At 35.0% G+C, this 72,089-nt stretch overlaps 2 protein-coding genes, 1 long non-coding RNA gene and 1 pseudogene across 6 annotated transcripts; all 4 read right to left on the reverse strand.

Moving 5' to 3' along the window:
• Positions 1-23,711: 23,711 nt before the first annotated feature.
• LOC120086375 lies at positions 23,712-25,346 on the reverse strand (annotated as a pseudogene).
• Positions 25,347-26,217: 871 nt separating this feature from the next.
• Positions 26,218-41,507, reverse strand: LOC120086641. 2 transcript variants are annotated; one of them, XR_005484277.1, is made up of 7 exons: positions 41,132-41,507; positions 39,381-39,503; positions 39,163-39,309; positions 38,253-39,080; positions 37,824-38,171; positions 27,576-27,678; positions 26,218-26,548 (listed from the first exon to the last, which is right to left on the reverse strand). It is a non-coding gene; the product is annotated as an uncharacterized LOC120086641 (long non-coding RNA). The 2 variants fall into 2 exon arrangements; XR_005484278.1 differs by lacking the exons at positions 26,218-26,548; positions 27,576-27,678 and adding an exon at positions 34,027-34,204.
• A 3,943-nt stretch (positions 41,508-45,450) lies between these two features.
• Positions 45,451-48,911, reverse strand: LOC120086963. 3 transcript variants are annotated; one of them, XM_039043791.1, is made up of 4 exons: positions 48,502-48,911; positions 48,100-48,414; positions 46,759-47,544; positions 45,451-45,957 (listed from the first exon to the last, which is right to left on the reverse strand). In XM_039043791.1, exons 1-3 carry the CDS (start codon positions 48,694-48,696, stop codon positions 46,798-46,800), a joined length of 1,257 nt encoding a protein of 418 aa, XP_038899719.1. In that variant the 5' UTR covers positions 48,697-48,911; the 3' UTR covers positions 45,451-45,957; positions 46,759-46,797. The 3 variants fall into 3 exon arrangements, with proteins under 3 accessions (XP_038899719.1, XP_038899720.1, XP_038899718.1); XM_039043792.1 differs by having other exon boundaries at positions 45,451-45,968; XM_039043790.1 differs by having other exon boundaries at positions 45,451-47,544; positions 48,502-48,910.
• Positions 48,912-60,941: 12,030 nt separating this feature from the next.
• Positions 60,942-63,736, reverse strand: LOC120087325 (thylakoidal processing peptidase 1, chloroplastic-like). The gene is made up of 6 exons (XM_039044304.1): positions 62,695-63,736; positions 62,166-62,234; positions 62,002-62,070; positions 61,783-61,869; positions 61,621-61,688; positions 60,942-61,416 (listed from the first exon to the last, which is right to left on the reverse strand). The coding sequence occupies exons 1-6, from the start codon at positions 63,397-63,399 to the stop codon at positions 61,299-61,301; spliced, it is 1,116 nt and encodes a 371-aa protein (XP_038900232.1). The 5' UTR covers positions 63,400-63,736; the 3' UTR covers positions 60,942-61,298.
• Between the last annotated feature and the right edge of the window lie 8,353 nt (positions 63,737-72,089).

Here is a 72,089-nt window from a genome sequence, read left to right on the forward strand (position 1 = left end):
ATCTAGCATCGAACTATAGCTGGAACTTGGCCACAGCCAATCGTGTAGAGCCTAATTGCTTATCCCACACCGCATCCCTTGTGTTGTGTTGGTTGCAATTTGATCGCCTCAATCGAAGATCACTCGGTTCCATAGTCGTTTCTTCCTGGACAATCCTTTTCATGCGCCGGTTATTGGATAACTCGATGCATTCCTTTAGTCAGGCCAACCTCACCACCTTAACTTTGAATAAAGGACTACTCCCAATCGATCCATTGGAGCCCCTCCATTATGCCGTATAGGTGCTATTAGCCTAAACCTCCACAGATCTCGGCAATGCAAGTCATCTATCGCATAACCTCGAGTCTACCTCTCCCCTTTTTTCCCAAGTAATCTCATGGATGTTTATTACTCCCAATAACTCTTGGCCTAGATACTGGCATGTAGCAATGCCTGTACCACTAGTATAAGTCAACACGATCGTGTAGCAAACTCTACACGATTGCGTGGCATTAGCTATGCGATTGTTTAGCACGATCGTATAGCAAACTCTACACGATCACATAACAAAAACTAAACGACCGTTTAGCTCTAACTACACGATACGACAACCTCTGTTTCGTCTTCTCCATTGAAACGCACTGCAACCCTTCTTCTTTGAAGCTTCACGAGCGACTCAAAACTTAAACAAATACAGACTTGATTGCAATTTATTGCCCAAAAAACGCAGGGGCCCTTACAAACCAACTTTGTAAAATTTAAAGAAAGCCATATGCCCTTTGCACTGCTGACCCTCATGCCATCCAACCTTCCAACGTATCACTTCAACTTTCTTCCTTCAGCCGTATACCAACCTCCAACACATCCATTGAGCCTAATGCGTTGGTCTAACCTCCAAGGCATGCATCACTCCCACTTTAACCTCTCCCTTTTCCCAAGTAATCTCTCCAAGATATTATGGCTAATGCATAGCAATGCCTGGACACTTAGTAAATTTTACAGTAGGGTTTTACTTAACCACATCTTCAACACTTTAAGGTTTATTTCCAAAGTACTCAATTCCTTTTTTATCACTTAGGATCCTTCCTACTCTTATCCTAGGATTTAATGCTTAGTTAATTCCTTTTATTTTATGCTTGTAAGGGGAAATGAGCTCTAGGTTTCACATTTATTCCCCCCTTAAGAAAATTTCGTCCTTGAAATTTAAAGCAAAAAAATAAACATCCTTTATTTATTTACTGCATTTGTTACATCCTTATTATATTACCCCAGTTTATTCAAAATTTCATTATTTCCTTTTCCGAGTACCCCTCCCCTCAAAACCAGTAGTCCTTCCATGGTTGGTTTTTTTCCTGAGCTACTGGCAGGGTCATTTGTTGGGCAATCCTTGCACTGGTGATCTGGTTGCTCACATTTCAAGCACAACCCTTCTCTCCCCTCTTGATCCCTCCGATGATTTTTATAGCACCTACGACAGGGAAAATCTCTAGTCACATTAAAGGTTCGGTCTCGGTGACTGAGGAAACGTTGGAACTCTGGCATTGCTTCCCTTTGTGCCCTACCTACCTACAGATGTAGCACTTATCTGTTCCTTTCAAGCATTCCCCAGGGTGATACTTTCCACACCTCTCGTACAACCGGTTTCGTTCCTGACTCGATCCCATCTAGCTATTAAGCATTTCATCAAACAACACGTTTTGTTAACAAATATTTATTAATCATAATAACACATTTACAAAGAGTAAGTTTCTATACGACATTTATAACAGAAAAATAATACATATCTATTTACTCTGCGAGGGCTTTTCCCTTGCCTGAGTCCCCCTTTCCTAACTAGGGGCAATTTCGTCTATAGTGACCAACTTCTCCACAGCTATAGCATACATTTGCCCCTCCCTAGCAGTGCCCAAAGTGATATCTCTTACAATTCGGACACCACGGCCTTCGGGTGCTGGCTATAGATTTGTTGGGTTTGTATGCTTCTTCCAGAGTAAGCTCTTTTGTTACCTTTTGTTTTTCGGAGTTGGTCTTATTTATCTTTCTATCCAGGACCCCCAAGGAGTATTCCTGGCTCTTTTCTCGCTCCCCTACAGGTTCTGTTATTGCTAGTGATTCTAGGCTAGCTTTCACACGTAACGCTGTTTCCACCAATTTTGGAAAGTCCTGCCTATCAGTGCTGGTAGTTACGTGCATTCTTATTTCACCCCGTAGCCTCTCCTCGAATCTTCTACTTCTTTCTGTTTCATCTAGTATTATAAAGGTGGCGTATTTGCTGAGTTTAGTGTATTTTTGCTCATACTCGGCTGTCGATAGTGAGCCTTGTATGAGCTTCAGAAATTCATTTCGCTTTGCATCGCGAAATGTTTGAGGATAGAATTGTTCATGGAAGGCTTTTCTAAATTCCTCCCAGGTGACTTCTTCCTTTCCTCTTCTTCTATCTTCAAATACATGCCATCAATCTTTCGCTCTTTTCTGGAGTAGGAAAGTGGCTGGGGCTACTTTTCTATCTTCAGGGCATCGCATTACCCTGAAACATTTTTCTATCATCATGAACCAGGCTTTTGCATCAGCTGGGTTCGTGGTTCCTTTAAAAGTCAAGGCTCCTAAGGCCTTCAACCGTTCAATACTAAATCATTTTTCTAGGTCTACTGTAACCCCTTCTAAGTTTCGGCCAGACACCAAGCAAATCTTCCCATCATTTGCTCGTCACCTCCAGCCTCCGCCCGCGGATGACTCGATCCACCCTGGTTTCCTTCTGTTGTCTTTAAAGTAGCCTCTGAAGTCCCCACCGGTTGTTTACGTGGTCTGCCACGTGGCATGATTCCTATAACAAATCACATACTTAGACTTACTACAGTAGTATTATACTCTTCTCTATTTACCCCTTTTTCCAAAAATCTCATGCTCTACTACCAAGTTGTCACACCCTGCCTCGACCCCCAGTCCTGAGCCCGAGGTGAGGCGTGATATTAACTGTTAATACTTTGGCTAATCTACTAGTTTTTTTTATTATGTCTGCAATGGAAAATATTACATGCTTTTATTAGAAACTAGTTCACAAATTCAATTTAAAAAAAAAACATGGAAACCCTATCCCATTAACTAATTTCATTCACAACTATTTCCAAACTTGTGGTAGATGAGCTTTTATAAAGCTCAGTGAGTGGTAACACAAATACAAATCTTCCACAAGTACAATCATGAGGTTCCCAAGCGAACCTCCAACGAAACATGAAGCTTTCATGAAATCCACCTACACACACCGTAGATGTTTAACATACAATATCATAATCACAATATCAGCCTATGTGCACATAGCTCTTCCTATCATGGGCTCAGAAACTAGGCCCGTTGACCCTCTGACCATCCCATTTTAAGGATTCTCTATCCCACAGGCTCAGACACTAGACTCCTTGGTCCCCTGACCATCTTGTAAGGATTCACTCTGGGCTCAGGTTCTAGGTCCTTAGACCCCCTAACTATCCCAACATCATAAATATCCCACAAAACATTAATTTACAATATGCTCAAAATAACAAGGGAAGAAACCACTCATAGTGAGTTTGTGGAGAACTATCCTCGCAGTTCACCTGGTTTCCCTGGTTCTACCATTGGATCCTATTCCAGTTTTAAGCTTATATTACTAATGCTTCTGGGGCTTATCTCAAGACATTTCCTTCTTCAAAAATGTGTGAAAATGTCTTAACTACAATACCTTAAAGTTTCGCCTTCAAATTCTTTGGCAAAAGTTCCGAGTATCAGATTTATTCCTCTTGGCTTGACTGTCTCCTTTTTGGTGAGCATCTCTCGGTTTTTCTTATTTTTGACAGCCTTAGAGTTAGCATTTCATTGAGGCTCACACGGAAACTACACTTAGTTTAGAATCTTTTGGTTCAAGAATAACCTGATTTGCACGAGTAGTTTAGAAGAACTACTTGTTTGAAGTTGGCTTTCGCGTTTGTCCGGATAGTTGTGCCTCCTCCGCGTCCTTGCTTGTATCTCCGACCCACAGTTTGTTTTCCCTCTTCTTATTTTCCCTCTCTTTGTGATCTCTAAGTAATAACTTGATGTGTAGATCGAAGTGGGATGTCCTACCCTTTTATAGGTGTTCAAAAGCCGTATTTGTTCGACACCTCCCCATCCAAGTGTTTCCTTTAGCGATTGCTAACCTCTTGCCCTTTCCACCTCCTGCTTGAGTTGTCTTCACCTCACCCCATCAACATAATGTTTGATCAATGCAATGTTGGGTGTCCTTCTCCTATATAGCCAATGCATGGGACTTACTTTTGCATGTCCCCTCATGCATCCACCTCAAATCCTTAAGGCTTAAGACTTCTTTCTAGCAAGCCACATGTCTGATGACGTCCTCTATATGAGCCCATCCTTCTTATGCGTCCATTCCACTCAATATGTATTCATTAGGGTGATGAACAACACTCCCTCTCAATGCATAGTATGAATTCAACGCACAGTAACCCTTGATTCCCCTTGGTTTTCAACACAGCACTATCGCAACCCAACTCACTTAGTCATTGCAAGCCTTAACCATCGCAAGAGCCAACCACCATGCGTCCAACCTAGCCCATCGCATGGCCTATGTCCGACGCATCCATCATCAACCTCCAACGCATAGCAAGGTCACACTGCACCAACGCATGGGGTGGTTGCTTAGCATCAACGCATGGCTCGCTCGACATCAACGTATCACTCGTATGGGTCGCTTGGCACGGGCACTTTGCATCGTTCGCATGGGCGCTTGGCATTGCTCACATGGCATCAACGCAGGGCTCACTTGGCCAAATTGACGCATATGCACTTGGTCGGGTGCTGGGCACCGACGCATGGGCGCTTGGCAGGGGTGCTTGGCATGGGCGCTCGACGTATGGAAGTTATGCATCGACGCATGCCACCTTCCAGCGCATGCCTTGCCGGCGTCCTCGCCTACTCTTGCATCCACATGCCCTTTGCATTGCCGACCCTCGTGCCATCCACCTTCCAACACATCACTTCAACTTTCTTCCTTCAGTCGCAAACCACCCTCCAACGCATCCATTGAGCCTAATGCGTTGGTCTAACCTCTAAGGCATGTGTCATTCCCACTTCAAATTCTCCCTTTGCCCAAGTAATCTCTCCAAGATCTTATGGCCAATGCATTGCAATGCCTAAACACTTAGTATATTTTACAGTAGGGTTTTACTTAACCACATCTTCAACACTTAGGGTTTATTTCCAAAGTACTCAATTCCTTTTTTATCACTCAGGGTCCTTCCTACTCTTATCCTAGGATTTAATGCTTAGTTAATTCCTTTTATTTTATACTTATAAGGCGAAATGAGCTCTGGGTTTCACAAGGTATGAGCAAAGATATGAAGAAGTTTGTTTCCTTCATGCATTTCCAAGAGGGAAAATTATAAGAGATTATCACCATAGGTCACATACTATAAGAAATACTCATATTTCCAAATGGGTTGAACCCATCTGAAGCTAATCCCAAATGAACATTTCGGGGATCTAAAACGAAATGAAGAAATTCACGATCAAAATGTTTCCACCCCTCTATATCAGCTGGATGTTGTAATACATCATATGTTTCAACTCGATTATCGTTATGTCATCTCATGTTAGAAGCACATTCTTTTGATACAAACAATCATTTTAATCTCGGTATCAATGGAAAATGATGCAATACCTAATGTGGTATTTTATACCCTTGTCATCAATAACTTTGTATCGAGACTCACCACAAATGGGACATTGTTGCAAATCTGCAAATTCTTTCCGATACAATATACAATCATATTTGCATGCATGAATAGGCTTATAACCTAGGCCTAAATCACGCAATTTTTGCTTAGCATCATAAAAGGAAGTAGATATAGTGGTGTCAGCTGGAAACGCTGCTTTTAACAATTCCAGCAATATGTCAAACGATTTGTTACTCCAGTCCTTGAGAACTTTGATATGCATCAAGTTCACTAAAAAGTTCAAGGACAGAAATTGCGAACAACCAGGGTATAGTTCATTACGTGCTTTGGTCATTAAATCATCAAATAAGTTTGTGGTATCTTTTTCTTGACCATTAGAGGATATTTCATTCTCAATCTCTTCTTCATTTGTATCTTCGTTTTCAATTGGAACTTGTAGATCATTTATAAGATTCAACATCTCATTTTCTTCAACAACATTATCCTCTATACTATCTACTTCAACATTGTGTATTGAATGAGTTGTATGACTTTCAAAACATCTAGATAAGTTTATTGGCTCTCCATGATATACCCATTCACAATATGAGAGAGATATTTCATATGTTAATAGATGTTGCTCCACGATATCTAATTTTTTTCAAATTGAATCCATACAATCTTGCATGGATATCTTATTTGTCCATAATCATTAACATGAAACTTCACCACATCTAAAAACTAGGATACTTCTTCTCTATACTCCACTGATAACTTATTCCTTAGTTTGATTCATTCTTTATTCATCCTTAAAAATAAACTTTTTCTGACTAACATGTAATCCAAAATAATAATCTGTATTAGAGGACAAAAGACAAAGACTACTCATAAATCTTGGAGGACCCTTAAATTAATTAAAAACAAAATAATGAAATGTCTTCTTAACTCTCTCTCTTCATCCACACCATTCCATTGTGTCTTCAATTCCTTTCTACTACTAATAAGTAGAAATGTATCATAAAACAGCCAGAAAATTATTGACATTCATCATAAATAGTAAATAAACATTCACTTCAATCCATTCAAGAATGAATGATTACTTTTTTTTATCAAAATTAAAAGATCTTATTTACGCAGTAATTGACATGCTTTCTCTCATTTGAAGTAAAAGATTTAATACTCATTTCTATAATTATTATACTAAAAAAGATAAGAAAATTACCCTCTCTATTTATTACAAAGTTACATCTTATAATATATATTTACATACACATTCATATATGCAAATATATAATAACACGACAAACAAAATAAAAATTAAAATCTATTAAACATTTTTTAAGGAAAAAAACCTTAATCATTAATATGTTAAACTACCTTCTATTATGCAATATATTAAGTTCTAATTTAAAATCCTTCCTTTATTAAGCATGAATTTTGGTTAATTTAATAAACAATTCCAAGTTGGTTCGGAGAATTAAAATTTTAAATCACCTCTAAAAAAAGCCTTAATTATTAATATGTTAAAACTACCTTCAATTATGCAATATGTTAAGTTCTAATCTAAAATCATTCCTTTATTAAGCATAAATTTTGATTAATTTAATAAACAATCTATGCCTAAGAGATAATATGCTCTACACATGTACAACTATGAATGGTCATACAAATAATCAACCATGACATTCAATTAATCAAAACATTATTAAGTCTAATAGTTACATTAATCCCTAAAATAAAGAGTTTAGCCTTTCTAAAAAAAATAATAAAAAGTTTAGCCACTCATGTTCACCATACTAAACTCAAAACTCAAGTAAAACTCCATAATAAAACTACAATAATATAAAATGTAAAGAAGAAATAAATTAATGTCTCCCGTCGATCCTTATTTTGGTTGTGATTTCCTTGTTCTTGAACTAATGAATCTCGCTTCAAGCTCTAAAAGAGTCCTTTAACTCTCAAAATAGTGCATGGATTGAAAATAAGAATTTTCTGTCCAAACTTCCTCTCTAAAATAAACTAAAGCCAGATACTGATTTGTTAAAAATAATTTTCATACAATTATTGTAATATTTGGTTTTGTACTTTTAATCTAAAATCCTTCCTTTATGAAGTTTTTCAATTCTCTGAACCAACTTGGAATTTTATGTGTCCCAAATTTGATCATGTTTTCTAGATCAAGCTTTTCTAGACCATACTCTTTACAACTTGTAGATAGATTTTCATAGCTTCCAAAAACATCTCTATCTGTAGGTTTTGTTTCAATTCTTATGAGTTGGTTGGGTTTTAAGTTCTATATTAGGTTTGAGATTGAAATATGTAGATATGAGTTCGTTGGCTATAAGTTGGGTTTTAAGTTTTATATTAGGTTTGAAGTTAAACAAACCAACACATATCTACCTTTACTTAAACAAACCAACTTAAACTTAAACATACTTGTACTTAAAACCCGACTTAAACCCAACCAACTCATCACAATTGAAACAAACCAACTTATATCTATATTTACTTAAACAAACCAACTTATCATCCTCTCTCCCCTCCCCCTCGCCCCCAAATTATTCTCAATCCCAATATACAAACCAACATAATTAAGAATTGAAACAAACCAACATATCTACATTCACTTAAACAAACCAACTTAAACTTAAACATACTTGTACTTAAAACCCAACCAACTCATAACAATTGAAACAAACCAACACATATATATATTTACTTAAACTTATATATACATTTACCCTCCAAATTATTCTCAATCCCAATATACAAACCAACATAATTTAGCACAAACTGAAATTCAAACTCAACTTCATAACACTAACTATACTTTACATAACTATACGTTTATGTTGTTACCATAACTGCAGGATAACAACATACACAATCTTCTAATTAGTTTACTAAAAACGTTGAAGAGCTTATACCTAGTTCGATTTATCTCTCATGAGTTGTAAGAGCATAACTTTCATATCATCCATCTCAGATTGTCTTTTTGCATCAAGTTTGTCCAATCTAGCCAGTTTAGCCTTTAACTCTTCTATCTCTTGTTTTTGCTCCACTATAATTTTTGGTGAGGATGCACTGGATGATAATTTTTTTTTTTCATTTTTTTTACCCTTTGGTGTCCTACCAAGGTCCACTCCTGTGCCCAACACATGCTCGCATATTTCTTCTTCTGATATTGGTTCAAACCTTTCTTGGGTGGAGGCTTCTCTCAGGTCGATCATTTGACTTTACATAAATAATTAGGACTAATTATTGTATGACGATTGTGTTGGGGTTAATGCCCTAAAATCTCCTGTCCTGTAGTTTGTACGAACGCTTGTGTTGTATAATATATGATATTTACTTCACATCTTGTATTTTGCTCAGTTGCTTGTTTTATTTGCTTTACCACAAACCAATAAACATAAAATCCCTGGTTATCTGTATGTGACTCAAACATGTATGTGGTGACCTCAATCCTAAGTGAGTTGGGAACTCCTGCCATTGAGGGCGGTCCTTTGATTTGTATGGATGCGAGTGGCTAGGTCGCCGATTCAAACCTACCATTTTGGGGATTCGTCTAATTTGGGAGCTGGAAACTCAGCTACATAAGATGAAATTCACTCATTCCCTGAGGCAGGGGTAAGTAGATAGATAGCTCCTTAAGGTCTGATTCCAGGTATTGAAAACGATTGTGCACACACCTTCTTCATTGCCCGAGAGGTGTTCACACATAGTTGGATCTATGTTGATATTGTTCATTAGAGGAATCTAACTACAGGGGCAAACGGTAATTGGCCTACTGTACTTACGAGCATCTTGTGAAAGGGTCATCGTACTCATGTGGCTTATATCCGATGGATTACAAAAATATATTTGGTGGTAAGAAGAATTCAGATGGTGGTTCTTATAGTGGAATGTCTGACAGTTAATGGATGAGTGGATATCTGGCTAAAGAGTTTAGTCAGCTTTCAGGACCGTTGGAGCTTCGAGCCCACAGGAAATCCATTAGGTCCCCTGGAATGCTTAGATTAAAGTTCAGAACCATGTTTGGGTTTAATTTGAAATGTTCAAATTGACAAAAGGAAGTTCCGATTTATATATGATATAATTGACATGGTTTAATTATATATGATTTAATTGGCTAAAATGTATGAAGCTACATTATTTTTGGAGGGAAATTAGATTATAATGAATGATTTTATATCATAGTTAGAGGAGAAAAATACTATAGTAGATATGTGATATCAAACTATAGGATAAAAATATAATATGGTTATATTTATTAATATTTTAGTTGGTTAATTATATGATAATTAACCCAAAAATTACGTTTGGACATGGGTTAGTGGGAATGAGTCGGTTATTGTAACCGATGAAATAAAAATGAAATTGTTTCATTTGTTTTGGTTCGTTCAATTGCCCGTCAAAAGAGAAAAAGAGCGCACGTTGGTAAAATGGAAAACGATCGCTTAAAAGAATCGAGAGCATATGCGATAGACACTCTTTGCCTAAACGATCGTCCACCTTGTGCCTAAACGATCATCCATCTCGCGCCTAAACGATCGCACACTTGTTCCTACACGATCACATAGCTTCTTTAAATGATTGTAGTGTGTGCCGAGTTTGCTAAACGATCGTATACCATTTCCTAAATGATCGTTCAATAAAACCTACACGATCGTGTAGCGTTTCCTAAACGATAAGCATTGTGTTATGCGATAGCGCCTTTTTCCCTCCCACTTGCTTATCGCCTACACGATCCATGCTTCCTCCGTCCTCTACCAAATTCACCAAAGACCATGCTTTGGGATCTCACTCCGAGAATACCTGGGGCTCTTTTCTGGTGGTGTCGTCCCTGTAGCGTTCGTGTTCGTGCGATTTTTCGTGCTGCTGTTGTCGACGCTGCTGCTAGACGTTGGTTGATCGGGTGGAGGGTTCCGCTGCGTTAAGTTTTGAAGATTGAAGATTGTCTTCAACTGGTATGACACTCTCTCCCTTGGTATATCTTGTTTTAGCATGCCGTTAATTAAGATTTTTTTTGCATAACTGTATGCTTTGAATGTATAATGTGTATTTTGGTCACGGTGAGATTGGAGCAACCCAAACACGCTCATGGAACTCTTCGGTAAGATATCTTTCAGATTGTATATAAATAAAGTTACATTGCATAATAAAAACTTACATATGCATCATTAGCAATCTAATTAACAAACGACTGGTTATTCTTATAGTGTGTTTGCTTAGATAAGTCCAACTAGGTCCATTGTTTAACCATCGGGTCCTTTCTCTAAAACAATTCATATAGAAGATATTAATAATACTTTCTTAGAAATCAAATATAGAAATACTTTAATTTTTACCGTGGATTCTTATATGCGTATGAAAGTCTTAGAACCAGCTATATGAGGGTACTTTAGGGCTAATTGATTCCTTTGATTAGTCTTTGCCACTTTCTAAGAAAATGAGAAATTAAGAGGAAATGAGTAATTGAAATATAAATAAACAAAAAAAAAAAAAACACACAAAAGTTCTTACTTTCCATTCGGTGGATTCAAACTTGTTGCATAAAATGTGCCAATCTTCTATGTCGTCTTTAAGTTATCAAATGGGTGTGCTCATGCTTCTTCAGGACTTGCATATTTTTTGTAGTGTTTTTGTAGTTCCCCCTATACTCTTTGAACGAATTTTTCATCTGTTCATCAATGAAATTATTGACCAGTTGGCTGGACAAGTCTAACACAAAATGGTTCTAAATTAAGAAAGAAAAGAAAAAACTAATTAGCATCTTTGCAGATACAGAAAAAAATATATAATTTGTAAAATATCAAATAACCATCTTACCAATAATCGACTTTAACTAGCTCTTTAGTTTCTATTGATACCTCTCTCCATGCTCCATAACGAAAGAAAAAAGATTCCCGAAGTTGGTACTAATGGCATTGCTAAACCTTGTTGCATTGTTGTAAATTGGTATGGGGCCGACCTCGATAGGAATTCTCCTAAATTGTTGCACATATTTATCCAGACCAACATTTCGAGAGTATCCGCGTCCAACCCTATTAGTCGTACAACCAGACTCTGAAGAAATTATACGTTGTTAGTTTAATTAAATATTAGTTTATATACAAATTATCGATTATGGATATAAAATAAAATGTGGATCTAAAATAACCTGAATTCTCTCCCATGGAGGATGATACGCCAATATGCTCGGACTTTAAATACTCCAAGACTGTCTCCTCATTAGTGTAACCTACCATTGTTCCTGTCCAAACAACAATATATATATGTTATACAAAAAAATGTAAGTTATGAAATGAAAAAGAAGATACATATTTACATGATTATTTCATATCATTAAGATGTTCATCGAAACTCAAACTTCTATTGGAAGATGATTATACATCCTCTTCCTTGTCATTTATGAAGTCATCATCAACTCGCTAAATTATCTGTTCTTCTATGATTATAGGATCAACATCAACTCTACATAAACTGATATTGTTCATTGATTTATCGATTGTACAAGTAATACTATTCACAACTTCTAATAACGCAAGTTTGTCATTCTCACGTTCTTCTGCTTCTAGCATGTCCCACACACGCTTATTTTATACTACTTGCACCACTTTCCAATTATTACCATATTTGGGGTCGTTGATGTAAAACACTTGTTTTGCTTGACTGAAAAATACGAAGGGATCGTTAACAAACCAATGACAAGCTGTATTAATTGATATATACCCCAAATCCATGTGTATTCTATTGGTCTTTTTAGGGTTTGTATCGAACCAAGTATACTTAAACATAATTACACGTCTTCTCTTGGAATATTGGAAGTCCAAAATACTTCATTGACAACATCATAGAAATTATGGAGATTTCTTCCACCTTCACTTTCTGAAGGCACCGTGATCTCACTATTTTATGTACACCGACAATTATCAAGCTCAATACTGTGATAACGTACTCCATTAACAATGCATCCACTGTATGAGCACACTTCTGAACTTGGCCCCATCACTAGTGAATATATATCATCAGATATATCTCCATTTTCATGCAATGAAAGAACCTGTTAATTCAGTAAACACAATAGATCTAAAAAACTAATGTCACCTGAATTAATTTAATTGAATATTTACTTATCTTTTAAACCCATACTTACAAAAGATTTGAACGAATCAGGAAAGCCTCATTGGTGCCTTTTGTATAAATCATCCTGACTTTGAGCTTCATATCGAACTAGTCTCAAATATTGCCTATAAATAAGAGACGTGTCTCAATTTTATCTTTCACACTTTGTATCAAAATCATCAATTACGATAGAATGTTCAAAACATACTTTCGATAAGATTTTGTTTCCATGCAATTGTTCAAAATATACCAATGTGCACTGCATTTCTCCTCTCGATAATGTCCTTACTCTTGGTGCTCCTAATGGTCGTGCATTTTGTCTAAACATTGAAAATTCACCTCATATCTCATCCTCTGGAAGTCTATCATCATTTTTTTCATCGCTATTGAACCTAGTCTCAATTCCAGTTATGTACAAAGAACAAAATACCAACGATTCATTCATTATATATGCGTCTGCTATAGAACGCTTAGGACGTGCTTTGTTTCTTACATATTGTTTCAATGTCCGTAAGCTTCTTTCGATAGGGTACATCCAACTATAACTAACTAGACCTACAACTTTTGTTTCATAGGGCAAATGGACTACTAGGTGCACCATTACATCAAAAAATGCCTGTGGAAATATTTTTTCTAACTTACAAAGTATGATTATAATGTCTTTTTGTAATCGATCCAAATCCATTATAGATATTTTTTTTGTACATAGATCATAGAAAATTTTCATAACTCAATGACAATAGTGGACACGTCTTTTTTTAAGTATGCTCGAACACCAATTGGAAGAAGCCTCCAAAGGAGAATATGCGAGTCATTAGTTTTTAGCCCCCATAGCTTTCTATCTTTCTCACTCACACATCTTGATATATTTGATACAAACCCATCAAGAAATTTAACTGATTTTATCCATTTACATAATGCAACATTGTCATCAGTAGTCAATGAGTATGCAACATGTGGCTTTACAACTTTATCTTCTACTTTTTGTAGGTGTAGTTCTTTTCGTATATTTAGATCTTCTAAATCCAAACGAGCATTAGTTGTATCCTTATTATTCCCTCAATATTTAACAATGTGCCTATCAAATTATCATAAATATGGAAGTTGGAAAATTATACCTCTTTTATTCAAATTTAAACTTCGTTTCCATTTTTTATCATGTTTTTCTGGATATTTGCTAAGCACAGGAAAGTTTAACAAGTTCACCTCTCGTAAGATATCTTCTCCATCCATGAAAGCTGGAGGAGGTCTCCATCCATGATATCTTCTCCATCATATTATTTGCTTTTGCGCCAACTATAATTATCTGGAAGATAACTTCTATGCTCTATAAAACATATTCCTCTTAGCCTCAATGATGATGTATCCTCTTTACAAATAGGGCATGCTTGGTAACCTTTGGTACTCCATCCAGATAGGTCACCATACGTAGGGAAGTCATTAATAGTCCACAATAAGCTTGCACGTAGTTGAAAGTATCCGCTGCTAACACAACCATAAGTGTGTACACCATCATTCCATAACTCTTTTAACTCTTCAATCAATGGCTGTAAGTAAATATCAATTTCTTTTCCAGAAGATTTTAGATTGGGTATAAGAAGGGAGTCAATGAAAATTTTCTCTTTCATGCATTTCCAAGGTGGAAAATTGTAAGGAATCAACACCACTAACTACATACTATATGAAGTACTCATATTCCCGAATGAAGTGATGCCATCTAAAGCTAGTCCTAAACGAATATTTCGTGGGTCTGAAGCAAACTGAGAAAACTCACGATCAAATGCTTCCACCCTTTAGCATCAGCTGGATGTCGCAACACTCCATTAGTTTCAACACGTTTATCTTTATGCCACCTCATTTCAAGTGTAATATGTTTAGATGCAAATAATAGTTTCAATCTTGGTATCAAAGGAAAATGTCGTAAAATTTTATGTGGCATCTTTTTACTTTTTCCATATTCAATTTTGTACCGAGATTCACCACATACTGGACATTGTTGTAAATTTACAAATTCTTTCCAATATAGGATGCAATTATATTTGCAAGCATGAATAGACTCATAACCTAGTCCTAGGTCACGTAATTTTCTTTTAGCTTCATAAAATAAACTTGGTATAAATGCTCCAACTATAAATGCTTCTTTTAACAATTCAAGTAACAAATCAAACGACTTGTTAGTCCAACCGCTAAGAACCTTAATATGCATCAACTTCACCAAGAACAACAATGAAGAGAAATTTGTACAACTGGGGTATAACTGGTTACATGCTTCATTTATTAAGTCTTCAAATAAGCTTGAATTGCTATCTCTTTCTTGGGTAATGGTGTACATCTCATTCTCATTTTCTTCTTCATTTACATCGACAATTGGACACTATAGATCATTTATAATATTCAAAATTTTATTTTCTTCATCTATAACATTCATCTCTGTTGTACTTAATCCATCATCATCTGTCGATTGAGATGTATGACTCTCGTATCCCATAAACAATTCGACGGGTCTCCATGATATACCCATTTATGATACATTGGAGAAATTCTATTAATGAATATATGTCGTTCAACTCCATCTATTGGCTCCCACTTTGCATTCATACATTTTTTGCATGGACATGTTGTTTTTCCCGAGTTATTAACATGAAGTTTTGCAACTTCAAGGAATCGATATACTCCTTCTACATACTCAGTTGATAACTTGTTCCTAATCTTAATCCACTCTCTATCCATTCTTAATAATATATGCGATAAGTTAAACCTATATGATTTAGACAATAAGCTGTAATTTTAATAATATAATAAAAAAAGGTCTATAAAACCTAAAAGCTTCTTATATTATGTCTTTCAATCCTACCAAAGTAAATTTTAGTTTTGGTATAGTAAACCCTTTAATGGAGGGTTGTGCGTCAACAACTAGATTATAGTTTCTAAACTTAAACATGTCATTAATAGAACAATCACCACCTAGTAAATTTTAGTTTAGGACCACCTAAACACAAAGCCAATTATGTTGCTTGTTCTCCACTAGAACAATTATGTTGCTTTTCACCAATTTATATGGTGGTCATTTTGCAATTTCCCTTTTGAGAATTTGTTAGATTTTGGTTAAAAATAAGATACTACTCTTGTGTTCTCTATAACCCCGCAACACCTGGGTATAGTTATTGAAACACCATATATGTTTGTGTAATCAAAAAATATATATGGCAGTTGATATAAGAAACACACTTATACAAGAAAATGTCATATTTAACACCAATTATATATCAAAAAGAAATATCTAAATAGTGTAAATTTTAAAATAAACATCAAAGAAATTATGAAGATCACTTCTATTAGACTAGGCTATGAACTAATAAAAAACATAGTTGATAAGAAAAGAAACTTAGTTGATAAAGAAAAAGAAAAATTCAGCCAAATAAAACATGCATTCAAGAAAAATGAAACTAATTAAAATGGTTGATGATCATTGTTAGTGATAGACCGATGAGCTTATTTAAACCAATCATGGGCATTTTTGTGTCATTCTTGTAAGGAGTGACTTTCGAAAATTTTCGTCTATTTTAAAGGAGATCGACCCTTTCAAAAGAGCACCATTCCAAATTAGTTTCCGAAAGCTTTGGAACTATGGAGACATATTCGGGGATAAACAAATAACACATGTTGAAGTAACTTTTGTTATAATATTAAATTCATCTTCAACTCCATCAATTTATGTTTTTTGGTTATCTGTGATTTAAGATGGAATTAGAGCACGAGATCCTATGTTCGAACCCCTATAATAAAATAAAGGGGAGTGATTTTAATTTACCTTCCACTACAATACTTTGGGTCTTTCCGACGATGAAAACCATCGATAAAAGTTCAAAAGTTCGACAATAGTAATAATATCAAACAAACAAAACTTGAAAACAAAGGAAACGTAATTCAACATATACTTGAGCTATATTTAGGTAATTGAGTAATATATCTGAAAAAAAATAAGGAATATATACATGAATATGAAATTATATGAATTGTTTAGTTCATGAAAGTGTCTAAGACTTCTTGTCATTGTCATGGTGAAAGTGTCTAAGAGAAGGATTTGGAAAATATGAAATTATGAATACGAAAAATATACAAGCAAATACTAAGAGAAGGATTTGGAAGAGGCTAAGACTTCTTGTCATTGTCATTGTCATGGTGGAAGTGTCTTAAATAGTTTGGATGCACAAGTTAGGGTTTTTCGAAGGCAATCAAATGGTAAATTAGAGTGTTTTTCTTGAATATTCTTTTGCAATGATCAGAAAGCCTTTTTGGCCATGCTTTCTCCATCGATACCCATCTTCAACTTCACTCTTTGTCATGAATGTAAATCTTGCTTCCTTCTCTTTCTTTTTCTTCCTCTTTTTCACTTTCAATCTTTTTATATTTTCATTCCAACACAACCAATTCATTAATTTTAATCATTCCCACTTTAACTCAATCCAATTTTACCACTAATGCAGCCAAAAATTATAACTCAAAAACAAAAGTATAGGTTCAACACAATTATTTAACACTAACACAATTATTAAATGGTTAAGATATTATATTCTCAATTCCAAATCTCAAAGGTTTGTAGTTGAACTCAAACATTACATAACATAAAATCCAACAAATAATTATTGAAAAAGAAAGTGAATAATGTTGAAATACCTTGAATTTGTTTGTTGGCGCTTCAAACAACCTAGTATGGGGGTCTTGCTGGGGTCTAGGGGTGGCGCGTCCTAAGTGGTTCGGGGGCAACGCCCCCGAACCTATTCAGATTTTTGTATTCAACATATTTATTTATTGCAGTTATTACATTTTTGACCCTAGGGTTTAGAATAGTGTGAAAATAAACTCTCTAACCTACAGGGCCATATTTTTATGTAATTCTGAAAACATTCTCTCAAAATAATATTGTTCTTCCCTCTGCCTGTGGCTAACACACTGTTAGTGAACCACGATATCTGTGTATCGATCTTCCCTACTCTACGTTCCCTTTTTTGTGTTCTTTAATTGTCGATTTCGCAACAAACTGGTATTAGAGCCTTGTTAGGATTTTTCGAAATTCGCATTTGTTCGACAATTGAAGATGTCTGGCGTGAACGTAAAGATCGACAAATTTACCGGGAGGAACAATTTTGGTTTATGGAAGATCAAGATGCGATCCCTGCTAAAGCAGTAGGGGCTGTGGGCGCTGCTGATGGGTAAGTCAAAAAAGGCTGCCGTGGATGATAAAGAGTGGCAGACTGTTGAGGAGAAGGCTCATTCGACAATCATGTTATGTTTGGCTGATGACGTCATCATCGAGGTCGCAGATGAAGAAACTGTCGCTGTCTTTGGTTGAAGTTGGAGAGTCTTTACATGATGAAATCTTTAACCAAGAAGTTGTTTCTAAAGAAACGTTTGTATCATCTACGTATGCAGAAAGGTACGTCTCTACGAGACTATCTTGATCAATTAAATAAAATTTTGTGACGTCTACTGATGTGGGAGAAAATAGTAATGTTGATAAACAGGTGGAGATGCAATTCACTTCAGCTGTGAATGAATTACAACATCAAGGTGGAGAAGATCAACACGTTACTACAGAAACTGATGTGCAACCAGAAATTAATGTGCCTAGAACATCAGCAGTTGATTTGCCTGAGAATTCTAGATCACGAGTAAATCAACCGAGTATAGCTCGTGATAGAACTAGAAGAGTTAGTGTTGGACCTCCTATGAGGTATGGTTTTAAAGATTTGGTTACTTTTGCATTGCAGGTTTCTGAAGAGGTGGATCCTCATGAGCCATCCACCTATAGAGAAGCTGTGTCATGTAGTGAGTCTGCTAAATGGCTTGCTGCTATAGGGAATGAGATGGAATCTCTTGACAAAAATCAGACTTGAGAATTAGTTAAATGACCAAAGGAGAGAAAAATTGTCACTTGTAAATGGGTCTTCAAGAAAAAGGAGGGAATATCACCTTCAGAGGGCATTAAATATAAAGCTTGAGTTGTTGCTAGAGGGTTCACACAAAGGGAAGGAGTTGATTATAATGAGATCTTCTCACCAGTAGTCAGACATACTTCTATCAGGGTGTTACTAGCTATAGTAGCACATCAGAATTTGGAACTTGAACAACTAGATGTGAAGACAGCTTTTCTACATGGAGAATTGGAGGAAGAGATTTATATGACCCAACAAGATGGGTTCCAGTGTCTAGGTAAAGAAGATTATGTTTGCAAGTTGAAGAAATCTTTGTATGGGTTAAAGTAGTCTCCAAGGCAGTGGTACAAACGATTTGACAACTATATGATTGGACTTGGCTATAATAGAAGTCCATATGATTGTTGTGTATATTACAACAAAGCTGATGATGGTTCGATGATTTATCTACTTTTATATGTAGATGATATGCTCATAGCTGCAAAGTCCAAGTCTGATATTCTAAAATTAAAGAATCTTCTCAGTGCTGAGTTTGATATGAAGGATTTGGGTGCTGCTCAGAAAATTTTGGGTATGGAGATTTATAGGGATAGAGATAAGAATAAGCTCTTCTTGTCACAGAAAGGTTATATTCAGAAAATATTGTCCAGGTTTGGTATGTCATCAGCTAAGCCTATAGATACTTCTAGTGCTGTAAATGCTCGTTTGTCATCTGAGTTTTCACCACAATTTGAAGCTGAGAAGGTGTACATGTCTCGCTTTCCTTATGCTAGTGCAGTGGGAAGTTTGATGTATGCTATGGTCTGTACTAGGCTTGATCTTGCCCATGTTGTTAGTGTTGTCAGCAGGTTCATGGGTCAACTTGGGAAGGAGCATTGGCAAGCCGTTAAGAGGATTTTTCGTTACCTTAGAGGTACATCTGATGTTGGTCTTGTTTATGGGAATTGCACAGAGTGTTTGGTGATTGGTTATTCTGATTCTGACTATGCTAGAGATGTTGACAGTAGGAGGTCTATGACTGGCTATGTGTTCACTCTGGGCAGTTCTGTTGTTAGTTGGAAGGCAATCTTACAGCCTACAGTTACTTTGTCTACTACTAAAGCAGAGTATATGCCCTCGACAGAAGCTGTTAAAGAGGGAATATGGCTGAGGGGGTTAGTTGGTGATCTTGGTTTGCACCATGACCAAGCTATTGTATATTGTGATAGTTTGAGTGCAATATGCCTAGCCAAGGATCAAGTTCATCATGAGAGAACTAAGCACATAGATGTAAGATATCACTTCTTAAGAGGTGAGCAGAGAGTTAAAGTGATGAAAATTGATACTGCTGATAACCCTGTTGATATATTCAGATTTTTGTATTCAACATATTTATTTATTTGTAGTTATTTACGTTTTTTACCCTAGGGTTTAGAGCAGTACGATATATAAACTCTCTAACCTAGAGGCACCATTTTTTATGTAATTCTGAAAACATTCTCTCGAAATAATATTGTTCTCCCTCTGCCTGTAGACGTAGCTAACACACTGTTAGTGAACTACGTATATCTGTGTGTCGATCTTCCCTACTCTACATTTCCTTTTTTTTATTCTTTAATTATCGATTTCGCAACATATAACATGAACAAGTTTCCCTTTTTCTTATTAATAAAGTAAAATTTTATATATACTAAAAATTAAAAAAAACCCATTTTTAGGACAGATCTGATGTAAACAATAATGGAGAAAACGGAAAAAAAAATGCTTCGTACCTGACGGTGACTGGACGACGAGTGAGTTTTAAACGAATGAAGAAACTGTGGGTGATGTACAGATGGTGACGAGAAGAAGAAAGGGAAAAAAAACTAAATGTTTAGCAAACAATGAAAAAGAACAAAAAAAAAAAGAGAACTGGAAAAATACGCTTTGTACCTGGTTATGGACGGACGGATGGCGAGAATCCCCACACCGAACGATGGGTGAGTTTTAAATGAATGAATAAATTGTGAGCAATGTTCAGACGGTGACTGGAAGAAGAAAGAACGAAGAGAAGAAAAAATGGAAGAAAGAAGAAGGAAGAAACTGTGGGCGGTGGTTAGGTTTTAAACGAACTTTTCTGACAATCATTTGGTAAACTGTCGAGCTAACTTACAATATCCTGAAGGTTTTCCCCCACCATTGGAATAATGCAAAACAAAATTCCAAAACCCTATTTTTTAAATAAAGTCCCCCAATGATCGTATAACCATCGGCATATGAGTAAAACCCCGACGGTCGACGCGCATACTATCAGAATAACTCAACATTATCTCAACGGTTGTTTTACATACCGTCAAGATAAGTTTAAAATTTTTCATCACTTTTCATATTTATATTTCACCACCTCTCGACGGTTCTGTAACCGTCGGACTAAATAAGGTTGTTCCGACGACGTTCCTCCTACCATCGGGATAAGGTAGAATGTAATTTGCAATTTTTTTAAAAAAAAAATTAAGCCACTCCCGACGATCAAATACTTGTTGGGATAACTCAACATTATCCCGACAGTTGTTTTACATATCGCTGGAATAAGGTTAAAATTTTTTTCACTTTTTATATTTATATTTCAACCCCCCTTATTCCGACGACGTTCCTCCTACCGTCGGGATAAGGTACAATGCAATTTTCAATTTTTTTAAAAAAATTAAACCACTCCCGACGTTCAAATAACTGTCAGGATAATGTTGTGTTTACATACCGTCAGGATAAGTTTAAAATTTTGTATCACTTTTTATTCATGCAGTTTATGCCGACGGTGAAAGAAAAAGGTGTTGGGATAGGCGATTTATCCCAATGCTAGTGAATTTTCCGTCAGGATTTTGTTTTCTCCCAACGCCACTAATTACCGTCGAGAAAAAATGTCGTCGGAAAAAACCAAAATTTTTGTAGTGTGTAATATATTATAAATGATATAATATTACAAATTAATAATTATAATTTGTTTTAACATAACTCGTATTTGTTAATAAATTAATAATAGTTCATTGTCAATTAAATATTAATGGGTAAATACAACTAGTTCTACCATATCAAACACATTTTAAACAATTATATAAATTAGAATTCAATTTTTTAATCTACTACCAAATGTATATCTGAATATATGAAATATAAATTTTTTTTCATTGAATCCCTTATTTTCAATATCGTGTTTATAAATTTTCTACCAAACTGATTATAAAGAATTCACTCCATCTATTATCACATTATTTACACATTTACTATTTTGGAGAAAATACATATTTCCCCAGACCATTTAGCTAAGATATAATGCAAAAATTTCTATATTACCAGTATGGGTGTGTTTGGTGCTTGATAAAAGTAGAGAGTTGAGTTGAGTTGAGTTGGTAATTATTATCTGGAGAGTTAAATTAGCTGGGGAATTAAATTTTCTGTGTTTGTTTGCAGAGTTGAGTTAAGTTGAGTTGGGGATCTGATGCGAATTTTTGTGAATGAGATTAGTTCTATTTTTTTCTGTTTGTTTTTTATTTCATTCTTTTATTTTTTATTTTTATGTTTTGCAATTGTTGATTAATTTTCAAATATACACGTATTTTCTCAAATCATTTATGACATAAACTAGACAATCTCAATTTTTTTTTTCTCAATTTGTAGAACAAATGGATTATTTTTCATATATTCTTTTCAAAAATTGTAATAATTCTAATTCTCTTCAATCGATAAAACATACCAACAAAATATATTTCATATTTCTGCTCAATTAATTGATATATTGTATATTATATGTATATATATTGAATGTATGTATATATATTGAAGGTAATTATCCCAATTACTAATTGGTATATTGTTTGTATATATATTGAATCTTACTAATAATTATCCCAATTACTAATTGGTATATTGTTTGTATATATATTGAATCTTACTAACTTAACTTTATTATTTCACATATCATACAATTTATTTTTATATAATATGGATAGTATATTTGGAATTGAAATTGTACATAGGATAATTACCTTTCATTTGATTATGATGGTGAGAATGTTATGTAGTACAGTAACATTTTTCATAAGATCATAAAAAAAATATGAACCGACCGAACATGTGGCCATTTCCAAAAGAAATCACAAAATATATGTTTTTTTCGATACTTATAATATTCGTGTCATAATACAAACACAAAAATTACATGTCATGACGTATGCAAAAGTTATCATTCTTTTTGACATGACAGTCGATTGTCCATTTGTTATTCAACAGAACTATAAATAAAATACAGGAATGTAGTCAATCTACATGTTTCTTCCTAGTAGACGGAGGTAGTACATCTTTCGTGCATGTTTTGGTACTGCAAGGAAGCAAAGGGTTGACAATCTGGGCAAATCCAAAGGTTTGACAATAAAAAAAATTAGATCTGGATCCAAACGGCAAAGATGGAGAAGATAGAAAGAAATGAAAATATATTGCTTTTTAGATTAAAAAAAAAAAAGAGGAAGTTTTGAGGGATAAAAAAGGGTTTAATAACCATAGGTTTTCTTTAGCTTAACAAATATGAGTAATAAATACCCACCCAACCCAATAACTCATACCCATTTATCAAATACCTCATGTTTTCATTTACGGTAAGCATCTAAGAAACATTTGATAATTATTTGATTTTTTTTTATTTTTTAAAATATGAGTCTATTTGATATCTAATTGATTTTTTTTTTTTTTTGTCATTTTAATTTTTTTTAACATTATACAAGATTGTTATTTTCAACTTCAAAAACATTTTTAAAAACTAAAAACAAATTTTCAAGAATCAAAAACCTAAGTCGGGCGTAAGATTTTTTTTTTTTTTTTTGAAAACAAATTTTTAAATTTTAATTAAATGTAAATGTTTAATTTTTCCTTGAGAAACTCAATATTAATTAGTTAAAATTTCTCACTGTCATAATTAGAAATACTATAAAACAAACACCAAAAGGTGTAGTCCGGTAACATACACATTTCCATGTCAGATCGATAAACTAAATTTCCAAACTTATGAACAGTGATTCATTCCGTTAATTGAGAGAAGGATCAAGCACCTGACCAATGAACACAACAGTTCCATTCACATTTTCTTTAATCACAAACAAAAACGGATGATCTGCAACAAATTTAATCCTCATCGCTTTCTCTTCCACAAGGCAGCATCCCACCATTCTGCACACCGTCACCGCCGCTGCCTCCGTCCCCTCTTCGTCGACGCTTATCACCGCCTTATGAACCATCTTCGAAACAGACAGTTGTCTCCCCGCCGGATCTTCTACCATTCCCGAGAAACCCGACCCGGCCGAAAACACCAAACCCAGCCCTAATTCCCCCATCATATCCTCCAATTCGAAATCCAAACCGAATCTGAACTTGGGAATTTTAAATTCATCTACCTTCACCGGATATGGAGGTACATGGCGATCGATGAATCCAGATTCATCGCAGGCTCTTTCGATCAAAGAAGGCAATCCGTCGCGATCGTTTGGGAGGAAGATGAGCATGGAGAAACGGCGAGGCTTGTGGAAATTTTTGCCGCCGCTTCGGTAAGAGAGGGATGCGACTTTGAAGCCGTCGAAAACAGAGACGGCGTGGAGGGCATAAGCAGAGGTAGTCATGAAAGGAACTTTGCGAGAGGATCCGTCGAGAAGGTGAAAATCTTGGTCCTAGGTTAAGGCCTTGGAGAATTTATCAGACCAAGCAGCTTTGAAGTAGACGGCGTTGGCTAAAATCATTCTGGTTGATTCGTCTACGTCTGTCAAGATTTCGGGAATGAGTCCACGAGTCAATTCTTTAACCCAAGCATTTGCATCTTCCATCACTTCACGCGGCTTTAAGCACAAGCATTGATACAAATTATTAACTAATTAGACCTTTGACAACCAGTATTCAATCAATCGAATTGAAATTTTAGAATATTAATGCTCAGATTTGGAGGAGATGGAACGAAAAAAAGCCCTAACGATTAAAATCGAGTTATAATGATGAAGTTTTATTGGTACCCGTACCTTGTTAACGAAATCGACGAGATTGAGTTTTCCTTGGTAGAGAGTTTCGAGAAGCTTCTGAAACGACGGCTTGACGGGAAGATCATCGGCGATCCAAACACCGTTGGCGGTGGTGACGCAGGGACCGGTATCGGCGGATGTGCCGCGGAAGACGGAGGGGAAAAGCTGAGTAAGGAAGGAGTTGAGTTGATCGATGGATTTGAAGTTGAGAAAGGAAAGCAAATGTTGGAGCATTTGGGCGTCGGATGAAGCTCCATTGGCGAGGAGAGTGAGCATCGTGTAGATTGACAATGGCGAGAAGATGATGTTGTTAGCTTTGTGTTCAGTCTGCAGCAGCTGCTTCAGAAGGCGGAATCCGACGTCGTTTTGATTCTTCGCCAATTCTCGAATAATGTCCATTGTAATGGAAGAAAGAGATGGAAAAGCTTGAGGAGGAAGAGTTCAATGGCGGATATTAGGGTTTTGTTTGAAAGAGGTGGTCACTTTCATATATCTGATTTGGGGCACTTGCTTTGCAATTATTCTTTCTGAGCAGAATATGAAACTCAAACGTATTTGATTTTTTGGAATATGGAAATCTAATGTAAAAGCAAATAAATAATGAAAAGGAGAAGAGAATACCTTGGGAAAACGACAAAGAACTGACCAAAATGTCAATGTAGGATCTTATTCTTTTCAACTGAGACCACAAGTTTTGAAACCCCGCGAGATTCGAACCCTAATCTTTTTTTTATATGCTTACTGTAGGATCATGCGCCATTTTGATAGTGATCGTCAGCCGCAACTTGATAGCTGTCGTCATCAACCGTTATCGCTTAGCCGTCGTCAGTCGCCGTCAACCTTCGTCAACAGCCGGTTGGAACAATGGTTGAGGGTTTTTTGGGATTTCTAACCTATGCCAAAATGACATTGTATCCAATAAGGAAAAGATGGTAGTTTCTACGCCCAAAATGCCACCGTTTTACGTTCTTTATTAATGAATATTAGAACCCAAAATTAATGGTTTAGATGACGGGTTAAAACCGCCATCATATCCAAGCTCTTTGGCACGCCTAATTCCGGCATTTTGATGTCATTAGATGGCAGGCAGTTTAAAACCACGCTACAAGAACATTGACCAAAAAAAAACATTTAATAATACACCTTCGATTGTCAAATTATTTATCGATAATTAAGTGGTCTTTTTCGAAGGTTTTCTATTATTTTTAAAGACTTATCATGTTATTTTCAAAAATTTTAAAACTTTCATAAAAACTTATTTATCAACAATTGTACATCCTTCGAAAATTCTCTTACAAGACCTTTTAGCACATTTATTGACAAATTTCGGAATGTTGTTTTTACTACCTATAGTACCATGAATTACAAAGTATAAGAATGGAATAACAAAAAAAAAGACAACAACATGGATGAAAATAAACTTATATGTCATAAAAATCAAACTACAATCGATCAACTAGAAACAAATTTTTTTCGCATCTCTGTCATCATTTTTTGAAATATATCCTCAAAACGATTTTCTAATTCACTTATTTGATGCCTAAGTGCTTCTACCTCAACCTTTCTTTGTTGTTCAGATTCTTTTCTTTGTCATTCAGATTCTTGAAGCTTCGGACTCATTATGGCGACACTCAAGATTGTGTATTCTAGACGACGATCCAAACAACTCAGAAGGAGTAACACCTACTTCATAACCATGAACACACCCGTGTTTCTCCGGTCCAAATACTCGTATGAAAATCTCATCCTCATTCATGTCAAGTGTACCATCGATTAGTTGAGAAGCATATGATTTAAGTTCCGACTACAACTACAAATTCACGTATTATAATTCAAAACTAACACATATAAATTCAAGTGTTTACAACAAACACATGTCACTTCATGAAAATCTATACATCATCTTGCAACATCAAGGTTTCCATATAATTATCATCGAAATATATTCTATCATTCAAATTAATACAAAAATTTGCACTCAATTACAACAAAATAAACATTGATGATTTAACATAATATATTAACTTTAACACAACTCTTGATTATTAATGGGTGTAATTGTGTTATATAATATAATTGGGTAAGAAATAGAACATCATTCGATTCGATCCAATTTGTAGTATTCTCTATTTCAATTCAAATGTTTTCTAACTAAAGAATGACACATAATAGAAAAGAGAGTGAACAAGAAATTAAAACATAGAAAATATATTTCTGTTTACCAAACAAGATAAAACTAAAAATGTAACAAAATATAAAAAAATTCTACATTTGATAAAATAAAATAAACTAAAAGATACAGAAAATACTTTGTCAGGGTTCAACTTTGATCAATAAGAGAAGAATAAATTAACCCTTCTCTTATAATTGAAGAAGTTATCCACAATTACTAAAAAAAAAGCAGTCAACAAGAAATGCATTCAATATTCTGTACAAAGCTAACAAATTAATATAATTTAATAAAATAATATAAAAAAAAAAAGTAAACTAAAAAAGAGAGAGAATGACTTTGACAAAGTTTCAAATTAAATTAAGTGTTTCAATATTCTGTACGAAGCTAGCTCTCTCTCCCTTTCTCTCTCTCTCTCCTTTTGAAAAGAAAGAATTTCTTCGAAGAGAGTTTTTAATCATTCTATAAAGATATCACATGTTTCTTCTCCAAAACTCATAAACATGCTTCAATTTACTTTTTCTCTTTTTTTTTCCCTCACATCATATTCTGACTAGGAAGATGATGGATAACTTCTAAAATGAGATTCACATTACATTACTTTGTGAAATATGCTAGGCTTCCAAGATAGAAGGGAGTCGAAATAAATAAGAGATATAGTACTTACGAGGTGGAGAAATGCCACATTTGAAGCATTCAAAAAATCGATCGCTATCCTCCTTCACGGTTGATGCCATTTTCTCTTACTTGGTCATCGAAATTGGAAGTGACTGTGGATCCAAATACAAACAATAAACGAACAAATCCAAACAATCAATAATTCAAAATCCAGATCCAAAGGCAAATGAAATTGTAGAGTTTATTGAACAACAAAAATCGTCTAAGTCCATACTTCATGATGAAACTCGAAAGGCAAAAGAAAGAAATTGTCACCACACTATTGAGGACAATTGAACAATGCAATCGAACAGCCTCGACAATCGAGTTAGAGATGAACAGATGAAGGAAATTCAACCAGAGAGGAAGGAAATTCAGCCCTAGGAGACGAAGTGAGAATTACCCTTTAGAAGGATTTTTTTTCTTTTCTAAATTAGAAAATATAAAAATATAATGGGGGTAGTAGTATGGAGAAACACTAAGCAAGGGTGCATCATTGACTCCACCATGGAGGCTGAGTATGTAGCGGTTTGTGAAGTTGCTAAGGAAGCTGTTTGGCTCAGGAAATTCTTGATTGATCTAGAAGTTGTTCCAGATATGTCTAAGCTCAAAGCAACTAGAAATAGAGCCATTTTGGTGATTATCTCTTTTGTCGAAAATCCTCATTGTTAATTCATGAAACCAAATCTTCATTTAGTTGGCCTCAAATACTCAAATCTTCCTTGCTATCCGATCAAGTTGAGATGACAAGCTTCTCCAAAATTAAAAATTGTGGGTGAATGATGAAAACAATGTATATGAAATTGCAAAATATAAAAGAAGAATCATAGTAAAATATTGAACAAAGGAAGAAAAAAATGAGTATGTGAAGATTTTGATAAAAGATAATATATATATATATATATTTTAAAGAATGTGGTTGTTGATAAAATATATATTAAACTTAAAAATAGATATTACTTTCAAAGGTTAATTAATTACCTTCAATAGAGGATAACATATTTTCGAAGGTTATTTAGACTTCTTTAATAAAGAATAATATATTTTTCAAATGTTTTAAATGTTCTTTGATAAATTTAACATCTTTTTCAAAATTTTTTAATAACATTCAATAAATAGTAGATAATTTTCAAAGGTTTTTTAAACTTCTTGGATAATATAACATTCAATAAATAATATATTTTTCAAAGGTTTTCAATAACCTTCGATAAAGAGTAGATAATTTTCAAAGGTTTTGAATGTCCTTTGATAAATATAAAATCTTTTTTAAATGTTTTCAATAACTTTAAGAGTAAGATAATTTTCAAACGTTTTTTAACTCCTTTGATAAATATAACATCTTTCTCAAAGGTTTTCAATAACCTTTGATAAAGAGTGGATAATTTTCAAAAGTTTTGAAAACTACTTTGATAAATATGATATCTTTTTCAAAGGTTTTTAATAACCTTCGATAAAGAGTATATAATTTTCAGAGGTTTTTTAAACTTTTTGACAAATATGATATCTTTTTCAAAGGTTTTCAATAACCTTCGATAAAGAGTGGATAATTTTCAAAGGTTTTTTAAAAGCATTTGATAAATATAATATCTTTCTCAAAGGTTTTTAATAACCTTCTATAAAGAGTAGATAATTTTTAAACTCCTTTGATAAATATAATATCTTTCTCAAATGTTTTTTTTAAGGTCCTATGATAAATATAATATTTTTCTCAAAGAGTTTTCAATAACCTTTAATAAAGACCAAATATTTTTTAAAGACTTTTAAATCTCTCTGATTAATGTAACATTTTTCAAAAGGTTTTTATATCCTTCGATAAAAGATGATCGAAGTAGGCCTTTCTTTTTGTAGTGCCACCATCTAACATTATGTTAGTATTGGGTTGATGCCCTAAATCTCGTAGGGTCCTATAGTTTGTAAACATTATTAAACAAAATCATTGTGTATTTAATAAAATATATGATATTTTATTCAAACTCATTGTCTATTTAATAAAATATGTGATATTTTAGTTGCATGAACCACAAACCAATAAACTAACATCCAAGGTTTGTAGTAGATGGATAAAGCTGGGTACTTTATTCTGGTAACACTACGAGTATAGCTCGCTTTGTAGGTGTTATAATTGTTGTAAAGTGCTATAAATGATTTTATCCTGATCATTCATGTATAGACATGTGAGCAGGGATATTCAATACAAAGGAATTTGTATAAGACCGGACCATGAAATGTTTAGTCTCATTATATAACGTCGTTCATATTAGAGACTTACATTTCACTAGGATGACCATAGTAACTTGACCTAAATCCTGAGTGAGTTGTGAACTCCTGCCTATGAGGATGGTCCTTTGATTTGTATAGGTGATAGTGGCTAGATCGTCAACTCAACAAGCATACCATTCTGAGGATTCATCTGATTGAGGAGTTGGGAACACAGCTACATAAGAAGGAATTTATTCCTTCCCCGAGGTCGGGGTAAGTAGAGAAATGGTTTTCTCTGATTCTGGGTCTTGAACAATGTGGCGCCACACCCTCTTCTAGCCCGAGAAGGGTTTAGTGATAGTTGGACTATGATTTATTGTTCAATAAAGGGACCAGTGGTACTTAAGGAGTTAGATGTAACTATAGGAGCAAAACAGTAATTTTGGCCTAGTTGTAGTTACGAGCAATTTGTGAAGGTCATCGTAATGTTGATTGGTTATATCCAATGGACACAGAAATACATTTATAGTGCGCAGAGTGTAGTTGTCGGTCTTTAGTGGGATGCCCGATAGTTAACAGATGGTGAATAATTTAATTAAATATTTTAATTAATTATTCATGTACCGTTGGAGCTTCAAGCTACAGGTCTATGAGGTCCCCTTGGTAACTCAATAGGATTAATTGAGAATCAGTTTTTGGATTAATTTGAATTGTTCAAATTAGTAGAGGGATTTAATTATATAGGATATAATTAAGTTGTTTTAATTATATGTGATATAATTATTATAATGTATTTGATCCATTATAATTTAATCCAAAATTAATTCTCAATTAAATCCCTGTTAAGCTACAGAGGAGACCTTATGGACTTGTAGATTGAACTTCAACGGTACTCAGATAATTAATTAAACTCTTTAATTAAATTACCCAACATTAGTTAACTACCGATCACTCCACTAAAAACCAACAACTGCACTCTTCACACTACAAATAAATTTCTATGTCCATTGGATATAACCAATCAATAGGTGATGACCCTTCACAAATTGCTCGTAAGTATGTTGGGCCAAAATTATCGTTTTGCCCCTGTAGTTACATCTAACTCCTTAAGTACCACTAATTCCTCTAATAAACAATAAGTCATAGTCCCACTATGACCAAGTCCCTCTCGGGCCAGGAGAAGATGTGGCCACTTTGTTCAAGACCCAGAATCAGCCCTTAAGGGAGCAATTTATCTACTTACCCTTACATCGGGGAAGGTGTGAATTCCGTTTTGTGTAGTTGTGTTCTCAGCTCCCCAGTCAAACAAATCCCCAAAATGGTAGGCTTGTTGAATTGGCAATTTGGCCACTCTCACCCATACAAATCAAAGGACTGCCTTCATGAGTAGGAGTTCACAACTCATTCAAGATTCAGCTCATGTCACCTATGGTCATCATAGTGAAATGTAAGTCTCTATTATTAACGGTGTTATATAAAAAGACTAATCATTTCGTGATCCGGTCTTATACAAACTCTTTGTATAGGATACCCCTGCTCACATGTCTCCACATGAATGATCAAGATCAGATCATTTGTAGCACTTTACAACACTTGTAACACCTACAAAGTGGGTCATATCCATAATGTCACTAGGATAAGGTACCCAACCTTATCCAGTTACTATAAACCGTTTAGGTTATTATTTATGTTGGGGTTTGTGCCCTAAAGTCTTATGTCCCGTAGTTTGTAAACAACTTTGTAAGAACACTTGTGATGTATAATATATATAATATTTACTTCACTTCTTGATTTTGCACATTTAGATGTTTTTATTTTTCCACAACCAATAAACTTAATATCCCTGGTTGTCTTTATGTAACTTAAGCATGTATATAATGACATACAAGTGGATCATGTCTTAAGTGATATCCAAAATGGTCTGTAGTATATGGATATATGAGGGAAACCTTATCCTGGTAACGCTATGAATGCGGCCCGCTTTGTGGAATAGTTCCAAGTGTTGTGACTTGTCACAGATGGTCTGATCCTGATCATTCGTGTAGGGGACATGTGAGTGGGGGCTTCCTATACAAAGAGTTTGTATAAGACCTGACCACGAAGTGTTAACGTCTCGTGATATAATGTCGTTCATGACAGAGACTTCACTTCACTAGAATGAACATAGGTAACATGACCTCAATCCTGAGTGAGTTGGGAACTTCTGTCATTGAGGGCAGTCCTTTGATTTGCATGGGTGCGAGTGGCCAGTTTGCCAACTCAAACCTATCACTTTGAAGATTCGTCTGATTTGGGAGTTGGGAACTCAACTACACGAGATGGAGTCACTCCTTCCCTGATGCAAGGGCTGATTCTAGGGCTTGAACGATGTGGCGCCACATACCTTCTCTTGGCCCGAAAGGTGTTCACACATAGCTGGACTATGTTGTATTGTTCATTAGAGGGATCAGTAGTATTTAAGGAGTAAGATGTAACTATAGGGGCAAAATGGTAAATTGGCCCAGCTGTACTTACGAGCATCTGTGAAGGTTATCGCACTCATGATTGGCTATATCCGATGGACACAGAAATATATCTATGGTAAGAAGAGCTCAGCTGTCGGTCTTTAGTGGAATATCTGACAGTTAACGGATGGTGGATCTCGTGGCTAAAGAGTTTAGTCAGCTATTCACGTATCGTTGGAGCTTCAAGCCATAAGTCCACAAGGTCCCTTAGTAGCTTGGATACAAGTTGAGAGTCAGTTTTTGGGTTAGTTTGAAATGTTCAAATTGATAAGAGAGAGTTCGATTATATATGATATAATTTAACTAGTTAATTATATATGATATAATTAACTATATGTATGAGATACATTAATTTGAAGGAAATTAGATATAAATATGATCTATATCTAGTGGAGGAAAATACTATAATTAATATATGATATTAATTTATATGTTATAAATATTATGAGATCACATTCATTGAACGGTTAAAAGGGAAATGGGACAGCGTCTCTTCTGTTTTGATAACGAATGAGTGAGTTGAAAGATCACTTTGAGACGCATAAATAACTCACGGTGTGTTAAGCATGAGATGCGCGGACATGTGTTAAAGAATGTGTCATCGCTTAGAAAATCAGTGCCTATACGATAGTGCATGAACGATCGCTTACCTTTATGATATTTCTAAGCGATCGCTTACCGATTACACCCTCGCGTGCTATTTACTAAATGATCGTTTACCTTTTAATATGATCTTCTTCCAAGAATGTAGTATTTTTCGATATAAACACTTTATCTTCTTGGGGATCATAAAAAAATCCTCCTTTTGTTTCTTTTGGGTATCCTATAAAGAGGCATAATTTCGAACGTGTTTCCAGTTTCTTAGGATTTTGTAGCAACACGTGTGCTGGACATCCCCAGATCCAGAAATGACGTAAACTTCTTTTGCGTCCTTCCCATAACTCATGCGGTGTTTCTAAAACACCTTTTGAGGGAATGACGTTCAGAATATATATCACAGTCTGTACTACGTACCCTCAAAAGGATTGAGGTAACTAAGCGTAACTCCTCATTAATCGGACCATGTCCAACAAGGTTCGATTTCTCCTTTCTGTAACACCGTTTTGTTATGGTGTTCTAGGTGCTATAAGTCGGGATTGAATTATATGATCTACTAAATAGTTATGGAATTGTAAGTCCATATACTCACCACCTCGATCAGATCAAAGTATTTTAATTCTCTTACCAAACAAGTTTTCTGTTTCGGTCTTCTTTGAACTTTTCAAGAGTTTCAGACTTATAACTCATTAAGTAAATATAGCCATATCTAGAGTAATCATCAATGAAATTGACAAAATACTGATATCCACCTCATGCTTTTACATTTATCGGACCACAGAAGTCTGAATGTATAAGTTCAAGAGGTTCTTTGACACGAAGACCTTTTTCAAAAAGAGATCTTTTAGTTAATTTCCCTCAAGACATGATTCATATGGAGGTAAAAAACTATCTTCTAACTGACTTAGATGACCGTTTTTAATCAATCTCTCAATCCTGTTGAGATTAATGTGACCAAGTCTGAGGTGCCAATGATAGGCATTAGGAGAAATTTTTCGTCTTTTATTTTGATTCTCAACTGTTTTAAACATCTATATATTTATAATGGCTTTTGCTTCATTTGGTTTTAATATATACAAGTTATTTTTGAGTCTTGCAGAATAAATATGAACACTTCTTGAAAAAACAAACGCTTCATTAAATTAAAAAGATACTCTGTAGATATTTTCTAGCAGATAGGAAATGGAGATTAAGTTATCTTAAATACATAATATACATTCTTAAGTAAGATGAAAGATTCTCCAAAAAATAGCTTGACATTTCCCACTGCTTACGCCGAAATGACTTCTCCTGTTCCCATCTTGAAAGTCATTTCTTGTTCAATCCCATAACTAGTTTCCTGTAGAAAAGTGCAAACATGATTAGCGACGCCCAAATCTAATATCCAAGTTAAGTGAGAATTCTCCACTAGACATGTTTCAACTACTAGTAAATCTGATTTACGTTGGTTTTCCTTTTCTGCTTTCTTTTTAGCTAAATACTTTAGGCAGTTACGTTTTAGTGCCCATCCTCTCCGCAATGGAAATATTTTCCTTTGGGACCTTTATTTTTCTTTGCAGTGGGTTTTTTTATTCCCTTTTCCCTTCTTCTTCATTTGAACACTTTTGTCTTTTGAAGATGACGAAATTAACTTCTCTTTATCAGTGGGTTTCATTCCTGACGAAGAACCCTTGAGAAACTTTTTTGGCCGTGACATAACATTTACTTCACTTTCTTTAAGTTTCTGTTGAGTTTTAATGTCCTAAAACTCGCAGTTTGTAAAATGATAAACATTTTCTATAATCAATAAACTTATTATTGATTTTATAAATTGCATGAAAGTTTAAGTCCAATAAACTAAGACTCATGACTATTATATGAGTACTTGAAATTTATGTGGAGACATAAGAGTGGATCAGGTTCGAGTAAATAGTCAAAATGATCTATGGTACATGAATAAAGTTGAGTACCTTATTTTGGTAACACCATTGGATATGGCCTACTCTGTAGTTGTTACAAAGAGTTGTAAAGTGCTACATACAATGTGATCCTAATTCGTACATGTTATGACATGAAGAGTGGGGGCGTCCTATGCAATGAGTTTGCATAAGATCGGACTAAGAAGCCCATTCCTTTGATGGAAGAAGGAGAGTTTAAACCAGAGAAGGATCACACCCGCAAGGATGAGGGGGACTCAAAAATGACGAATGGCAAAAAGGGGCGAGGTTCGGCCACAGGGGAAGGTAAGTCTTCTAAGTCCACACCTCCTAAGCCCTGTTTCATTTGTAATGGGCCACATTGGACAAGAGACTGCCCGAGCAAGAACACCCTTAGTGCTATTATAGAACAATAACGGGACAAGGCTGAAGAGTCCACGGCATACATGGGCTCGCTACAGTGCATAACGGCCATTTTCGAGGCTCTTGCTGATAAGAAGTAGGACAAAGGCCTATTATTGCAGATGCCACAATAAATGGGAAGGACGCAATCGTGATGTTGGATACCGAAGCTACGCACAATTTCATGGATGTGTAAGAAGCTCAGAGACTTGGCTTAAAATATACAAGGGACGGAGCATCAATCAAAGCCGTCAACTCCAAGGCCAAGCAAGTAAAAGGGATAGCCTGGGGAGTCAAGATGAAGATTGGTGATTGGCATGGTGAGCTAAACTTTACAATTGTGTCTATGGATGATCATAAGACAATACTTGGTCTAGCCTTCTTTAGGAAAGTCGATGCCTTATTAGCCCTATCCCGCGATGCTCTCTTGGTGCTTGAGGATCACAATATCCGAATGATCTCCCTAAAGAGCATGGAGAAACCTGAGTCCCAGGAAATGATAGCCATGCAAGTGATTAGGAGACAGCACCGCAAGAGAAGAAGCTCAATGGGGACGTTGCGAAATCAAGTGGGGGAGGGTGTCACACCCCATGAAAATGGCTTTTCAAATCACGGCAATACAAGGCCCAAGGCTCCTTTAGCACCACCAAGAAGGAGTCATGACCCATCGGAAGGCCTCCCCAAGTCGCCACACATGGCCCTGTCTCTTATACACATCTAGATGTGTATAAGAGACAGCTCCAATCCCGTTCGAGGGAAAATGGTTTTAGAAAACGGGTTTAGAGAAAAGGTTTTCGTAAGAAGATTTGAGAGTGTGTATAAAGAAAGAAAGATTGTAGTAGACTAGAAAGCAATAAGCAACAACAACGGCTTTATAGAGTACTACTCCGGGTATGAGGAAATGATGGTTAGTCTTATCCCCATATAGTGCATTCTGAACAAAAAGCCAACTGGCACCCTTGCATATGCAAAAGGGCGAGTGGTCACTTACAATGAAAATGCAAAGAAAGCAAGCTAACTAAACTAATACAATATAGGATACGAAAGTAAGCTAGAAGGGGGTTGGATTGGGCATGCGGCCATGGGCAACAGGCCCTGGACAAGCATGACCGTTACACCCAACATGCCGACATGCCAGGACATAAGCAGGCAAAGGCATGCCAAGGCAAGTGCATGCTTGGACAAGCATTTAGCCAAGTGCCTAATGCAGCAGACACGTGCATGGCCATCAGTGTAAGCGTGCCCGTGGCCAGGCACGTAGACGTGCGCGCGGCCAAGCGCACGTGCACATTGCCCAGGTGCACGGTCGAAGGCTCAACGTGCACACCACAGCATGAGCGTGGCAGCACGCGCACAACACCCAGTTGGGCAACTCCGCAAGCATGCAATGGACGTACACGCCTCCCTGCGCGTGTAACCCAGTGACAGACGCCTCCAGACGATGCCAGGCGACCCTAGAGCACTCCAGACTGCTCGAGAAGCTACTGGAAGTCTCTACACAGGGCCAGGCAAACCTAGACGATGCTGGACAAGGCCAGCGCCCCTCATGAACGTCCGAGATACGTCTGAAAGGACCAAGACAGTGCCATACGGTGCTAGAATGTGTTGGACAGTCCCGGTGACCTCTAGAAGACCCAAGAAGGTGCAGGAACATCCTGGATAGTATCGGATGACTCTAGACCATGCTGGAAGACCCCAACACCCAGTCCAAATGTACATACACTAGAATACTCTACAAGAGTTTAGAATAGACTAGAAGTGTCTAGAACATTCATGTATGTACTTGGTAGACTCTAGAATTTCCTTGGATTAAGATGTATCTAAGACACATGGCAATTAATACCATGTTTTTAAATATGATTTAAATATTAAATTCATGAATAAGGATTCATGATGGTGGAATTAGTGTTAAATTAATTTAATATTTAATATTGAATTAATTAGAATTAATTAAAATTTTTAATTATTTATTTATTATTGATTTTATTAGAAAATTAATTAATGAATTAATTTTGTAAAATTAACCAAAAGTGGGATTTCTCCACTTTCAAACCAAGTTGCTCACACATTCTCCACCATTTTCATTGAGTCAATCTTCCAAGCATGAGATGCAATTCATGCAACAATTCTTTTTTCATGAAAGTCATGCAATAAATAGAGAAGATTGAAGTGGAAATCGGGCATGCATTTGTGATAGTTTTTGCTAAAAAAATTGAGGTTAAAAAGGTCTTCTTCCATGGTGATGCAGTGACTTCTTCTCCAAATTTTCTTAATCTAAGCTTATTTTGAGTCCCACAACTCAATCTAAGGCACCAAAAGGATAGTAGGGAAGGCCTTAAGGTAGTTCACAAGCAGATTTGGAGGAGATTTGTAGCTGGAATCAAGATTCAAGTGTTTCTTCAAAGTTATGTTATGAAACCTCTTTTATTAGTTTATGAGCATGCTTAATTTAAAACTAAAATTAATGAATTAGAATGCTTGTTGATCTTTTTACTTCCGCTATGTGTTTTCTAACTCTAACATTTATCTTTTACAAATGGAAGAAGGATATTTTGAGGTAACATCTAGAACAAGATATATGTTAGGAGAGCGGAGTTCAGTGTATGTAATTGGTAAAAAGGACAAGGATCGTAAACTTACGTCACACTTAACTCATGAACTTGGTTCGGTCGACTCCTAGAAAAAGAACTTGGACAATGGCCGAAATTCATTTTCTCGAACCTCATTGTCCGTATTATTATCAGCAATTCAGTTCATCATTTTCGTGAATACAGCATGTGGAACCTCATGCTCCAAGGAGTACTGGATCGTCGCTTTAAACAGTGTTGTAGGTACCCCAGGGAGAGGGTACTTAATATCCGAACAATTCAAAATAAGTTGAACCTCAATTTTCTTCTGTTTTTTTATTTTCTTCTTTGGTTCGACTAGAGGTGTGTATTTGTCAACAGTCTTTCTCTTACGTGTTGTTTTTCGACTCTCAACCATAACCTACAGAAATATAACAAAATGGTGAACATATCAAATAACAAATATGAAGAAAGAGATTTTCGAATCACATAATAATCATACCTGTGAATCAAGATGTATAGTGTCAGAGTGTTCCTCAGAAGGTGAAACCTCATACTCCTCAGGCTGTACAGAAGAATCGAGATGTATAGTGTCAGGTGAGGTAGGTAGAGGTGGGGTAAGCAACCTAGGTACAGGTGGGATAGGTGACCTAGTTGCAGGTGGGGTAGATGACCTAGGTAAAGGCTCAATAGGTGACCTAGGTACAGGTTGGGTGGTTGACCGAGATAGAGGCGGGCTGGGTGACATCGTGGCATCGTGGCCTGTCTATGGAATATGGGACCTCGTCACCTCAAACACCGTGGAACCCTTCATAGACTATAATAGAGACAAAATGGTTGACAATTGTGCTTTGATGTCTTTTGTGTCAATTTCCACCTTCGTTACACAATCATCCAAGCCCGATATTGAGCTGTCAATACTCCACAGGTACGAATATACAAGAGGATCAATATTGGCTCCCTCCTTGTGACCCGGAACCTCAGGCTCAGAATGGTCCTTCTCGAGGACAGAATGCTCCTCCTCAAGCTCAAGACGTACGTCACCCATCAACACATCATGAAACATATCCTCGCTGGGGGTGTAAGTAGATTGGTGGATGTTCATGTCCGTATCAGATTCTTTGTCCCTTACTCCACCTTCTGAATTATCCTACTCATCACCTTCCCTACCTTCAGAACTATCGTCTGAACTACTGCCACTCTCTGAACTACTAGAGCTCCCTGGACTCTCGATGTCAGAATGTACTTATCTTACAAGCCGTCTATCAATTGGGGTGTCCCGAAACTCCTTCTCAGCATCGGACATGACAAGACCCTGTTTGACTTTTGTCTGCATTAAGGATCCAACCCAGTAAGATGGTTAGTGTACATTTAACAACCGAATAAACACACTGTGGCTAGATTACACTTACATTTTGAGACTCAAAAACGTCTCTCTCGAGTACTTTGAATGACACCAAGTGGGTTCATGACCACCGTAATATACGAGGCACAGCTACCTTGCTCTTTCGAGTGGCGACGTTCCCTGCTATTGATGATAGGATCTTGTATGTCCACACCTAAATATGAAATAACTCGTATTTATAACTATGTTAATGTTAAACCAAAGATAAAGTTAAGTAACATCTACCTGGAATGCTTTGGGAAATCCACGGAGCAAGCACTTCACAACATAATTTTTATTTCTCCTCACCTTCTCCTTGTATAAACCAACTTTATCATTCAGTGCAGTCTTGAGGCCGTCAAGTGTCCTCTGCCAAATAATTATACCCCAATCAAGACTGTTGTAATAGTCTATATTTTTAAGATCTTCAAAAAGAGTATGATCGATAACACTCATTTTCTTGTTCTTACCTATCATTGCAATCTCTATGTACTATACTAGGGTGATTTTAAAAGCATCATCTTCGTTTTCAAATACCAAATTCTTGTATTCTTCTTTCAGTAAATTCAGGTGGAATGCGTCTGAGGTTGACCGATTACCAAAGTACTTCGTCGCAAGTTATTGTGAGGACTCCTCACTCCGTATAACTCGCGTAGGGGATCGCCACAAACCAGTGATCAATAAAAAAATAATCCTTTGAAAATGTGACGACCTTTCCTCTGACAAGGAAACTAATCGAGTTTGCTCCCTACTTCTTTACTTCCCTCAATAACATATGGTGGATAAGTGGGTTGTTGAATACAAGTTCAACGTCTACAAATCGCCCAAAAATTGTTCTCTTGAACATCTCTAACTGCCTTCTGGTAAGCTTCTCTTTCACAATCTTGTTAGCATTCGCAATATGGGCCAAGCTCGTTACTTGCCCGAAAAACCTTTTAAAGCTTTTGACATCTTGAATTACTCTTGCATTGTATGAACATTCAATTTATCAGTTAACAAGTTCGTACTTAAAAAAAATCACTAACTATTAAAGTCTCGCTCTCGCCAATCTCGCTTAACTCGCTTATCTCGCTCTCACCAATCTTGCTTATCTCGCTCTCGTCAATCTCGCTCATCTCACTCTCGCCAATCTCACTTATCTTACTCTTGCCCATCTCGCTCTCGCAAAACTCGCTCTCTACCTTGTCTGTCTCTAACTATACCTTCTTCGTCCTCAGCCAATGCAAAACACATCAAAACCTAAAATAAAAAACAAACGCAAGCGATTACACCCCAAAATCCACCTAACAAACGAAACCAACCTAAATAGAAAAAACTAAAAACTTGGCAAACGAAACCAACCTAAACAGATGCAACACCACATGCAAGACAAAAATTAAATTCACTTACCCAAGTACTTCGATTACGACAATAGATGGATGATGGTTTTGCAAAGCGAGATTGAATGACATTACACGAGAATCTTGAGCGATTGGGACGACCGTTGCATTTGAGCGCACAAGTATCGTATAAACTATAGGGGTATTTTTGTAATCTTATATCGTGATGACATCAACAATTGACCGTTTTTTATAAAATTAGGTCATTTGGCATTATGGGCCGAAATATTAGGTCATCGGCCCAAATTTTCCTAGAAACATGCTTTTAGTGTATTCACAGTTTTAACATCAACTTGGGATTCAAGGACAAACCGGTAGTAAATCACTTACATCAAATTTAAACCTAAGTAAAATAGCAATTCAAAGCCTTCTTTATCTTTGAGTAAAATTCTTGAATCAAACCCTAAACATTAGCCAATTTTAAATTCCATATTAGGGTCAAATTTTAATCACCATAACTAATCTAAAAAATTTAAATCTTCAATTAACTTACCCAAATCTGTGCATTAATTTTCCCTTCAATACCTCAAATCTACATTCAAACATGGTAGATAATCGGATTTTTAGACCAACCCTTAATGGGTTTCCAAGAACACCCAAAATACACCAAAAACTTACCCAAATTCCAAGATTCCAGTGACCAAAAACTGCACGGCAAAACAGAGACAAGTGCAGCGGAACAGTTCAAGATTTGAATGACGACCAACGTGACTGGGATCAAAAAAATCGACCGACGGCTGGGCGTGGCATGCTAGGCTGGCCAACGAAAGCAGAACTCGGAGGGAGGGACTATCGGCGCGGACGACTACGAACTGGCGTGGCAAGGCGATCGTCAGTGTCAGCATGATGTGTTGGGGTTGGCAACGTCAAAGCTAGGGCTAAACGACAATCGATGGAAGAAGGGAAAAACGTTGCGTATGCGGAACGTAAGGAGAGGGAGCATCTTTTCAATTTACATTTTTTTTCTTTTTTCTTTTTCCTCTTGATAACTAATTTTAAAACCTAATATATGTGTGTATGTATAGATAAAACCCTTAAATCGAAGGGTTTTTTTTTTTTTTTTACGAATGACCTCATTTTGGAGGCCCAAATTAAAATGGCCTCCAGTAGAGAAAGTAATGGAAAATGGTCTTCTACTTATGTCATAAGCATATGATTTTACCGATTCACCCCAGAGATGCACCCCTCGCACTTGCCAATATGAATTTATTTGATCCTTGATGGCTCGTCACACGTTCCTTGATGCACGGTCACTCGATACCCAACTTCATGGTCACTTGATACGACTGCAATCGACACGTGTATACTCAATCATATCAACATCATACTTGATGCTCGATTATTTTGAATTCAAAACCCGTTTGAAGGTGTTTGAAGTCCATTATTTCACCACTTCCACGAGCTCAGACTATTCTCTCTGTTCATCTGATTGTATATCCTTCGACGACAACACCTCTACATTCGAAACTCCACTATCTCTACATCAGGTAACATTCTTCTCCTTGTTTGTAGTTTAACTCAACTATCATCAGGTAACATTCTTCTCATTTTTTGTATTTTGGCATCATTCACCCAAAACTCAACTATTTTTGTATCATGTTCCTCAATATGCACTTGCATGTTGATCGATACTCGATCGACATAGTTTTCATTTCTATTTTCATATCTTGCATGTTTGGCTGGACTTCGAGTTTGTTTCATTTTAGTTTTCAATTTTTTGTTATTTTGGACCGCCTAGAGTTTAGGGTTTGAGTTGGATAATGCATGAAGGTAGAAAATTAAACCGAATGCTCAACAATCAACCATCTAGTCACTTGTAATGTAGCAAGTAAGAGACACGATGTTGCATGTATCGAGTATCGAGAAATCGAGTATCTTGTATCGTGCATTGAGGAACATGCATTGTGTATCGAGTATTGAACAGAATTCTTATTTTTCTCTGTTTTTTGTTATTCTGTGCAATATGGTTAGACAATTCAAGATTCCTCCCCATGATCATTTCCCAGGCCAAGCGATCAGTCTATCCTCTCACATTAGGACGGCTAACAATATTGTGAAAGAGAAGCTTACTCCCACTCAGCTTACCCTCTTCAGGAAGATTGTATTTGGTCGATTTGTGGACATGGACATTATCTTCAACAATCCATTGGTCCACTACATTCTATTAAGGGAGGTTGAGGACCATAGGAAGGATTCAATGACATTCGATTTGAATGGTACAGTTGTAACATTCACCAAAGAAGACTTCCTATTGGTGATGGTTTTTAGCAGTCACCCAATCCAGTAGTTGTGAGAAAGGTTGAAGGAACTGAATCTCTACATAATAGGTATTTGGGGAATGACTTCACAGGGGACATCCATTTTGGTACCTTAGAGACAATGTACAAGGAGATGGAGTTTGATAATGATGTGGATGTTGTGAAGATGACATTAGTCTACTACACTGAATTGGCTATGATGGGAAGGGAGAAGAGAAGGGCCAACACACGCTATTCTAGAGGACTTGATGAATGAGTTCATGGTCTTGTTGAACAGCGTGGACCTTGGTTCTCACTGGCCGAGAAATGAAGTCCTATTCAGGACGAATTACACGATGAAGGAGTTGTTCCAGGAGCTGACACGTGATAGTAATTGGGTTAAGAATGACATAAGTTACCATCCCTTATTACATTTATATGCTTGTTAATTACTATTCCCATTCTTTGACTTAACTTACAAACTACAGGTTCTCGATTCTTTATTCATGTTTCTCTAATGGAAGTTTATTAGCCGGCCGGAGATATGTGCTCATCGATTCACGACATTGCCACATGACATATTTGTATGTATTATAGAGGGTTTAAATTTTAATGTACAATTTTGCATTATTGATATACACTTGAACCTATTGTTATCTATTTTGCAAAGTCACTTGAACCTCCAAGGTCCAGATAGCTTGTTCGAGGCCATACGTGGGAAAACCATGGAAGAAGCTACTAAAGTATGGGAGAAAGAGCACACATATGTCAATTACGTGCTTGGACTGGTACCTAAACATCAACTCGGTTAGGCAGATGTCGATTACATCTATAGCCCAATCAACTACAAGCAGCATTGGTTTTTGTTGGTCGTGGACATGAATATCAGACGCATCCTTTTGTATGACTCATTGACCAAGTACATCAAAGAGAAAGATCTGCTAAAACTCCTCGTGCCCCTATGTTTTACTCTCATTTCACTGGCACAATCCTGTGACCTATATGATGTAAAGCCCGACCTTGCATCTAGTCCTTGGAAGCTGAGCCGTATCAATACAGACGCCCTACAGGGGAATACACTAGACTGTTGGATATTCAGTCTCAAGTACTTTTAGTACTTGGTGACTGGGTCGAGTATGGAAAGCTTACAACAAAATAAGATGCATGATTTCAGGTTGCAATATGGTATCGAGTTATAGGCAGATTAATTTTTTTTATTAGGACGGATCAATTTTTCTATGTAAATTTTCACATAATTTTGACATTATTTATGTGAATTTATATACCATCTATTTGAATTTTGACATTATTTGTAAATCTGATATTATTTTTATTAGGGCTTTCCATGTGAATTTTGACACTATTTGTAAATCTATTCCATCTATATAGTCATCAATGTTTTTAATATCGTCGAGTACCGTGTAACATGCACCGAGTATATAGTAATCAACCATCTATATAGTCAATGTTTATCGAGTATTGTCGCGTATTGTGTAACGAGTATCGAGTATCGAGTGACTGTGTATCAAGTATTTATCAGAACATCTCTACATTACACAAAGTATATAGTACATGTAAATCAACCATTTATATAGTTAACGTTTATCGAGTATTGTCAAGTACGTACAGAGCACCAAAGGATTAATCAAACGTTTTCAAACGGGTTAGAAAATTCAGTTCTGTTTGTTCTTAGTTAATAAAAAAAAATTACTTCACATTTCAAGAAATCGATTTGAAATTCACCATGTATATGTTCAAAAAATTTCCCAATTTGTGTATATTCATACATGAGCATTAACTACGAAGTAGGTTTTGTATCGAGTGACATGGATAATTCAAAATAATCGAGTATAAAGTAATCGAGCATCAAGTATGACGTTAATATGATCAAGTATACACATGTCGATTGCAGCCGTTGGAGTGACTATGAAGCTGGGTACCGAGTGACCGTGCATTGAGGAACGTGTGATGAGTCATCGAGGATCGAGTAAATTCGTATTGACAGGTGCAAAGGGTGCATCTTAGAGGCGAATCGATAAAACCACATGCTTATGACGTAAGCCACTTTCCATTACTTTCTCTATATAAGGCCATTTTTCATTTGGGTCTCCCAAATGAGGCCATCCGTACAAAAACCCCAAATTCAATCCTAATTGGATTTCAATTAAATATATATAAATATTCCTTTTCTCTTAAATTCCAACTTGGATTTAAATTCCTTCGAGAATTTCAAATCTCTTGATTTATTCCAATTTTAAAAAAACAAATTGTCTTAATCCAATTATTCAGTTCCAAATATAAATCCACCAATTGAATCAAATCCAAATAAAATTCAAATAAAATCCAACCCTTCCAAATCCTTCCATTAATTTAAAACAAACCCTAGTTCTTTGTCATACTAATTTACAATGGAATTATTTTAATACAATAACTCGATTTTGTCTCAACTTTACAGTATAATTCAAAAAAATTAACTAAAATTTTCCTGAAAATTTGGATTGTTAGATATGGTGCACCACTGACGGCAAGTTTGCAATGGACCTAATGAGAGGAAGACGAAGAGTGAACGATTTTTTGTTTTGTTTTTAATACTCTAACTTATTTCATATCTTTTTAGCTTTTCTTAAATTAATTGTGTAATTCATTTTTCAAATAATCAAATACAATTAACAATAGTCAAATATAATTACCATCCACATCAGCACTTAACAATCCAATCAACCTTCCATTAATCAAGAACTAAAATATTCGTTTTGAAACTTAATCAAATATACATCAACCTTAAATCTCAGAGACCAGTGGGTATTTTAACCCTTCAAAGAAACATTAAAATAGGAAAAATCTGTGAACGTGGAATTTTCACCTCAAAGTTGGCTTCCGCAACAGTACCGTTGACATGGTCTCGTCGTTGATTCATTTATACCAGGGCTGCCGGCTACGGCCTTCGATCCAATCACACTCCCACCGCCGGTCACTGGATGGGCATCCGACGAAACATTAATCTTCCAGTAACTCTGCGCTGGAAAGCAATTTTACAGAAACAATGTCACCTCCAAAGGCAGAAGCCATCTCCTTCAATTTTCAAGGATGGTTTTGGTCTCTCGTTCTCATCTCACTATAGGATCTCTTCCAACGCCCCAGAGAATCACGGGCATTGTGACAGGAATTCGATGCCTCCATCGAGTTGGTGGCTGGCTGGCTGGCTGGCTAGTAATATTCTGAACAGAGATCAGCTGAACTATTTCTACTGGCTAGTGCATCTTGGTATAGACGCAAGAAAATGAAGGTGACCAAGCTAAGTTGGTGAAGTAAAGCCTCATAGGGAGGGCGTGTATGGATGCTGGGTTCTTTCCTAGTTACTAAGGTTTGATCATCTGCTATACTTCATGCATGAATTAATTCGGAAGATTTAGACATTAAAACATTCAGGCCCATTTGGTAAACATTTTGTTTAAAAAACCAAGTCAAATTTTGAGAACTGAACAAAAGTAACTTTCAAAAAGTTGTTTTTATTTTTGGAATTTGACTAAAAATTCAATCATTGTATTAAGAAATATGCAAATCATTGTACGAAATGTGAATGAAATAGGTTTAATTTTTAAAAACAAAAACTAGAAACCAAATGGTTACCAAACGGGGCCTCATAATTTGTGCTACATTGCTCCAAAACTTCTTTCTTGATAAATTGTTGTTTCAATGCTGTAGTTTTATATACCACATAGTCCAGATCACCTTTTTCACCATGAAAATACAATCCATAGAACTAAGGAAGCCGTGTAATCCAATATAACCTAAACCATAAATGCAAATATCATATGCACAGAAAATAGTTTACATCTCTACATTCAAAACTAAAGAGTATATGATGCTTCTATTGCTTTATTAACTAGTGACTACAAGAAGCATAATGCAAGAAATTTCTAGCATGATGCAAGAAAATTCTTACTGTTCATTTACAATGTACATTTACCAAACTAATAAACAAGCTTGGCAAGAGAGGGATATTACCTTGATCTGTGAAAAAACTAAAATCTTGAAGAATATTTTCTACCATTTGACATCCAGCGTTAGAGCTTCGGGAGGGACAAGAAGAGATGGAAACTTGGTGAAGGATATATTTGGCAGTAGATTCCTCCATTCAGTTGAATCTGCCACAATCAAAGGCTTTAACTTCTTAATCACAAGAGGCTTCAGCCTCAGAGCATCTAGCCTAGCCAATACTTCAAACGATGCACGCTCAACCGTAGGCTTAGTTCTCCACTCTGCCAATCTAGCATAGCGACTACTATTCGTTCCAAAAGTATTTTCTAATTCTAGCTGAAACTGAACAACAACAGATGCTCTCATTTTAACTTTAACAAAGGCCAGCAAACCATTTTGAAGGATCCAATTACTCAAGTAACGTTGAAAAACACTTTCCAGCATATTAAACTGCGGTTTTAATGAATCAAGCAGGGGAGAATTCTCTGTGTGAGTATTTCTACTAAAGCATTTGTCTGGCAATAACTCAATTGAATCCTTGGAAAGGAAGCTAGATCTTATATAATCATTAGGATTTTGTGTCCTATAGGCAGACAATGTTGCAGAGCCGAGTACACGTAGAGGAAGCAAAGGTGAGCAAAATGGAAGTCGGAAAGGGTAAGTCCTGACTTTTCCATTGCTCGTTCTGGTTTCGTTCAGCAGTCTGGAAAGATTAGACGAATAAAACACAGAGACCTCCTCAGCGTCACTAACTTCTACTGTTATGCCTTCTCCCACCAGAATTCGTTTAAGACCAGCATGAGTGGCATTGTTCTGAGTCAAAATACATAGAGTTAATAATGGAACTGAAAAATTAAAACCCCCCACGGACAGTTCTAAGTCTACCTAGCAATATGAAACCTAAACAGAAAGATTATGGGTGCAACCAGCAAGCACTAGCAGCACACGGATGAACAGTTGTGAAAAAAAAAAATAAAACTAAAGAAACTTTCATTCCACATTAAATACAGATATACTAACTATAGATTATACAGAATCCTCTTCCGTCAATGTTCACTCCACCCTGAATTGAAATATATAGGCTATTATCATCCACTAAAATCATAGTTCCTAGTCAAATTCTAGTCCAAACTAATTGACTTTGTAAAAAGTGGATAAAACCCTAAGCGTTAAGATCGTCTATTATTTCTAATTCTACCAGATAATCTCAACAAATTAAGTTTCATGAACAAACTTTTACAGGTTGCTGTAGTAAATCACATCCGAAGAAAGAACAAAATTCTAGCCATGCGAGTTTTGCATACTACAGTCTAAATCTGCTAACAGGCGTGGAAGATGAAAAGTTTGAATTAAAAGAAGTGAACATACAGGTAATAAGATAGAAAGATGAGCATCCCCTTCAACCATCAAATCAAAAGGACCCACAATTTTGAACGACCTAATTACAGCCACAGAACCGATGCCATTAATTAAAGAGCCGAAGCTAGTTTCATTAGCATAACTCGGTTTTTTCCACGAAGACACCTCGTCAGAAAATTTAGCCAACAGCCGAGTTTTCCCTAATCCCAGACGAATCTCATAGCTCTCCGCAAATCCAAACCTCACACTTTCAACATCAAATTCCAATATTTTAATTCCCTCCAAATCCCACTTCTGCTTTGCCGCTAATTCCTTCAAAACATCCTGATAAAAAAACATCAAAATCAGCGTAGTTATAATAGACGCCGTGATGAGATTTGTGTTCGTAACTCGATTTCGAGATCTGAATACCTGGAAGAGATGTGCATTGTTGTCGTCGTTGGAGGAGGAATGATTCAGGGAGGAAACGATCGATAGAGAGTTGAAAAATATAGAAGCTTGAAGTTGAAGCAGCAGGAACAGCAATGGCGTCCGATGGGGAATCTTCATCACCTTTGCCTCACTGAGACGGATCAGTATGGATCCAAACGGATTGAATCTTCCCATTCTCTCTCTCTTTCTCTCTTCGTTCAGTATCTCCGGAATTATGAACTGATAACTTTCTCCTAATTTTTTTCCCTTGTACGTTGAGATGGAGAGTTTTGAACTAACATCCTTTTGATGTTTTCGAAAAAGGGAAAAAAAAAAAAATCTAAGTTACGCTCATGGTATTAAATTTTAGTTTCATATGACAATATTTCTATCGATAAAATATCGTACATCTATTTGTGGATAGGTTTAGATTTATAGGAAAATTTATAAAATGTAAATTTAATATAAATAATAGACGTATTAACTTATATTAAAATAGATTATATAGGGGGAATCTTTCACTTTCGTTTTTTATTAAATATTTATTATATCATTTTTATTAATTATCAGTGCTTTTTTTAAGATTTTTATTTTTAACAAATTAAGGAAAAGGCATCAGATGAGTGGAGGAGAGAGGAAAACAACATGAAGAATGGAGAGAAGAGAGAGTGAAAAGTAACTAATTAGTTTAAATTATATTTATATCTCTTTATAATTAAAAACAATCTTATTTGTACTCATTTTTGTTGATATTTTTAACCTTTTTTTCTCAATTTTATATTTTTCAGACAAATAAAATAGTTGGAAAACAAATTGTATTTTGTGTTGTGAATAAGTAATTTAATTTTAACTTCATATAATGATTAAATATTTTTTAAATAAATAATAATCACACATTTTCATCTACTATAAAATCCTCTTGATGTATCCCTTCACATAAAAACTAAAATTCAAATAAATGCATACTTTACAAATAGTACGCAACCCTTCACATAATAGCTAAATATTTTTTATGAATAAATAAGTTTTCCTATTTTCTTTCAGTCTATCTCCATTTTAAGAATGTCGTGATTGAAAGAATTCTATAATGATAATTGAAGTTTTCGTCTAAATAATCCATAAGCTTATTTTTTTCTACGAAAAGGTATGATTGTTATCTTCATATTTAAATTTTAATTTATTATTATCCATTGACTATTATATTTGAGGGAAAAAATCAGATGTGCATGGTATCTTGAAGTTTAAATTTTGATACAATATTTGATTATTAGATTTATTTCCAACACTAACAAATATTTTAGTTATTATCAAATTTAAATTATGATTTCATAGGAAATTTGGTTTCATTTTCTTTATTTTTTAAAAAATTCCTTTTTTAGTAATGAGACGAGTGAGATAAATTACAATAAGCCAAAATGAGTCTATAGATAAGAAATGGGAGTGGGTTTGAAAAAGGAAAATAGGAGAAGAATGGATGTGAAAATAAAAGATAAAGTTCAGGAGCGAATATTATTAACAATTATAATTTTTTTAATTAAAAAATATAACAGTTGAGTTCAATCAAGGAGTGGAAACAATTTTTACTTTTTAATTTGTAAGAAATTATATAAAGTGTATTCATTTTCAACCATATTTGCATATTTGTTTTATTTTAAAATTTAAATGTTGAGCATATAATCTTTGTTAGTACTTGAAAATTTATATTGTAATTATTTTATTATTTTCAATTAGATCTTTTATTAGATTTCTATAGTTTCAACCTAATCAAAATTTTAGATATCTTATTTATTTGTTTAAACCAAAATTTTTACCCATTTTTCATATGTTTGGATTTAACATTATTATTTATTGTGTTAGGAGAATTACCCATGAAAATTATCACAATGAGAAACAAGTCCAATTTGATAAATTCAATAGATCTAAAACAAATGTATTAGTATCATATATATCTCTAATCTTGAATTACATAAGCATGCCAACAAAAACAATATTCATAAAAGATATTATTACTGAGTTAGTTGATGATTTATATTGTTATTCCATCACTTTTAGTTTCATGTAAAAAATTTACAGTTTATACTACTCCCATCAAAAGTATATAGATTCAAAATTTATGTTCCAAATCTTTCAAAGATCCTCAACCACGAGCAACTCATTTTTATATCTGTTGAAATTAACATAAAATACAAAACGTGTGTGCACACACGCGTGTGTATGGGGAGAAAGAATTTTGGCTATTAACTATTTTGTTATTTTTAATTTTATGTCATATATTTATTATTCAAACTTAATATAAGTTATATTAATTTGTTATTGAAATTCTATTGATAAAATTCATGTTCTAAAAATCTTTAGTCACGTGCATTACACGTGTTTTACAGCTAGTTACAAAAAACATAAATTGTTTATTTACTAATTTAAATTTATTTTTAAATTTTTTATTAGAATTTTTCTTAAAATATTTATAGAAATCAATATTTATCGAAATTTCTATTAAATTATGATCTTCATATTTCCATTTTAAAATGCATATAAAATTTGATGGTTGCATTAATTTAAACTTTGAAAAAATAATTGTATCACTTTGTACTATTGAAGAGTGAATTTTGTAGTAAAGCTAAAAATCAAGATTTTCTCAAAAAAAAAATTCAAGACTGATGAAAAATACAGAGTAGAGAAAGAAAAATAGCACACACAAGATTTACATGGAAAACCCTAATCAGGGAGAAAAAACCACGGAAAAAGAAATTTTTTTATATGACTGATACAAAGAATACACATGGACTACCAACTAAAATAGAAAAAAGGAAAACCCTAGGGTACAAGTATAAAAAGGAAAATGCCTTAGAGTAAAAAAAAAAAAAAAAAAAAAAAAAAACCCTAATTTCAACACTCCCCCTCAAGTTGGGGCATAGATGTCAATAAGACCCAACGTGCTCACACACGAGTTAAATAACTGTCTGGGCAGTCCCTTTGTTAGGACATCTACAATTTGTTGGCTAGAAGGAACATAAGGAACACAGATGTTGCCACTATCAAGTCTCTTCTTGATAAAATACCGATTATCAAGTCTCTCCTTGATGAAATACCGATCAATCTCCACATACTTTGTTCTATCATGTTGAACCGGATTATTTGCTATGCTTATTGCGGCTTTATTATCACAATAGAGCTTTATTTGACCGGTATGATCTTGGTCAAGGTCTCTTAGAACTTTTTCAAACCAAATTTCTTCACAGATTCCCAAACTCATGGCCCTGTACTCATCTTCGACACTACTTCTGGCACAACACCTTGTTTTTTACTCCTCCATGTGACAAGGTTATCCCACACAAAGGTACAATACCCTGATGTCAACTTTCTGTCTACCACAGACCCTTCCCAATCTGCATCTGTGTATGTCTCGATGCATCGTCTTTCAGTTTTCCTGAACATCAAACCTCTCCCTGTAAAGGTTTTTAGATATCTCAAAATGCGCTCCACTACCCTTATATGTTCTTCATACGGAGATTGCATGAACTGACTTACCATACTCACTACATATGAAATGTCGGGCCTAGTATGAGAAAGACATATTAATTTCCCAACAAGTCATTGATATCTCTCTTTATTAACTAGAACACATTTACTCATATCACTTAACTTTGTATTTGCTTCTATAGGAGTATTAACAGGTTTGCAGCCTGTCATACCTGTTTTTTTAAGCAAGTCCAAAGTATATTTCCATTGGAAACTGAAATCCTTTCTCTCGATCGAGCTGCCTCCATTCCAAAAAAGTACCTTAGTTTTCCAAGGTCCTTGATTTCGAATTTCTCAGTCATCTTTGCCTTTAATCGGTCAATCTCTGAGGTATCATCACTTAAAATGACAATATCATCAACATAAACTGCAATATTTTCGGATACTGTCCTCTTAGTGAAGAGAGTATGATCTGAATGTTCCTGACTATACCCTTGTGACTTTACAAACGTAGTAAACCTGCCAAACCAAGCCCTTGGGGACTTTTTTAACCCATACAAGGACTTTCTTAGTCTACAAACTCGATAGTTAAACTGTTTCTCAAATCTTAGGGTTGGACTCATGAAGACTTCTTCCTCCAATTCTCCGTTGAGAAAGGCATTATCACATCAAGCTGGTGAATGGCCAATCTTTATGAACTGCAACTGAAAGCAGAACCCGTACTGTATTCAGCTTTCCTACTGGTGAAAAAGTCTCGGAATAATCAACCCCGAATGTCTGAGTAAAACCCCCTGGTAACCAATCTGGCCTTGTATCTATCAACTGTTCCATCGGGTATATACTTTACTATGAACAACCATTTACATCCAACTGCCTTATGACCATTTGGAAGAGTGACTTGGTCCCACGTATGACTTTTCTCGAGAGCCCCCATTTTTTCCATGACTGCAGCTTTCTACTCAGGAATTTCCAATGTTGTGTGTATACTGGTTGGTATCATCACTATGTCTAGGTTCGTAGTGAGGGCCTTGAACTCAAGAGACAAGTTGCTATAGGACAAGTAACTCTGCATTGGATATTTTGGACATGATCTGGTACCTTTCCTTAGGGCAATCAGGAGGTCAAGGGATGCATCTCTTTCTTTACTTCCTTCAGACTCCATACTACACTCACCCTCATGCTCATACGTCTCATGTTTTGTCATTTTTCCACTTTCATTTGTGTTTTCAGCTGGAATAGGTGACATTTCTTTTCCAGATTCAACAATATTCTCTGTTGGAACAAGTGTCTCACAATCATCATTTTCTGCCTCGATGACATCTTTGTTATTATTGTCTTCCCTGTTTTTGCTCTCACCATTTTCAACACAAGCATCAGTTTCATCACATTTATTATCATCAGGGATAAAACTATTAATACCTGGAACTGTTCTCTGTTCTAACTCATGGACTGGAGTTGGAGAAATAACAGATGGCGCCATTTCCTTCCTAACATTCCTCCTATAGTATGTGATCCATGGGACTTGTTTGGTCGGTAGAATAGATTCATTGGTACTGATGTCAAGGATGGGTTCAGGCAGGACTGAAAGACTCAACCCCCAATTAGTTTCTTCACTAGTATTCTCCCCTTGAACAGAACCATTGGGAAAGAATGGATGATCTTTGAAGAATGTTACATCCATGGAGACAAAGTATTTTTTGGAAGAGGGATGATAATACTTGTACCCACGTTGATGAAGTGGGTACCCCACAAAGACGCATTTCTAAGCCCGAGGAGTAAACTTGGTTCGATTAGGGCCATGAGTATAGACAAACAAAACAAATCCAAAAACTTGGAGGGGTACATCAAAAAAAAAGTCGGGTATTTGGATATAACTCTTTAAAGGAATCTAAGGGGATTTGGAACTTTAAAGCTCAGAACGGCATTCAATTTATCAGATGGGCTGCTATCAAGACAACATCACCCCATAAATAGGAAGGAAGTGAAGTTGACAACATAAGAGACCGAGCAACTTCGACTAGGTGACGGTTTTTTTGTTCGGCCACTCCATTTTGTTGAAGGGTGTATGCACAGGAACTCTGATGGATTGTTCCTTTCGAGATTGGGAACTCTCTTAAGGAATTATTAAGTTATTCCAGACCATTATCACTCCGGAGAATAGTGATTTTGGAATTGAACTGGGTTTCTATAGAGTTGTAGAATTATTGAAAGACCGGTGTAACTTCGGATTTTTCGGTCAGAAGGAAAATCCAGGTTAGCCTAGTATGATCGTCAATAAAGATTAGAAACCATCGCTTTCCAGTGATGGTAGTAATAAATGACGGACCCCAGACATCGCTATGGAACAGGGTGAATGGTTTCAAAGGCTTATAAGGCTGAGACTTGAAAGAAACACGTGGTTGTTTGGCTTGGACACACACATCGCATTTTAACTTAGAAATATTAACATTATGAAAAAGATGAGGAACAAATAATTCATATACTAAAAATTAGGGTGCCCAAAGTAATAGTGCTACAACATATAGTCAGTTTCAGAAACAGAGAAATGAGATGAAAGCAAACTAGTCCTATCACATATCCTAAATGAGGCTTCTTCAGTGGGGAAATAGAGCCCTTGTCATGCCGGCCAGTGCCAATCGTCAGCCCCGAGTTTAGATCCTGAAAAATAACAGCATCAGGTGAAAAGATAACACGACATTTCAAATTCCTTGTAATTTTACTAATAGATAAAAAATTGTAAGAAATTTTTGGCAGGTGCAACACATCTTGGAGAACTAAACCCTTAAAGGGTGACATCCGTCCTTTTCCAGAAACCGAGGCAAAAGATCCATCAGCAATCCTGATTCTTTCATTCCCAGCACTTGGTTGATAAAAGAGAAACTGGACGGAGGAACCAGTCAAGTGGTCTGTGGCCTCTGAATCTAAAATCCATGGTTTATTACCAGTTATACTAACAAAGCCAAATGAGTGAAAAGTACCTAATTAAGCAATTGCACTGACTTCTACTGTATCAATAGTGCTCTAACTGTTTTCTTGATTCTGAGGCTGTGTCTCCCCAGTTACTGATTCACCTACCAGTGCCCAGCCTAACTGTCGTTTTTTACCATTCGGTGGACGGCCAAGTAATTTTCAGCATTGATCTTTTGTGTGCCAGGGGTTTCTTGCAATGTTCATAAACTAGTGGCGGCTTACTGTTCTGGTTATTAGGGACTGAAGTTTTGAAAGCAGCAAAATCGGTTGGGGGTTACAATAGTATTATTCATTGCCCTAGACCTGTCTTCCTCAAGACGTACTTCAAAGCAGACCTCCATTAGGGATGGTATCGGACGGGTTCCTAATATACGACTGCATACTGCATCAAACTAGAATTCAGTCTGGCAAGAAAGTCATATACACGATCGGTTTCCTCATATTAATAGTGCAAAACTCCTCCACAAGAACAATTCCAAATAATCTCACGGCACAAGTTCATCTCTTGTGAAATGACAATTTATTGAAGTAAGCTGTAACATCCATTGCCCTTTGCTTACACTCGTGGACCTGCTTACATAAGGTATATAATCGCGAAGCGTTCTGTCTCCTCGAGTAAAGTTTTTGGACTGCCTTCCAAATATCTCAAGTTGTGGCTACATATAATAGGGGTTTTCCAATTTGGGGTTCCATACTTCCTACCAGAATAGATCTCAGCAAAGAATCCTCCCCTTTCCAAATTCGTTCTTGGGGATCTTCTAGCCTTGGTTTCGGTATTTCTCCCGTTAAATACCCAAATTTGTGACGACTCTCAAGGGTTATTTTAATAGATTGGGACCAGGAAAAGTAATTTTCACCATTCAACTTTTCTCCTATAATAAAGCTAGAAGAATTGCCTATAGCACCAGAGAATAAATTTGAAGAGTACGTAGGGAAAGAAGTTATCAAATTTCCAGGGTAAATCGATTGATTCTAATTCAGATCTGACTAGACATTGGATGCCGATCCCAGTGCTTCTCCAATGCCAGCCATCTGTTGTTGGAACATCTCATTCTACTTCTTAATCTGTAGTTGCAACTGAGTAAATTGGTCTTGGATTATAGTCCCCTGATCCCGTTGATGGGATGATGAATCTTCTCCTCCAAATCCACCAATGATAGGTGATGGCTGTCCCAAACTACTATTCGCATCAGACTAAGCCATGACCTCCCGATTGGTTAAATGATAGCCACTGACTAGATTTATTCCCAGTTGCAAATCTTTGTCTGCACCTATTCGAGGGATCGGCTGAAACTTACCGACCGAACTTGATGGGTTGACCCGTACATAAGAAAAAATGCCTGGCTCAACGAAAAAAAAAACGGCATTACCTGGCTGGAAGTTCGGCGGAAGGTCGCAGGTGTTCAACAGAAGATCGCGGGTCGACTGGAAAGGCAGATTCGGCTTCATCCTATGCAATTCGGCAACAGTCGACTATGCCACCTGAATCGCGTCGACAGGCAGATCTGATGTGTTGTATGCCGTGGAAGCCATGGACTGGGTCTGCTGTGCTTCGATCGGTTGCGGCTATGGGATTGAGCGGAATCGGGCGGAAAGCTGGCTGGTCGGATCTAATTGTCGGCTCGTCGAGATTGGAAATAATGGTCAATGGCATTTTGGATAATAATGGTTATTTCTGTGCCATTGGTTTGAGATTCTCCTGTTAGGTTTTCCTCAGTTGTGGCTAGGATTTCGTCTCCATGCTCTAATACCATGATGAAAAATACATAGTAGAGAAAGAAATAGCACACACAAGATTTACGTGGAAAACCCTAATCAGGGAAAAAAACCACGGAAAGAAGGAATTTTATTATATGACTGATACAAAGAATACACAGTGACTGCCAGCCTAAATAGAAAAAAGGGAAACCCTAGAGTAAAGTATAAAGACGAAAAATGCGCCTAGAGTAAAAACCCTAATTTCAACAAAGACGATATGAGATAATATAAAATAAGACAAAATAAAATAGGATAAGGTTTGATCTTGTTTTAGATTAAAAAATTTTCATATCTTAGTCCGAAAAGATTTAAGATAAATTCTAAATCAAATCTCTTATAAATATACATAATGGCTTGGTAACTGAAAACTTCTTACTTAAACACCAGAGTTTTTTTTCTTTATTTTGCAAGTCTTCTCCAAATTACAAATTTAGGGTTATTTTTTCTTGGCCTAAATTTGGCATCAACATGTACATCTATTACATTTAAACTTATAATCGAGCAAAATTGGAAAGAGGGTGTAAATAGATGGATTATAAAAATTCAAATTTTAAATTTATTTAATTATTAATTAATAGTTTTAGTTGATACCATTACCAAAAATTAGGAGTTTAAATGATATTATTCTCTTTCTAAAAAAAATTAGGGTTCTGATATCTCAGGTTTTCCTTTTTTTTTTTTCTTCTTCTTCTTCTCTCTCAATCCCTTCCCTCACCAAAATAGTCAAAGTCCACTCTTCCTGGATTCTCATCCAGAGAATACTGAGGTTGCTTTTGTGGTAGTGCCCTTTTAGTGTTCATGTTTTTCACAGTGAAGAGGAAATGTGTTCTTCAGGGGTAGGTCTTCTATTCCATTTTTCTCTTCTTAGTTTCTCAAGCATGCTATATGTTTTGTTTAATTAAATGCATGATCCGTTCTGTTTCTATGTAAAATTGTGTTTTGTAAATTTTTTAGAATTGGGAAAATCCATTTCCGCTGCAGGATCCTTCAGTTATATAATGACACTAAACATGTCTTATACAAACTTCTTTATATAGAATATCACCGCTCACATGTCTCCACATGAATGATCAGGATTAGATCATTTGTAGCACTTTACAACGATTGTAACATTGACAAAGTAGGTCATACTCGTAGTGTCACCAGGATAAGATATCAAGCCTTATCCATCTACTACATACCATTTAGGTTATCACTTAAACATGATCTACCCGTATGTCTCTACATACATATTTAAGCTACAAGATAACCTTAGATCTTAGTTTATTGGTTTGTGGTTAATGCAACTAAAAATGAAATAAAATACCATATATTTTATTAAATAAATAAGATGTTTTTACATTACAATTACAAACTATAGAATCCTACGAGATTTAGGACATCAACCCCAACATTTTTAATAGTTTTAGTATAATATTTTATGTTTCAGATTATTTGGGAGCCTTACAAAATTGTCGTGGACATTTTTCCCAATTTATGTACAGACGATCAAGACATATGGCGGACGATAAATCCTCTTATATGTTTTTACATTTGTGAGTGGCATTTTCCTAACAAAGTGATAAGACAACTTGGTCTCCAACAAGATGTCCCATCAGAATAAAATATTGAACCTCTACTACATGACATCGACCTAAGAACTGGAGATTAGTCTGAAAAAGTTGCACATTTGGTAGTGCAATGGCACTACCGTCCAAGATTTATTGCAATAGGGTATCCAGTTGGGCAATTTGATAGGGATGCAACTCAAAATTACATCAATTGGTACAATATTATTACAAGGCGCTATGTTACTCGTCTGAGAGCAGCTATGGGTCATCTAGTATATAATTAAATATTTTCTAATTAATTTTAATTCAAAATTATTTTAAATATTGTCTAATTTTTTTATAATTCACAGAGATCGAACAACAGTCGCCTTCGTGATGTTGCAAATGATTCAGACTAGGTCCTTACTATATGTAGTAATAACGATAGCTATATGAAGGAGATACATTATATGTACGATATACCTATTGCTCCTTTGTCAGTACCTAGGCGTAGGGGACATGCTCGAGTAGAAGAAGTGAGTTTGATGAGGTCAACCACAATGTGGAAGAGTTGCCTCCTACGACGCAAACATAGAGCCAGACTGGTTATGCTAGTCCAATGATGATGATGCCACCTTTTGGTTTAGGATATTATGATTTAGAGGTTGGTCCATCGTCTTCATACATGCATGGACATGGTCGCGGCCATGGAGAGCGTAACGAATATTTATACTATGAAGCACCTACAGATGTACAAAAGCCACCAGAACGACATCAAGAGGAACTAGAGTAACTTAAAGTTCAAAGTCGATGACAACAACCAGCTCGAAATCAATGACGTCCGCCTTGTGGAATACATTGATTTTTTTTTTAAAAAAAAAATGAATGAGAAACATTAAATTATTGTATTGATATGGAAGAAAAAAAATTGAGAATTTGTTCTTTTTTATGATGTCTCTTGGAGTTAAGAGTTAATGATGTAAATTTTACTTATTATTAAGAAATACAAGGATAAATTTTTCTTCTTTTTTTTTTTTTCAAGAAATAGAACGATAAATTTGCATAGGATACTTTGTTTAGAGAAGGTAAAGAATAATATTTAAAAAAAAAAAAAAAAAAAAAAAAAAAGGACAAAGTTAGGTCGAGTTTTCAACCCTCGACGTACGTCAATTAAAAAAATCGTACAAGTCAAATCTCCAAAACTACCCTACTTCTCTAATTATTTTCAAAACAACAACATTTCACTAATTATTTATAAAACTTACAATATTCTAAATGATTGAAGTTTATTTTCATATAGATTATAATCCATAAAGAAGCTTCTAAACAATTAGGGATGTGTTTAAAATTATTGTTTTATAAAAATATGTTTGACTATGTCATTAAATTGTAAGTAGCTGAATCACCTAATCAGACAATTAGACATGTCTAGCAATAAAATTCAGCCCTTTCATTAGAAGTAGAATATTTAGTAACGTGTCAGCTTTATAAAATGATAGAAAAAAGGAGGGCCCAGATCTCAAAACAGTATTTTTAACTCATATATAGAGAGAGGAAGATGTGGTTCTTACGCTTAGCTTGAATATAGAAAGGAGGAGGTGGGTTATAGTTATTAAATGCAAAGTTGTCTTCGTTAGCGTGTTGACATCCCGGTTTAAAATGTTGATCTAAACAAAAATATCGAAACCTTAATTTTATAAAAATATCAATACCAATTAAGTCTGTTTGTCGAATTTTATTTCTGAAAAATTATTTTCAGATTCTGTGATTCAAATCATATAAATTCTGAAAACAAACATTTTTATATTTTTATTTTATCTGAGTTTTAAATTTAAATTTTAAAATACATAATTATATTATGTAAAGATGAAAATATTTAGAAATAAAATATGTCGGGTAATAAACTCAATTCATTTTTTAAAAATTAAATTATATATCATGTTATGTATTATAAATTATATAATATTACAAAATTATAGTTACACAAATTTTTTAAAACCTAAAACATGCTCGTAAATAAATTAATAATCATTCATTATCAACTAATATGTAATTGTTAACAACTAGTTTTATGATTTATAAATATAGTATGAAATACAATTCTATTTTTATTGAAACCCTTGGACCCTTAACATGTTTATTATTTATATGATATTTACATCAATGATATTTTGTTGTTTATTTTACTATGTTTCGTAAATTTTCCTATGATATAATAAAAATCTTCATGTCGATATCCAATTTGTAAAAATGTGAAAATATTGAGATATCGACGAAAATTTAACACCATGGTCAACATAGACTATAATATCACTTAACAACATTTTCGAATATAACTAATTTAGTAATATATACAATAGTTATTTTTTAGGGTCAATTTTTCGTTTGTTCAAACTTTATCCGGTCAACTTAAAAAGCTGATTGTAACCGCAGTGCTCTTCTTCAGCCACATAATAAGTACAATCTAAAATCTTCAAATGTAAGTTAGAAAAGAAACAAGCTGAACTATGGAAGGGCGAAGCAGTCCCCTAGTCCACAGATTCATCATTACGATGAGAATTTGAACTTTCGACCTCAAAAAGATGTTAGAGATGAGGATGTTAGTACATCTCAGGCATTTCAATTATTAGAATAGGGATTTAAATAATCCTTTCCCATATACAATCCAATCAAAACTGAACTTAGTTACCTTCATATCTAAACGAGATTCACAACGTTAACAAATATATGAAGAACATTTTGCAATATATACATGAAACCGATGTTGTAATTCACAATTATATACAAACTGGGAAAATGAAACTTGAGAAAACCATGAACAAACGTTCTCATCTTTATATGAATCTTTTCCCAGGCCAATGTGGATGTCAAATGTAATCTAAATACAGTAGTGGTTACAGTTTCAACCACAAAGAAATTGCAGATAAATCTAATTCCCATCCATCCAATGTTCTACTGCAGCCCTCAGCACTTGGCCAAAAAAGAAATTGAATATGTAATTTGAGAACAAATATCAAAATCAATCAAACAGATTCTGATCTCGGCAAAAAAATAAAAATAAAAACAACAGATGGTGAAACATCAAGAAACTACCGCATCTTTGTCTGCATTTTGATCACTCATGATATCAGAAACTTTCGACGGTGGCCAATATCGGAACACTGATCTACCAACAATGTTTTCGACAGGAAGTGGACCCCTGGAAAACCCAAATTAGAACACGTTAGAAGCATTTCGACAATTCTTTAAGGTCGATTATTATCTAAAGACTTGTATGCAACATGTAAAGAAATTCAACAATGACACAATGAGAAAAAATGAGGAGCTGGTTCTCCTGATTATAAAGTATCACATGGTTTGTTGAGAAAATAGTAGCAAATCGAATCCAGGATAGTTAAATTACCAGTTATGAGAATCGAAACTGTTGTTGCGATTGTCTCCCAATACAAAAACATACCCTTCAGGCACAAGCTGCAAGATAAAACATGACGTCCAATAATTTGAGTGGGCATGCTGTACCAAATATAAATGTGTGTTTCATCACTAAAGGGTTGGGATATATTACCACTGGATCCATGTTATAAGAAAGTGGCTCTAAGATAAACTTCTCATTTTGAGCAACACCATTCACCAAGAGTTTTCCATCTCGTACCTGTAGCAATGAAACAAAATGAGCTTAGGGAATCGGAAAATTCCATTGTAAATTGATTTGCATTCAAAAGGGCCAGTGAGAACGAAGACTCGAGCCCCAGTGAAATCATTCAAACAGATGAGAATAGCTAACCTCAACACAATCACCAGCCTTTGCCACAATTCTCTTGATAAATACATCATTTGACTTGTAACCAATCTCCTGCAAATGTACCAGAATTTTCAACGAGATAAGCAACATGAATGAACTTCGAACAGAGGAAAACGTTTCCTGAAAATAGAGATCGTAGACGCTACCTGCAAGATTGGAGGTGCCTTGAATATGACAATATCAGAAACACTCGGCTTTCGGAAAAAGTATGACACCTGAAAAGCATAAGAAGACTGGATAAGTTAACGAAGAAACAAGTGATCAATAATTTCAAACCAGGTCTTGATCATATTGATATTACTTATCCTTCTTCAACAATCATCAAACACTTCCTTCAGTTATCATCCCTAGATGTCATTTGACAACTGAAAAGGGAAATTCAATTCTTTAAGGAAGCAGGGCTTATACAAGAGATATAAAAGAAAGTAAACTCTATCTCATAATGTACACCATCAAACACCCAACCACGACAATTAAAAACAAGCTTTTCACTATTCTAGGCAAAATAATAGGAAATTTTCAAGGAGCTTGAACATTTGACGAAGGAAACAAATTTGTACATTTCCATATGAATTCAAACATATAATTACCAACCCCAATAGTCTAACGAACGTTTCTCTTCTAGTTCTTTCAGATATTTAAAACTAAAATTTCAGTAGAAAAACATTGTCTTACCTTTTCAGCCAAGATGCGATCGCCCACGTCAAGGGTGGGATACATTGATGAAGAAGGTATGGACCTTGGCTCAGCCAAGAAGGAGCGAAAAAGCACACTAACAGTCAAAGCTGTAACGATGGCCTTCGCATCTTGAGAACAGTTATTCAAGAAGCGCGATATCCAGCTGCTCTTCTCTAACTGCGGAGGATTGGGCGGCAGGCTCATGCCCTCGTCCATTACGCAGTCAAAAACTCCATAACTTTCTATTTCGCCGCCAGCTGAGCTTGGAACCGAGTCGTTTCCCGTTACCGACTTCGACCCCTGTAAAAATGGGATAACCGAAGCGGCGTTGAAGGAAGAAACACCGAATACACCCATAGCCATTGGCGAGGAAACGGAAGTAACTACAGTTGACTTCATAATCGAGATCAAACCTAGAACAATGGGGTTTCTAAAGCTTTCACCAACAATTTCTCCAGCGATAGTGCCAAACGAAGATGCTGAATTCTTAACCCAACATCTTGAATTAGACGGAAGGACGTCGGAATGGTAATGGCGGACTGAACCGGGATGGTCAAATTCCGGCTTCTGATTTGAGCCAAAAAATCGAGATCGAATCCAGCATTCGTGAACAGCGCGACAATTACCGACACGTATTCCGGCAGAGGTTGCAAGGTTTTGAGCGACATAACCCGAGAAGGAGACGGTAACCCTGATAGCCATACCTGCAATCTGGAGAACCCAAATAAAATCCTAAACCAAAGAGCCCTCACTGACTAGTAACGTATAAGAATGAAACCCTATAAGCCCATGAAAGCCATTTCTGCAGGAAAAACAAGCGATCCAGCGACGGAGAGGAAGAATCGAAAACGCCGCTATATTGGAAGACAAAACCCGAATCAATAAGGGGCTTGAAAAATCAGAAACAATATTTACAATGAGAAAAAAAACGGCAAGCCAGTGATCGGATATGAGAAACGGCGTATGTTCTCCCGGCGATCTCTCTCGGACCGACGGCGCGAAGATTCTACAGAAGGAAACAAATCACCATCCACATTGGGTCGATCGGTTCTAAAGAGGATGCTCGTTGACAAATTTGGCCTTCTCTGTCGACTTTATTAACGATTTTGCCACTTCTCTCAGTATTCTTTTTCTTTCTTTCTTTTTTTCCCTTTAAATATTCGTTGATAATTATTTCTTTTAAAATTGTTGACTTTCAGTCTCAATTGCCATTTCGTTTAATTACAATCCAAAATCAAAATAATAAGCGGTGTTTTTAAATATCACGCATTAGTCAAACTATTTAGAGTCTGTTTGAAGGTCCAATTTGAGATGATATATCTTCATATCTCATATCATTTCAGTGTTTGAAGGCTCATTATCCCATCTTCACCGATTTTAATGGTTTGTGTTCCCATTTTCGAAACGTGATTCGTATCTCATCATCATTTTTTCCGTGTATCGTATATCATCTTAGTACTTGAACATACTTGATCATACTCGATCAAAACTCTTCAGACATCATAACTTCCCACATCTTATATCATCTCAGTGTTCCAAACAGCCTCTTACAATTTATATAGTGATATAATCCATCAAAATAGCCTATTTAAAAATTATTTTTCTACTAATGTATTTTCACTTTTCTAATAAATTTGTTTATAAAGATTAATAAGGGGAAAAAAACTTTACAACGGTGGCATGACCGTAAATATTGGTGTAGGGTATGGGCAGTTGAAATGAAAACATTTCAGATCGACAACTTTATTTGACTTTGATTAAAATATAATTTGTAGCTACGACTACAAACTTCCGATGCTTCATGCGAACTTCGTGGACATCCAAATAAACGGGACAGTTCACTTAACCAAAAGACAATAGTATCCCTTGTTCACATTTCACGCACTATTTTCTTTTCTTTAATTTCAAATTCCTTCAATTAAATTATTAAAAAAAACGAATAATAAAGCAAACAAACTCCGACTATGCAAATATTATGGTCAAAGAAAAATATTTAAATTCAAAATTAAATCGCTTATACCCAACTGTCATTATAACACATACATTTAAAAAAAAAAAAACCTTATTTCAAGTACAAAAACTCTATTCCTAAAATGAATATAATTCAATATTGGTTGGAAATATGATCAAAGGCTCGCATTAGTTAAATAAAGGAATGATATTATGTGAGATAACAACCGTCTTCATTAGTATGAGGCATTTTAAGTAAAACCAAAAGCAAAATATGAGAGTGTATAATGTTACTTTGTTGGTACAAATATCAGCATAAAAAAAAACAATTCCACACATTTATATACCTTTTCTTAAGACAAGGTGGAAATTTAAGTCAAAATTCAATGATAAACAAAATTTTAACAACACGATGTTATTATTTATAAGTTCATGTAGTCACACATCCACGTTTGTTAACGATTATTTTTAACCTATTTTAAGGATAGTTTTTTTCAGACAAAACTTAAGTATAACTAAAAGGGTTAAAACATTAAGGAGGTGTTTAGAGCAAATAGTTGGTTATTATACTCCTAGGTTATTATAGTTGGGTTTTAATAGTTTTTGTTTATAGTGTAGATTATTTTAGTTTGGATTATAATAGTATATGTTTGAGGTGTAAATTATTTTAATTTGAAAAGGAAATAGTAAGCACTCTAGCAAATAATAAAAAAAAATGATGAATGTGAAATAGTAAAGACGGTGGTAAATAGTAAATATTGTAGTAAATGGGGTTTTGAAATAGTGTTTACTGTAGCTAATTGAAGATTTTGAAATAGTATTTATGGTAACTAGAGGTGATTATTATAATTTTATGATAATCTTTGCCCCAAACGTCTCTTAAATATCAAAACCTAACTTTAAATGTGATAAATTGAAAAAATTATCCATATTCAAAGTGTTTATATTATTAAATTTATCTACATTTGTTAGGATTTCTTAGTATTTTTCATTAAAAAAAATAATAAAATAAGTTTCTAATGCAACAAACGTGAGATGAAAATTTGAAACTGTTGATAAACGAAAATAGTACCCAAATACCGAGTTATTCTCATGTTGGAATAGTTGTTAAAACTAAAAATTAAAGATAAATGGTCAGCACGAAAATTAGTACAAACATAAATATACGTTGATTTCAACACTGGTATACATATTATTTGAAATTTTTAATAAATTATACATATTATCCTTCAACTTTAGAATCTATTTCAATTATCACCAACAAGTTTATATAGTTTTATTTTTACTTTTGAACTGGTTATTAAATTGTTGGAAAAAACTATCTTTTTTGTCCCTAAATTTTGAAGAATAAGTGTATTTGATTTCTAAGTTTTTTTTTGTAGAATCGGTATAGCAACTGTAGAGGGGTGAATAAGGTTTATTTAACTTAATGAAAAACTATTTACTAATGTGTACCAAATTAAACAAATTAACAAACTTTTGTTAATTAGTAATTTAAATAAGAATTTTATGCAAATGCATAAATTCAAAAAGATCAATAAATTGGCATAAACAAATTCAAGAACAAACTGTAACAATTAACTCTATGCAATGAAATATGTTAATAAATTAATTGCAAAATTAAATAGGAAAGGGATATAGAAATTGACACTTAAAATTTTATAGTGGATCAACACAAATGACCTACATCCAGTTCCCAAACTCCTTTTGACTGTGTCACTACGAACTTGACTCTTTCCACGGTTTAGAGTCGAACCACTACAGTTTTCTTCTTTTGGAAGCAAGAACGAACTTGACCCTTTCCACGGTTGAGGATCAAACCATTATAACCACCATTTTTAGGAATCCAGAGCAACCCTTACAATGAATTTGGAAATGAAAAACCATATGAGAAAAACTCTCTTGAAGAGTAGATTCCCAAAATTAGCACTCAATGAATCAATTCTCACAACATAAAATATCTCCTTCAAGAAGAAGATGAAAGGAAGAAAATTGAAACTTGGAGAGAGAGCAACGATGGTGGTTTAATGAATTATGAAAGGTTGAAAATAGTAAAAATTGTTGTTATGATTTGGAGAAGACAATGGGTTTAAATAGAAAAAAAATGTTGGAAACCACAATTAATTTGAATCATTGGATCTTGAAAAAGAAATTTGAATGGTGAAGATTTAAACCCAACTAGCCGATAGATACAAACATAATATATATATATATATATATACACACACTTAAATCACGTTCTTTTAAAATCCAACAAAAAGTAAAAGTTCATCATGTGTCCAACTAGCCTTTAGACACAAACATAGAATAATATTATATTTATTTTCTTTTTAAATTAATTCTTATTTTAAACTAATTCAAAAATCAAAAGTACACCATGTGTCATTCCTCCCATGCTCTAAATGACACATTTTAATTGATCCACTCTATGAAAAAGAATATGTCATGTCATTAGCTTGGGATTTTTTCGTTAAGTTTATTTGCCTATATCTTCTTTGTTTGAGCTTCGATTTGTGCGATTTAAATTGCATTAAAATGTTTTTTCGAGCTCTATGTAATAAACACTTCAAAACACTCAAATTATTAACAAATTAATTTAGGTTTGTTATCATCAAAATATTAATTAATTAATTAATTAAAATCAATTGATTTAATATTAAGTACTGGAAAACCAACAATCTCTCATTTTTTATGATAACAAACATCTCAAGAAAAATGAAATCAAAAGTGGTGTATGATATAAAATATGAACTTGAATCACAATGAACACACATACATAATAAATATTTCAATAACAACAATTTTCAATTCAAAAACAACAAAAATATTCAATATCAACGTGCTTCATTTTTTCTATTACCTCTCCTCCTTTTGGAATCAATAAAAAAAAGATAATTAAAAAAGTAACATAAGGACATGAAGGCTTCTCCTAAAATCATGAATACATAATTGTGCATTTTTTCTCCTATTAACATGTCTTTTGAAAATAAGCAACACGATAAATTCAAGAGATATCATAAGAAATCAACCAAGCTCAAACTAATTCTATCTTGACCAATTTCACAAAATTTTCCCCATTTTAAAATCAATTGAGAATTCCTTATAATAAGGAACAAAAAATTATTTAGCACTTAATTCAACTTGAGGGTAGAAATATCAAATAAATTTTCATAACACAATTTTACTGGAAATGCAATAACTTCCCCTAAAATGATAAATAATAAGAATAAGAGAGGCACACAACAATAAAATAATACGAGAATCAATTTCCCCTAAGAAAAATTGAAAAATTAATAAACACCAAGGAGATAAACTCATTCAAACAAAATTCAAACAATCGAAATATCAAATATTAGAAAATAAATATCAATTATTGAAAAACATATAATAATACCAAATAAAGGCAAATCAATATTATCAAAATTCAATGTCACTCAAAGAGAAAACATTATCAATCAAATATAAGCATGGTAGCAACACAAATCAATTTAAACCAATTTTGAACAAAATGCTACTGGAGATTAAAAAAAAAAAGTACCAATTTTATGAATACACCCTATGAAAAAGAATTTAACAACTCTTCTATACAATATTGCAAATCATATACATTTTCAACGTAACACACACATCAACTCAAAATGATTTTCATTCAATAATGTAAACCATAGAATATGTATAACTTCATGATTAAAAGGCACTTAATAAAATTCTAATCAATTTAAGTCAAAAAATAAATAACATATCAAAATTATCTAAACAATGACAAACTCTTGCAAGACTCAATATCCTTTTGCTCAAAAGTTTCCAAAAAAGCACAAGGATAGAGCAAGCATCTAATTTGACCAAAAACCCAAATGATGAGCCATAAAGGCAAATGTCACATAGATAGATATATAATTGTAGGATTGTATCAAATGCAGCAGAAGAACAATGATCATCTAAGCATTCAAATTCACTAATTTTGGCATAATATAGCATGCTTCTACAGAAAAATGGGTTTCAAGACATACCTCTTGAAGAACTTTTTCAAAGCTCCATCTCCAGTTGCAATCTTCTCCATATCTTATTATAGACCACCTCAAGATCTTTCCCACTATTCTCTTGGTGCTCTAGATTGAGTTGTGGGACTCAAAACAAGCTTGAATCAAGTGATGAAGGAGAAAAGCTCACTGCTGCAACAAGGTTGAAGAACCTTTCTTCAAACCAGTTTTTCTCTCAAAAACCTTTTGATTGCATGCCCGATTTTTACTCTAATCTTCTCATTATATTGCAGATCAACATGCAAAGAGAAGAGCTGCATGAGTTGCAGCTCATGCTTGGAGAAGACAAAGGCAAGATAATGCAATGTTTGTGAGCTAGTTACTTCATAGATGGATAATGGAAAAATCCATTTTTCCATTTTAAATGTGTTTTTGTTTTCTTTTCCTTTTCCAATTTTATCCAAAAATCAAAATTTGTTTTAATAAATCTATTTGATTTTAAAAATAAAAAATTAATTAATTTCATAAATTAATTAATAAATAAAACTTAATTAATTTTAACACATATCTATCTTTATATATTTAAATCATATTTAAATATATAAATTCTCCTATACCGTTTAATTCTAAAATTAAACATAACTATATCTCATATAATTACTAATTCCCTTAATTCTAATTTGAACGTTTCAAATTAACTTATCACGCTATTCTAGAGCTAGTAGGAGGACCTCGCGGATCTACAGATCATAGGCTCCAACGATCCGAGATTAATTAGCTAAACTCATTAGACCATATTAATCTTCATTTGTTAACTAATGGGTCATTCCACTAAAGCTCATAGTTGCACTCCCCTTACCGTAGATATATTATGTCCACATGATTTAACCATAATCAGCAAGTCGACCCTTCACAGGTTGTTCGTAATAACGGTTGGGTCAAATATCTGTTTTACCCCCGATATTACGTCTTATTCCTCAAGTCCCTACTGATCCTCTAATGAACAACTGATTTGTGATCCAATCACCAAACCAAACTCTTTCACCCCAGTGAGAGGGTGGGGCCCCTTGTTCAAGACTTGGATTCAGTACTTGAGAGAACAACTTTTCTCCTATCCCTAAATCGGGTAGGCGTGAACTCTGTCTTGCACCCTATATCCCCAACTATCTATCCGGTCTTACCCCTGAAATGGAAGTCTTATTGAGTCGGCGCTGTTGAGCCAACCCTCAACTATGCAAATATAAGGGCAATCCCGAATAAATAGGAGTTCATAGTTAGCTCAGTATTAAGATCGAGTTACCTAGGCCATCTAGGTGAAATAGTCAGTCTTAAACAGTAAACAACGTTATAAAGTAAAAGTGACTTATTTCTTGGTCTGGAACTTATGCAAACTCATTGCATAGGACACCCTCACTCCTCATGTCATAACAAGTACGAATTAGGATCACATCGTATGTAGCACTTTACAACTCTTTGTAACAACTATAGAGTAGGCCGTATCCAATGGTGTTACCAGAATAAGGTACCCAACCTCATTCATGTACCTTAGATCATTTTGACTATTTACTTGAATCCGATCCATTCTTATGTCTCCACATAAAGTTCAAGTACTCATACAATAGTCATGGGTCTTAGTTTATTGGATTTAGACTTTCATACAATTTATAAGATCAATAACAAGTATATTGATAATAGAAAATGTTTATCATTTTACAAACTACGAGTTTTTAGGACATAAAACCCAACAATACTCTCACTTGGACTAAAACTCCAGTAGATCAATATCTATAAATATTTACAATGTTGAGTTTACATGGAGATAATAAAATGTACAAATACAATAAACTAGGGCATTACAATATCCATAAATTCTCCCACTTGCCCTAGTGATACAAAACCCGTAGACCAAGTCCTATTAGATGACCCTCAAACACTTTACCCGAGAGAGTCTTCGTAAATGGATCAGCTAAGTTGTCTTGGGAAGCAATTTGTGTGACAATGACGTCTTCTCTATGTACAATCTCCCTGATGAGATGGTACTTTCGCTCGATATGTTTTTCCCTTTTATGGCTTCATGGTTCCTTTGAATTTGCAGTTGCTGTACTATTGTCACAATGGAGAATGACAGGCAGATGCATGTTAGGAACTACTTTCAGATCTGTTAGGAACTTTCTAAGCCATACTGCTTCTTTTGCTGCTTCGCTTGTAGCTACATACTTAGCTTTCATTGTGGAGTCCGCAATACAACTTTGCTTGATGCTCCTCCACACAACTGCTCTTCTGTTCAGAGTGAATACTGACCTTGAAGTTGATTTCCTCGAATCAATATCGGTCTGAAAGTCAGAATCAGTGTATCCAGTAAGGATCAGATCCTTAGAACCATACACGAGCATATAATCAACCATACACGAGCATATAATCTCTTGTTCTCTGAAGATACTTGAGAATATTTTTAATAGCAGTCCAATGGTCATGACCAAGATTGGACTGAATCTGCTGACAATTCCTACAACATTGCATATGTCGGGACGTGTACACAATATTCCATACATCAAACTCCCAATTGCAGATGCATATGGAATTCTATTCATCTCCTCAATCTCTTGAGGTGTCTTAGAACTCTGCTCCTTAGACAAGTGAATTCCATGCCTGAAAGGTAAAGATCTTTCTTGAAATTTTGCATTTTATACCTAGACAACATCTTGTCTATATAATATGCTTGAGATAATGTCAATGTTCTGTTCTTCCGATTTCGAACTATTTGGATTCCAAGAACAAACTGTACTTCTCCCAAATCTTTTATTTGGAATTGTGAAGCCAGCCATCTCTTAACGTCAGCTAGATTTTCTACCTCATTCCCAATGAGTAGAATATCATCAACATATATCACTAGAAAAGCGACAGTTTTTCGACAATTTTCTTGTAAACACAGGGTTCGTCAATATTTTTTTCAAAGCCATAAGATTTGATCGTAGTGTCAAATCTCATATTCCAGGATTTAGAAGCTTGTTTTAATCCATAAATGGATCGATTAATCTTGCAAACTTTTTGCTCTTGACTCTACTGTATAAACCTTCTGGTTGAGACATATAGATACTCTCTTCAAGATAGCCATTCAGAAAAGTTGTCTTGACATCCATTTGCCATATTTCATAATCATAAAATGTGGCTATGGACAAGAGTATTCTAATAGACTTTATCATGGCAACTAGAGAGAAGGTTTTTTTCAAAATCTAACCTCTCTCTTTGGGTAAACCCTTTTGCCACAAGTCTAGCTTTGTAGAGTTGTACCTTACCAACTTGGTCTCGTTTTCTCTTGTAGATCCACTTGCAACCGATGGGTTTTACCCCTTCCGGTTGATCTACAAGATCCCAGACAGAATTGAAATACATATATTCCATTTCAAGGTCCATGGCTTTAATCAATTGGTCTTTGTCCACATCATTCATTGCTTGATTAAA

The sequence above is a fragment of the Benincasa hispida genome, chromosome 9 (genome assembly GCF_009727055.1).
Source record: "Benincasa hispida cultivar B227 chromosome 9, ASM972705v1, whole genome shotgun sequence".
In the NCBI taxonomy this organism is placed as follows: Eukaryota; Viridiplantae; Streptophyta; class Magnoliopsida; order Cucurbitales; family Cucurbitaceae; genus Benincasa; species Benincasa hispida.

Bases quoted from the DNA above. Each gene is read 5' to 3' on its own strand.
- LOC120087325 (XM_039044304.1), bottom strand. From the start codon at position 63,399: ATGGCTATCAGGGTTACCGTCTCCTTCTCGGGTTATGTCGCTCAAAAC. The intron at 62,071-62,165 runs GTAGCGTCTACG...GTACATTTGCAG, and splicing joins AGGCACCTCCAATCTTGCAG to GAGATTGGTTACAAGTCAAA. The intron at 61,417-61,620 runs GTAATTTAACTA...TGGGTTTTCCAG, and splicing joins AGTTTCGATTCTCATAACTG to GGGTCCACTTCCTGTCGAAA.
- LOC120086963 (XM_039043791.1), bottom strand. From the start codon at position 48,696: ATGGGAAGATTCAATCCGTTTGGATCCATACTGATCCGTCTCAGTGAG. The intron at 48,415-48,501 runs GTATTCAGATCT...TTTTTTTATCAG, and splicing joins ACAATGCACATCTCTTCCAG to GATGTTTTGAAGGAATTAGC. The intron at 47,545-48,099 runs GTATGTTCACTT...ATTTTGACTCAG, and splicing joins ATCTTTCTATCTTATTACCT to AACAATGCCACTCATGCTGG.